Consider the following 58764-nt stretch of genomic DNA (forward strand, 5'->3'; position numbering starts at 1 on the left):
AACTTTCCCCTGATGCTCTCTTTGCTTTGCTCTCACCAGACTTTATTCTGAAGCAGATACTCCTGGAGGTTTTTACTCCCTTGAGGAATGGACCTCAATAAGGTTCAGAAATTTACGGGGCAATGCTTGTCTCTTTTTATAGTTATTTTTATTGTGGTCAAATACACATAACCTAAAATTTACCATCTTAATCATTTTTTTTTTCTTGACACAGAGTTTCACTTTGTCACCTAGGCTGGAGTGCAGTGGCACGATCATGGCTCACCGCAACCTCTACCTCCCGGGTTCAAACAATTCTCCTGCCTCAGCCTCCCGAATAGCTGGGGCTACAGGTGCACCCCACCATGCCCGTGTAATTTTTGTATTTTTTTTAAGTAGAGACAGGGTTTCACCATGTTGGCCAGGCTGGTCTTGAACTCCTGACCTCAGGTGATCCGCCCACCCCGGCCTCCCAAAGTGCTGGGATTACAGACATGAGCCATGGCGCCTGGCCTTAAGCATTTTCAAGTGGACAATTGGGTGGCTTTCAGTATATTCACATTGTGTTGGGCAACCACCAGCACCATCCATCTCCAGAACTCTTTCTTCTTGCAAAACTGAAACTCTGCACGCATTAAACACTAACTCCCCATTTCTCCATCACCATTCTATTCTCTGTCCCCATTAATTTGACTATTATAGGGACCTCACATAATTGGAATCACACAGTAATTGTCCTTTTGTGTCTGGGTTAGTTTGCTTAGTACGATGTTCTCAAGGATTAGCATGTTGTAGCATGTGTCAGAATTTCCTTTCTTGACCAGGCACAGTGGCTCATGTCTGTAAATCCCAGCATTTTGGGAGGCTGAGACGGGAGGATCGCTTGAGCCCAGGAGTTTGAGACCAGCCTGGGAAACATGGCAAAAACTCATCTCTACAAAAAATAAAAAACAATTAACCAGGCATGGTGATGCATGCCTGTGGTCCTAGCTACTCAGGAGGCTGATGTGCGAGGATCACTTGAGCCCAGGAGGTTGAGGCTGTGGTGAGCTGTGATTGAGCCACTGCACTCTAGCCTGGGCATCAGAGCAAGACCTTATCTCAATTTTTTTTTAAAAGATCACTTTTGTCGCTGCTTCCCTGAATGCATGTGACTGATTGAGGCTATCATTCATTTCCAGCCCTGCTACAGCAGTTTTCCTGTGTTGCGTCTCATTCTTCTCTGTCATCATTCTACAAGCTATTGTCAGATTCATCTTTCCACAATGCAGCCAGGCACTGTGGCTCACGCCTGTAATCCCAGCACTTTGGGCGGCAGAAGTGGGTAGATCACCTGAGGTCAGGAGTTCGAGACCAGCCTGACCAACACGGTGAAACCCTGTCTCTACTAAAAATACAAAATTAGCCAGGCGTAGTGGTACATGCTTGTAATCCCAGCTACTTGGGAGGCTGAGGCGGGAGAATCGTATGAACTTGGGAGGCAGAGATTGCTGTGAGCCGAGGTCACGCCATTGCACTCCAGCCTGGGCAACAAGAGTTAAAACTCCATCTCAAAAAAAATGGAGTCTCAATCTGTCACCCAGGCTGGAGTGAAACGGTGTGATCTCGGCTCACTACAACCTCTGCCTCCCAGGTTCAAGCGATTCTCCTGCCTCAGCCTCCTGAGTAGCTGGGATTAGCATGTGCCACCACGCCCGGCTAATTTTTTTTGTATTTTTAGTAGAGATGGGGTTTCACCATGTTGGGCAGGCTGGTCTCAAACTCCTGACCTCATGATACACCTGCCTCAGCCTCCCAAAGTGCTGGGATTACAGGTGAGAGGCACCACGCCTGGCCAAAACCATCTTTCCACAATGCAAATTTGATCATATGACAATACCACCTACAATCACCCAGTGATGCATAGCACCCTACCACCCCCTTCTTTGACAACGGAGCTGAGATTCTGTCCAGTTCTCCGCCATCCGCGTGCTTCGGAGACACCTGGACCCATCTCCTCATTGATCTTGTTGGTTAAGCCAGTCAAGTCAATCCCTTGCTAATCATTGACTTGACTTAGAAAAGGGTTTACAAACTTGAGGCAGGAAGGAAGACTACAGTAGTGCAGAAGATTCTGGAAAAGGATTCTTAACTTTTAAAAAGAGCACAAGAAAAGGATCCCTAGTCCTTAAAAGGAGACACAAAGAAAGGATAGAATTCTATTTTGCCTTTGGACGGTGTGTTGAGACACAATGCCTGGGGCCACTGCAGTCATTTTGTGATCATGAGAAGAATGATTGATTTGATGAGGACAGAATGTGCACTACTCTGGGCTTCCAGTTATATGAGGTAATGCATTTTCTTTATTGGTTAAGCCTGTAGAGTTGACTTTTTCTGTTACTCACCACCAAAAGCATCCTGAGTTATTTACCATTGAACATGTTTTTTTCTTTTTTTGAAAAGGAGTCTCGCTCTGTTGCCCAGGCTGAAGCACAGTGGTGTGATCTCAGCACACTGCAACCTCCACCTTCTGAGTTCAAGCAATTCTCCTGCCTTGGCATCCCCAGTAGCTGGGATTACAGGTGTGCACCACCACGCCTGGCTATTTTTTTTATTTCTAGTAGAGACAGGGTTTCACTATGTTGGCCAGGCTGTTCTCAAACTCCTGACCTCAGGTGATCTACCCGCCTTGACCTCCCAAAGCGCTGGGATTACAGGTGTGAGCCACTGCACCTGGCCTACCATTGAACATTGAATAAACTCCAAATTACTATGTGTGGTGTAAAAGGACATTCATCATCCATCCGTGTTGACCTCTCCAGTTGTCTCTCCCGCTGTCTCACCCTCTGTGCTCTGAACTAACACACTCTTGCCATGCTGTGTGGATTTACCCTTTCTTGACATTCTTTCTCTGGTGAGCAGCCCTCTACTCCCTTGCCTATTGGACAAAGACTTTCTAATTCTTCCAGATTATGACTGAGCACCCTCTTCTCCTCAATGCCTCTCTCCTTTCACCTCTCCTGGTAGACGTGACCTTCTCTTCCTTGTGTGCCCCACCCCATTGTCTCCCTTTTGCCCTCACTTTTCCTTGTACATGACCCCACTTCTAGGTTCAGCCTCACTCCATGCACATAAATTTGTAGGAGATTGCTCTCCCTCCGCTGCCCGCTTCTCCAGTAGACTCTGAGCTCCTTGGGAGCAAAGACTATGTCTTATTCAGTTCTGTTTCTCCCAGGGGTTGTGATAGTGCCCAGAACATCATGGTCACTCAGTAAATATTTACTAAAGGGTATTGATGTGGAGAGCTTGGTTGAAAGCTGGGAGAAGTGGGAAGGGTGGCCAGGCAACTCTGAGGGGACAAGGGCTGGAGTGCCGGTGAGAGGTGTGTGGTGTGAGTGTGTGCACACATATGTTGGCCAGCGTCTGGGTCTCTCTGTTGAGGGAATGCATGAAAGGGTGTCTGTGTGATGGTACAAGAGCTACCCAGTGGGTGAATGTGGGCTTGTGTGAGGCAAGTCTCCTGTGCGAGGAGGTATGAAAGGGGGGTTTGTTCCAGTGACTGGGGGCATCTGTGAGACTGTTGGGAGTGAAATTCTGAGGACTGGATCAGAATTGCAGAAGGAACACATGTAAACATTTCTGATCACTCGAAATTTTGATCCGCTTAAGATCTTTTCCTAGTTTCAGCTTTCTACATATGGCTAGCTAGTTTTCCCAGCACCATTTATTACCTTACACCTTATACAAAAATTAATTCAAGATGGATTAAAGACTTAAACGTTAGACCTAAAACCATGAAAACCCTAGAAGAAAACCTAGGCATTACCATTCAGGACATAGGCATGGGCAAGGACTTCATGTCTAAAACACCAAAAGCAATGGCAACAAAAGCCAAAATTGACAAATGGGATCTAATTAAACTAAAGAGCTTCTGCACAGCAAAAGAAACTACCATCAGAGTGAACAGGCAACCTACAAAATGGGAGAAAATTTTCGCAACCTACTCATCTGACAAAGGCCTAATATCCAGAATCTACAATAAACTCAAACAAATTTACAAGAAAAAAACAAACAACCCCACCAAAAAGTGGGCAAAGGATATGAACAGACACTTCTCAAAAGAAGACATTTATGCAGCCAAAAGACACATGAAAAAATGCTCATCATCACTGGCCATCAGAGAAATGCAAATGAAAACCACAATGAGATACCATCTCACACCAGTTAGAATGGTGATCATTAAAAAGTCAGGAAACAACAGGTGCTGGAGAGGATGTGGAGAGATAGGAACACTTTTACGCTGCTGGTGGGACTGTAAACTAGTTCAACCATTGTGGAAGTCAGTGTAGTGATTCCTCAGGGATCTAGAACTAGAAATACCATTTGACCCAGCCATCCCATTACTCAGTATATACCCAAAGGATTATAAATCATGCTGCTATAAAGATACATGCACACGTATATTTATTGTGGCACTATTCACAATAGCAAAGACTTGGAACCAACCCAAATGTCCAACAATGATAGACTGGATTAAGAAAATGTGGCACATATACACCATGGAATACTATACAGCCATAAAAAATGATGAGTTCATGTCCGTTGTAGGGACATGGATGAAATTGGAAATCATCATTCTCAGTAAACTATCGCAAGGACAAAAAACCAAATACCGCATGTTCTCACTCATAGGTGGGAATTGAACAATGAGAACACATGGACACAGGAAGGGGAACATCACACTCTGGGGACTGTTGTGGGGTGGGGGGAGGGGGGAGGGATAGCTTTAGGAGATATACCTAATGCTAAATGATGAGTTAATGGGTGCAGCACACCAGCATGGCACATGTATACATATGTAACTAACCTGCACATTGTGCACATGTACCCTAAAACTTAAAGTATAATAATAATAAAAAAAGATCTTTTCCTAAAGCCATATTTGCCATTTTTGAAGCCCTAGCTCCTAACCCTTTAATTATTTTCATTCCTACTCAATCTGCCCATGTTTTCCACACCTCTTTTTAGTAACCAGAATGGAATGAGGCAGACTGTCCTAATAATAAGCAGATCATCACCTATTATGTATGAAACCCAGGGTTTTTTTGTTTGTTTGTTTGTTAGAGACAGGGTCTCACTTTGTCATCCAGGCTAGAGTGCTGTGGTGCAGTCACAACTCACTGCAGCCTCAACCTCCTGGGCTCAAGCAATCCTCCTGCCTCAGCCTCTCAAGTAGCTGGGGCTACAGATGCATGCCACCACACCCAGCTAATTTTTAAATTTTTTGTAGAGACAATGTCTCACCATATTGCCCAGGCTGGTCTCGAACTCCTAGCCTCAAGCAGATCTTCCCACCTCAGCCTCCCAAAGCTCTGGAATTACAGTGTAAGACACTGTGCTCAGCCCAGGTGTTTTTAAAAAACATTTGTTTTATACATTTACTCTTGTAAAATAGGCAGTGTATAGGAATTACCTGAGATCCTCCAGGCCACAGGATGATGAAGGATAACATGTGTGATTTTGTCTTTTTCTTGTTTTAGAGGAAGACACAGGACCCCATCAGGGTAACGAGGAATCAACACAAGATTATGGGTGGTCTGGAGCTCTCCCCTCCTGCCAGGTTCCAGCAACATCCGAGGCACAGTCGTGACTGATTTGGGGGTGAGTTTTGTCATATTCATTGATAAATAGATCCTTATTTTTTGAGACAGGGTCTCCAGCCCAGGCTGGAGTGCACTGGTGCGATCATCCTCACTGCAGCCTCAACCTCCTGGGCTCAAGTGATCCTCCTGCTTCAGCCTCCTGTGTAGCTGGGACCACAGGTGCACACCACTATGTCCAGATAGTTGTATTGTCTTTTGTAGAGATGGGTCTCACTATGTTATCCAGGCTGGTCTTGAACTCCTGAGGCCAAACGATCCTCCTGCCTCAGCCTTCCAAAGTTCTGGGATTCCAGGTGTGAGCCACTGTGCCAAGCTCTAGACCCAATTTTAAGATCTTTTTTTACCAAGTGAAGCCTGAATAGGCTTCTCCACAAATGATAAGAACAAAAGAGAAAAATATCCAATACTCTTATTTACTCTGCAAAAGCACTCCATGAAGCCCTATTTTATAAATGAAGAAGCTAAGGTCTAGAGATGTTCAGTGACTTGCGTAGGAAGGTACATAAAGCAGCCGGGGTTTCACCTGAGGCCTGGCTGCGGGGAGCAGTCGAGGGACTCTCCAAGGAGAGCTGGGGACTGAGTGTGGGGTTTGGTCCTTTTTTTTTTTTTTTTAATTGGCTCTGTCATTGGTCTAGGAAAAGACTGCAGACCAGGAAATGCAGGTTTCAGACCAGGAGGAGATTCTGCAAATCATGTGGTGGAGAGAAAGCTGTGTTTCCTGGGGGGTTAGCTGCAGCTCCAGTGACCATACCCCCAGGGTCAAGTCACAAAACCCCCCAGGATCAATGTTGAACTGTGTCCAGGAAGAAGCAAGTAATGAAGAGTGTGGCCGGTTGCAGAGGCTCATGCCTGTAATTCCAGCACTTTGGGAGGCTGAGGCGGGCGGATCATGAGTTCGAGAGATTGAGACCGTCCTGGCTAACACGGTGAAACCCCATCTCTACTAAAAATACAAAAAATTAGCCGGGCGTGGTGACAGGCGCCTGTAGTTCCAGCTACTCGGGAGGCTGAGGCAGGAGAATGGCATTACCCTGGGAGGCGGAGGTTGTAGTGAGCCGAGATTGTGCCATTGCACTCCAGCTTGGGCGACAAGAGTGAAACTCCGTCTCAAAAAAAAAAAAAAAAAAAAAGAAAGAAATGAAGAGTGAGGGAAGGAAGACTGCTGATGGAGGAGAAGCCTGGCTTCTCAGAGAGTGGGACAGGCTCTGTCTTGGCTCATCTTCATTTCACCAGAGACTAATCTAAAAAGACTTTATGAGGTGCTCACACAAGGCACAAACAAAACAAACAGGAAAGATCCCCTTCTGTGAATTTCGGGACTAACAGGAAAACCAGAGACCTTTTTTCCTTGGGCTTGGAGTTCCTGTCATCCTTTTAACAATCTTATGTTCTTTAAAAAAAAAAAAAAATTGTGGTTAAATACACATAACATAAAATTTGGCATCTTAGCCACTTTTAGGCGTACAGTTCAGTGGCATCAAGCACATTCACACTGTTGTGTGATCATCGCCACCATCCATCTCCAGAACACTTTCCACCCTGCAAATCTGAACCTCTTTCCCCATTAAACAATAACTCCCCATTCTTCCTCCGTCCTGCCCCTGAGAACCATCCTACCTTCTGTCTCTATGAATTTGACTACTCTAGGGATGTCCGTTCCATATAAGTGGAATCAGACCGTAATTATCCTTTTGCATCTGGCTTATTTCACTTAGCATAATGTCCTCAAGGATCTTCATGTTTTAGCATGGATCAAAATTTCCTTTTTTTTTTGAGACAGAGTCTCACTCTGTCACCCAGGCTGGAGTGCAGGGGCGCTATTTCGGCTCACTGCAACCTCCGCCTCCAGGTTCGAGCGATTCTCCTACCTCAGGCTCCGGAGTTGCTGGGATTATAGGCACATGCCACCACACCCAGCTAATTTTTGTATTTTTAGTAGAGACGGGGAATTTCACCATGTTTGCCAGCCTGGTCTCAAACTCCTGACCTCAGGCAATCCTCCCACCTCAGACTCCCAAAGTGCTGGGATTACAGGCGTGAGGTACCTGCTCTGCTTTTTAAGGAACTGAGGCTAATATAGACATTTCCTGTCGCATGTCTGCTGAAGTTCTACCAAGGAAGATAAACCACAGCTTGTGAATTTCTTTGCAATTATAAGGAAAAAGCATCAGCAAGTGATCTGCGTGTGGTGTGACAGAAACACCTGCTCCAGAAATTAGAACTCCTGGATCTGCGAACTTCATATCTTACTCAAAGCAACTAAATTATTCTTCAAAGAATATGTAACCAGGCCAGGCGCAGTGGCTTATGCCTGTAATCCTAGCACTTTGGGAGGCCAAGGCAGGCGGATCACTTGAGGTCAGGGGTTCAAAACCAACCTGGCCAACATGGTGAAACCCTGTCTCAACTAAAAATACAAAAAATTAGCTAGACATAGTGACAGGTGCCTGTAATCCCAGCTACTCGGGAGTCTGAGGCAGGAGAATTGCTTGAACCCAGGAGGTGGAGGTTGCAGTAAGCCGAGATCACTCCACTGCACTTTAGCCTGACCGACAGAGTGAGACTTGGCCTCAAAAAAAAAAGAGTGTATAACCCAAAATGGAGGAAAACATACTTACCCTGCCTCACATTTGTGAAGATTAACAAGCGTTACAACACTTTACAGCATTTATGGAATGCTTGCTCTACCATATGTTCTCTTTCGATGTTCTGCCAACAAGCTAGATGTTTTCACTTTTGATTGAAGATAAACCTTGTTTTCTCTGTTTTGTTGCGATCATGGCTCACTGCAACCCCCACCTCCTGGGTTCCGGCAATTCTCGTGCCTCAACCTCCCAAGTAGCTGAGATTACAAATGCGCGCCACCACGCCCGGCTAATATTTTGTATTTTTAGTAGAGACGGGGTATCGCCATGTTGGCCAGGCTGGTCTTGAACTCCTGGCCTCAACTAATCTGCCCACCTCAGTCTCCCAAAGTGCTAGGATTACAGGCGTGAGCCACCGTGCCCAGCTAAGCCTTGTTACTTCCATTTTTCAAATGAGCACTCTAAGACCCAGAGAAGTCAAGTAATTTACCCAAGAGGGCACAGCTGGTTAGTACGAGAGCCAGAAATTAAGCACAGGTTTGTTTGACCTCAAGCTCAGCATTGCTCCACTGCATTGTTCAGCCTATCTGATTAGGTAATACAGGGAGGGATGTTCAGCTCCATAAAGCATAGTAAGATGTACCCTAGGAGCTGAAGACACAGCTAACTACATTTTTCCTAAGAAAGCCTGTGTTCTTTGAGGCCTTTTGTTCTGGAGGTGAAGCACAAAAATCAGTGACTCAGGGGGACAACAACTGGGCTTTTTAATTTCTGTTCTATTGGCCAGCAATTCCCTGAACCCCCTTTTCCCACTAGAGACATCTCCAAACTCCATCCTTGCCATAATTGTTTAGATAGAGTTGGGGATGAGAGGGGCTGGCAGGAGGGATTACCCTTGCCGTGATGTTTCAAGTTGTCTCAAGCCCATGACAAAGGCTGGCTCTCTCTTATAAGAGGTATAGATTGTATCAAGGAATAGCAACTTTACCGAGAAAAAGGGATTAGAATGTTGGAACAATGAAGGCATATTAATAAAACTGTGATCATGCTTGGATAGGCATTACCAACCATAGAAGAAGTAAGTCTGAAAATCCCAAACCTTCATCGGCTGCTCAAAAGTTCCAAAGTGTCATTGCAGCACTACTGACAAGAGCAAAGGTGCAGAAGGAATCCAGGAGTTCATCAGCAGTGGATTGGATAAAGAAAATGTGGTACATATACACCATGGAATACTATACAGCCACAAAAAAAAAGAACTAAATCATGTTCTTTGCAGCAACGTGGATGCAGCTGGAGGCCATTATCCTAAAGGAATTAACCCAAGAACAGAAAAACAAACACCACCCACTTGTTTTCACTTATAAATAGGAGCTAAGTATTGGGCACACATGGGCATAAAGATGTAAACACTAGACACTGGGGACTCGTAGAGGTGGAGAGGGAGGAAAGGAAGCAAGGGCTCAAAAACTACCTCCTGGGTACTATGCTCAGTACCTGGGTGATGGGATTGCAGTGGCATAATTAAGGAATCAGAGAGACCAAGGTGTTGAGGAGGAATTATTTAATTATTTAGGTGCACCGACCCAGTCGTATTAACATCCAAAGGACTGAGCCCCGAACAAAGAGTCAAGTTACCTTTTAAGCATTTCGTGGGGCTGGGGGAGATCTGTGCAGGGGGAAGCATATCACAGAAGCAAGAAACAAAGACAGTTATTCAATTGAGACATGCATTACATCACTTCTTACTTTTCGAGGAACAACATGTTTTATGACTTGAGATTATCTGCCTAATGACCTTGCAGCTGCACAGCTAGAGAAACAGAGTCTTCACAATGCCTGGGAAGGGAAGAGAGATAAGGCTCACTAGCCACAGAAAAACAAGCAGTTAATTTTAAAGGACTCCAGCTCTTTCTCTTCTTCAGGGGGAATTGGGTTTTCTTACATACAGCTGAGTTTTTGCTTACACATTCTTTATTTTCTTTTAATTCCTGTTTCAGGATCCATTGCACCCCGAACATCAGCATCATGGAAATATATCAAAACTGCACATGTACACCCTGAATCTAAAATAAAATTTGAAATTTAAAAAATTTAAAGAAAAGGCCGGGCATGGTGGCTCGTGCCTGGAATCCCAGCACTTTTGGAGGCCAAGGCAGGCAGGCAGATCACGAGGTTAGGAGATCGAGACCCTCCTGGCCAACAAGGTGAAACCCTGTCTCTACTAAAAGCACAAAAATTAGCTGGGCGTGGTGGCACATGCCTGTAATCCCACCTACTCGGGAGGCTGAGGCAGGAGAATCGCTTGAACCTGGGAGTCAGAAGTTGCAGTGAGCCGAGATCACACCACTACACTCCAGCCTGGTGACAGAATGAGACTCCATCTCAAAAAAAAAAAAAAAAAAAAAAATTTAAAGAAAAAAGATCCAATGTGTGGGTTATGAACTGTGTCCCCCCAATTACAAGTCCCTAGTACCTCAGAATGTGACGTATGTGAAGAGAGCATCTTTAAAGAGGTAATGAAGGTAAAAATAAAGTCATTGGATGTATTCGTTCGTTCTCATACTACTATAAAGAAATACCTGAGACTGGGTGAGGTGGCTCCTGCCTCTAATCCCAGCACTTTTGGAGGCCGAGGTGGGTGGATCGCCTGAGGTCAGGAGTTCCAGACCAGCCTGACCAACATGGTGAAACCCCATCTCCACTAAAAATATACAAAATTAGCTGGACATAGTGGCAGGTGGCTGTAATCCCAGCTACTTGGGAGTCTGAGGCAGGAGAATCGCTTGAACCTGGGAGGCGGAGGTTGCAGTGAGCCGAGACTGTACCACTGCACTCCAGCCTGGGTGACAGAGTGAGACTCTGTCTCAAAAAAAAAAAAGAAAGAAATACCTGAGACTGGGTAATTTATAAAGAAAAGAGGTTTAATTGGCTCACAGTTCTGCAGGCTATACAGAAATCACAGTGACATGTGCTTTTAGGGAGGCCTTAAGGAGCTTTAACTCCTGGTGGAAGGCAAAGTGGGAAGAGAAAGTTCACTTGGTTGGCTGGGCACAGCGGCTCATGCCTGGAATCCCGGCCCTTTGGGAGGCCGAGGCAGGTGGATCACCTGAGGTCGGGAGTTCAAGATCAGCCTGGCCAACATGGTGAAACCCCGTTTCTACTAAAAATACAAAAATTAGCCGGGCTTGGTGGCAGACACCTGTAAACCCAGCTACTCAGGAGACTGAGGCAGGAGAATCACTTGGGCCCAGGAGGTGGAGGTTGCAGTGAGCCAAGATCACACCACTGCACTCCAGCCCGGGCGACAGAGCGAGACTCCATCTCAAAACAACAAAAAAAGAAAGTTCACATGGTAAAAGCAGGAACAAGTGGGAGAGTGAGGTGCTACACACTTTTAAACAACCAGATCTCACGAGAACTCACTCACTGTCACGAGAACAGCACCAAGAGGATGGTGCTAAACCACTCGTGAACTCAGCCTCCATGATCCAATTGCCTTTCACCAGGCCCATCTCCGACACTGGGGATTACAATTCAACATGAGATTTGGTGGGGACACAGATCCAAACCATACCACTGGGATAGGCCCTAATCCAAGATGACCGATGTCCTATAAGAAGAGGATATTTGGACCCAGACACAGAGGGAAAATGATGTGAAGACACAGAGAGGAGACAGCCATCTACAAACCCAGGAGAGAGGCCTCAGAAGGAACCCAATGTGCCAACACCTTGGTCTTGGACTTCCAGCCTCCAGAAAGTTGAGAAAATAAATGTCTGTTGTTAAAGCCACTCAGTCTGCGGTATTTTTTATGGCAGCCTGAGCCAACTCCTACAGTGTGAGTCATGAACTAGACTAGTGGACTTCATACTTTTTGACTACACCCAAACAGTAACAAATTTATTTTGCATCGTGATCCCAAATGAGCATGCACATTGGAAACCGAAGCACCACTTTCTCTTACGATGTGCAAGTCTCTCTCATCTTTTGCATTTTTTTCAGTTTATTCTATTTTGTTCTTTTTTTCAAAACTGACGTTGTGACTTACTAAATTAATATCAATGATGAGTCACCACCAAGTGGGTCCCAGAGTTTGACCTAACACCAGGTGATGAGTCTGTGTCATATAGGAGCTGAGACAGGGTGACAGGCAAGGACTGGGGAAGTGGACGTTTGCTCAGAGAAGATTCCCTTCTCCTGGTGCAGTGACCTTCATCACAGCCCTTCCCTTCTTTCTTCTCAGAATTGATTTTACCCTCTCCATGCGGCTGAACTGTGTAATTCAGGTGTGTGGGTCACTGCTCGGTGCACCTGTGTTGCAGTGGACACGGCGTCTGGGGCTATCTTCTTCCTTTTTGTAACTGATCTTGCTTTGGGGCAATCTCGTTTCCTCTGATATGTGATTTGGGGGGAGGTGGTGGCATATTCTCACCCATATTCCCTCTCCCCACCTCTGCGGCCACCAGGAGGCAGCATGTGGCTCTCACTGCCTGAAAGAGCCTGTCCCCAGTGCTTTGACTCCAAATCAGGAGCCCCAGGGACAGGGGTGGGGGTAGAGGTCATCTCATCCCCAAAGCCACTGGCCTAGCCTGCCCCTTTGTGTTGTGCTACTCATAGCACGCTACTCATAGCACGTCCAGTGCTACTCATAGCACCCCCAGCGCTACTCACAGCACGTCCCCGAGCCCCAGAGAGCCTGCTGACACCATCTGTTTTCTGTTTCTCACGGTCAAGGGCAGTTTCTGTTGTTCGCAACCGAGACTCTGACTGCTACTGATAGGTACATTTAAATGGAATCCATGAAAATATCAACGTCTCCCACCACACCCCAAAGTAGGTCCTTCATGGGTTGCAAGTTACACTAGAGAGATCTGGTGGGGTGGTGGGGTGGGCTTAACATGTTGCCCTAAACTTAATCTAGATTAAACACTGGCCACATCAAGAAAACAAAATGAACTGCTGCATATCACAGGTAAGCAAGCTCTTCTCTGCACCGAGGAGGGGAGGATAGCAGAAACTTCCTGCCCGTCTCTCAGAAGCTGCAAGGTGTGAGGCCCCCAAAGCATCGCTTCAGTGGTGCAAGGTGCCTCCTGCCAAGGGACAAGGCACTTGTTGGCTTTACTGAATTTGTGCATTCATCTAGAGCGGAGTGGGCAAACTAGCGCCTCTGAGCCACATCTGGCGGGATGCCTGTTTTTGTAAATAGAGCTTTATTGGGTCCCAGCCACGCATGTTGGATTACATGTTGTCTCTGGCCGCCTTCCTGCCCCAGCGGCACAGTTGAGCAGCTGCCTCAGAGACGGCCCAGCTGCAAAGCTGAAAATATTTACTATCTGGCTCTTGACAGGAAAAAGGTTGCATCTTCTGACCGAAGGCAGAAATATCAAAACAGGCTGGGAGACAGTGTGGCCTGTCCTGCTGGGTATCCAGCCCCCAAATCACTCCCAATTTCTTCCTGTCCATTATTTTATTTTAAAATTTTATTTTAGCTTCTAAACGAGTAGTAAATTTCATGTGGTTCAAATCAAAATTAAATCAATGCAAAAAGTCCTGTTTCTTCGCCTCCCCAACAAACACTGTGTTCCAAGAAATGCCAAGCCTGAAGAAGAATGAAGGTAAGTCTGACATTTTCAGAGGCCCAAGCAAGACTCTGGAATCTCTCAGAGCAAATATAAACCTCCCCAGGCCAAAGCATTATTGTCTCTGAATGATTGTGACTTTCTGGAGATGCTGGGCCAGGGGATCGCCAGTTTGGGAGCGCTTTAAGAATCACTGTACGAACTTGGTAACAATGCACATTGAGAGTGCATCTCAAGCCCAGATCTTGGTTTCCAACAGTTCCCAATAAGTAGAACCAGGGTTCCTTGGAGAAATGGCTCATTATAGGACAAAGGGCAGGAACATACAAGACAATCCTGGAGCACCTTGTAGTGCCAGAAAGTAAGGAAATAATAAAAATAAAATAAAATAATAAAAAAGCAAAAACTGTGTAGTTAGCTCATGCCTGTAATCCCAGCACTTTGGGAGGCTGAGGCAGGAGGATCGCTTGAGCCCAGAAGTTGGAGATCAGCCTGGGCAACATAGGGAGACCCTGTCTCTACAAAAAAATAAATAAATAAACAAAATTAGTTGGGCATGGTGGTGTGCATCTGTGGTCCCAGCTACTCAAGAGGCTGAAGTGGGAGAATCGCTTGAGCCAAAGAGGTCAAGGCTGCAGTGAGCTATGATTACACCAGCCTGGGTGACAAGGTGAGAGTCCGTGTCTAAAAAAAAAAAGGAGAGAGAGAGAAAGAAAGAAAGAAAGAGAAAGAGAAAGACATATCTGATCATCAGTTCCTGTCCCAGAGTGGCAGAGAAGGGGAGGGGAAATTATCTGGGATTAAAAGGTGGTTTAGATGACTGATGCAGTCATTTGCCAACAACTGTTTGAATATGTAGCAGAATCTCCTTTGATTTGTTTTATGATCAATGAGACCACTTTTGGAAGCAGTGATATTAAAATTTAGAATGGGTTGGGCGTGGTGGCTCACGCCTGTAATCCCAGCACTTTGGGAGGCCAAGGCCGGTGGATCACTTGACGTCAGGAGTTCGAGACCAGCCTGGCCAACATGGTAAAACCTCGTCTCTACTAAAAATACAAAAATTAGCTAGATGTGGTGGCACGCGCCAGTAATCCCAGCTACTCAGGAGGCTGAGGCTGGAGAATTGCTTGAACCCGGGAGGCAGAGGTTGCAGTGAGCTGAGATTGCACCATTGCTTTCCAGCCTGGGTGACAGAGCAAGACTCCGTCTCAAAATAAAATAAAACAAAACAAAATAAAATGTAGAACGGCCAGTGAGGCTTAGAGCAAGTGTCCACAATGCCAGGACAGGTCCTGGAGGCTCCTGGGCAGGCTGGCATTACCAGTTGGGTTGCTAGACTTGGTGAGGGAGGGGAGGAATCTCAGGAGAGGGGCTGGAGCAGCTGGGAAGGAGAGGCAGCACTTCAGGGACTGAGGAGCTCAAGACGAAGGCTACTTACCAGCCATCAGAGCCTTCTTTTTTTTTTTTTGAGACAAAGTCTCGCTCTGTCGCCCAGGCTGGAGTGCAGTGACGTGATCTCTGCTCACCGCAACCTCCGCCTCCCGGGTTCACGCCATTCTCCTACATCAGCCTCCCGAGTAGCTGGGACTACAGGCGCCTGCCACCATGCCCAGCTAATTTTTTGTATTTTTAGTAGAGACAGGGTTTCACCATGTTAGCCAGGATGGTCTCGATCTCCTGACCTCGTGATCTTCCCGCCTTGGCCTCCCAAAGTGCTGGGATTTCAGGCGTGAGTCACCACGCCCAGCCTAAGAGCCTATCAATGTGTTGGCAGCGGGATGTAGCAGCTACGCTCCCAAGCTCAGCGCCCACTCTGGGGAAAGCCAACTTCACCTGAGGATACTTTGCAGCGCTGTCCTGCAGCTCCTGTGACCATCTTCCCTTTTGCTTTTCTGCACCCATTTTTCATCCTTCCCTTGTTCCCAAAGGCTGCTTTATTTCTTCTCGGGGTAAAGAAGAAATGTCTTCACTAAGATATTAGGATCCAGTGCTATCATTCCAGAGGTACTTGCATCTTAAAAGACAATGTTGGCTGAGGCAGGAGAATCGCTTGAACCCGGGAGGCGGAGGTTGCAGTGAGTCAAGATCACACCACTGCACTCCAGCCTGGGCAACAGAGCGAGAGTCCGTCTCAAAAAAAAAAAAAAAAAAGAGAGAGAGAGAGAGAATGTCTAGAAAGAGGTTTGGTCCTCAAACTCATGGTGAGTGATGGAATCTCAGACATGGGTGGGATCATTCTCAACCCTTTTCCAAACATGCTGAGCAGGGGCCATCTGTGGGACCTGCCTTGCTCAGGACAATGCTGTTATCAACTGAAGTGCCACATTCCTGTACTCATGGTATCTGACTGATGGTCCCTCTGTTACATATTTTGAACATCATCAGGTACAAACCCTTGGCTTCTTCTTCCCCTCCCTTCCAGGACACCTAACAAAGGCCTTCAATGGGCTTCAGACTTGACATCAGGTGGCTTCAGGCTTGAAATGAATGAGATGGAAAAATAAGCTATTTAGCTTATTTTTAAATAAGCTTATTTATAAATAAGATATTTATCTCCAGACATTCCAGCTATATACGGCTAGTTGAAATCTGTTCTCTGGCTTTTCTACCACAAGGTATCCTCTTGGGCCTAAGAGACCAGCATTCAGCAAGTCGGCCACAGAATGCCCATAGTGATACGGAAACTCCTCTATCTCATTATGATCAAATAAATGCAAATTACAATAATCATATATACCACTTTTCTATTAGATAGTAAAAAATAAGGCCAGGCATAGTGGCTCACAGCTGTAATCTCAGCACTTTGGGAGGCAGAGGTGGGAGGACTGCTGGAAGTCAAAAGTTTGAGACTAGCCTACACAACAAAGTAAGACTCCATCTCTCAAAAAAAAAAAATGTAGGCCAGGTGCAGTGGCTCATGCCTGTAATCACAGCACTTTGGGAGGCCGAGGCGGGAGGATCATGAGGTCAGGAGATCAAGACCATCCTGGCTAACATGGTGAAACCCCGTCTCTACTAAACATACAAAAAATTAGCTGGGCATGGTGGCGGGTGCCTGTAGTCTCAGCTACTCGGGAGGCTGAGGCAGGAGAATTGCTTGAACCCAGGAGGCGGAGGTTGCAGTGAGCCGAGATCGCGCCACTGCACTCCAGCCTGGATGCAGAGCAAGACTCTGTCTCAAAAAAACAAAACAAAACAAACAAACCAACCCCCTCCCCACCAAAAAAAAACACAGAAAAAAGAGTGGGGGAGGGGGAGGCTCCAAGCACACACAAGGAGCAAAGGCCTCCAGTTTTCCCAAGCTATTAGTCTCAAAATTCACAGAAAAGGATCTTCGCAATTTGTTTTGTTTTGTGATTTGTTTGAGCACCTCATAAAGTCCTTTTAGACTAGACTCTGGTGAAATGGACATGAGCCCAGGACAAATCCCGTCCCACCTCCCCTCAGTCTGATGAAATCTGGTGGAATTCCTTCCCCGACTCTTCATTTTCCAGCCAACCCTGACTCCCACCTTTCACAGGACAGGTCCGCATGGACAGTTTGAGGCACCCTACCTCATCCTGGTATCTAGTCCCACTTCATCGAGTAGGTGCTTGGATATTTTAGCCGGGCGCGGTGGCTCACGCCTGTAATCGCAGCACTTTGGGAGGCCAAGGTGGGTGGATCACTTGAGGCCAGGAGTTTGAGACCAGCCTGGCCAACATGGTGAAACCTCATCTCTACTAAAAGTACAAAAATTAGCTGGGTCTTGTGGCGTGCACCTTTAGTCCCAGCTACTCGGGAGGCTGAGGTGGGAGAATCACTGGAACCCGGGAGGCAGAGATTGCTGTGAGCTGAGATCACACCACAGCACTCCAGCCTGGGTGACAGAGCAAGACCGTGTCTCAAAAAAAATTAAAAAAAAAAAAAAAAAAAAGAGTGGGTGCTTGGATATTTCTTACATGCACTAATGGACAAAAGGGACATGGATCAGATGGGAAATGAATGTTTCCTGATGGCAACCAGTTGGTTTTCACTCACAAATGCACATGGGAAATAACAAATTGCTCTTCAATATTCCTACTGAAGTTTAGTTTTTCATATTCACTTTAAATTTGAAACAATTTAGAGTTTATTCCATAACAAAGCAGGGTTCCCCCCATGTTGTTTACACAGGCATTCCTTAATTACTTTTTATTTCCAATCATCCCATAATCTAATTTCCTTAGAGCCTGTCAGTGATGTGCCTTCTCCAGTTCCCAGCGGGAGCTGAGCTTCATTTGGCTGTCCTCACAAACAAAACGGCACACATGGCAACACTAGATTTAGGAAAACTTGTGCTTAACAGAATGACAAGAAAGGTACTCTATTTCTTTCTTACTAAAGCCCTAACTAGAATTTGTAAAAATAAGGACTATGTCTCCTTGCTGCCCTCAGCTGGTACCGAAAATATGGTGCTGTCTTGAAATAAGTTTGTTCAGTCCATGCTCACTCCAAATCCAGGGAAAAGTATCTAAAAATTTCCCTATAGCTTGAAAGAGGTTAGTCTTCATTCATAAATGTGAAAGGATTCCAGCAGCCCTACCCAATAAGATAGATCAAATGAAGTCACCCTCGTCTTCATTCTTTTTATTTTTTTATTTATTTTTCTTTTTCTTCTTTTTTTCTTTTCTTTTCTTTTTTTTTTTTTTTTTTTTTTTTTTTGAGACAGGGTCTTGCTCTGTCGCCCAAATTGGAGTGCAGTGGCGCGATCTCAGCTCACTGCAACCTCCGCCTCCCAGGTTCAAGTGATTCTTCTGCCTCAGTCTCCTGAGTAGCTGGGATTACAGGTGCATGCCACCATGCTCGGCTATTTTTTTTTTTTTGTATTTTTGGTAGAGATGGGGTTTTGCCATGTTGGCCAGGCTGGTCTTGAACTCTTGACCTCAGGTGATCCACCCGCCTCGGCCTCCCAAAGTGCTAGGATTACAGGCGTGAGCCACGGCACCTGGCTCTCGTCTTCATTCTTTAGGAACAGAGGAAAGGACTGGAAAGAACAAGTCTCCTTGTTAAGGGAATGGTTGGGTTGAAGAAATCACAGGAGGAAGCCCTTGTCCGAGCAGGAATATTCACTTTATTTGGACTCCATGACACTCTTCCTATGCCCTTGACTAAATGTGAATGTATTATACATTGTTTTAGATTTGGGGAAAAAAAAATCTCTTATGACATAAAATTGGTAGGGAATGGGTTTATCAGAAAGGAGATACAAAACACACCATAAGCTCCAAATCATTCACTTCTTGGGTAAAGAGCTAACTGAATGAAAGAAATTGATTTAACACTTAAATTATACACCAACCACCTTTATTGGCTGCCAGCCTAAATTAGTTTTCCTTAAAACAGTAATATTTCACTTTTACTGTTTTTTTTCCATTAAAGCAACACCATTGTGCTGCAAAACTAACTCTATGCAATTAAGTACCTGATACATGTTTTCTGCTTTTAACAAGTGATAGAAAAGGTTACATCATGTCATTAAGAAAACATTTTCCTTAGACATTTTGTTTGGTTTTGTTGAAAGAGTTGTAGCAGATGGCTATTTCAAAGATTGGTTCTTTCTCCTTTCACAAGTCGAGCTCGAAACATCCAAATATCCTGGAAATAATACCAAACAGAGTGAGTTTATGGAATACTTCAATCTGCCCTCCATTTACCTTCAATTTCACCATAGCACAAAGTTGATTTCTAGCCTCTATGAAAGGTTAAATAGGGAAAATAATCCCTGTAAGTTATATTGATTAGTAAACAAAACAACTCAAATTAAGCTACTTACTCAACTCTTTTTTAAAAATTTTTTGGGGACACAGTCTCACTCCATTGCCCAGGCTGGAGTGCAGTGGCTCACTGCAACCTCTGCCTCCTGGGTTCAAGTGACTCTCCTGCCTCAGCCTCCCGAGTAGCTGGGATTACAGGTGTGCAACACCACGCCCAGCTAACTTTTTGCATTTTTAGTAGAGACAGGGTTTCGCTACGTTGACCAGACCGATCTCAAACTCCTGGCCTCAAGTGATCTGTCTGCCTCAGCCTCGCAAAGCCTCCCAAGTGCTGGGATTACAGGTATGAACCACCACTCCCGGTCTACTTAACCGACTTCTAAAACAGTGTTAACTAAATTAAGTCAGTGGGTCCCCCAGCTGCTGTCAGTTCTGTTTTATTCAGGATATTTGTTGGTGCCAGGTAACATAACTGGGTCAATGTCATGTCTGGTTACAAAACAAACAGTTCACTGCCATTTTTCTGCATAATTTTTTTTTTTTTTGAGATGGAATTTTGCTCTTGTTGCCCAGGCTGGAGTGCAGTGGCACCATCTTGGCTCATTGCAACCTCTGCCTCCTGGGTTTAAATGATTCTCCTGCCTCAGCCTCCCAAGTAGCTAGGATTAGAGGCATGTGCCACCACACCCAGCTAATTTTATATTTTTAGTAGAGACAGGGTTTCGCCATGTTGGTCAGGCTGGTCTCAAACTCCTGACCTCAGGTGATCCGCCCGCCTCAAACTCCCAAAGTGCTGGGATTACAGGAGTTAGCCACTGCACCTGGCCTGATTACTCTTATGTTACTTGTCTGAGCCATTTTGAGTGTTCTACTCCTGATGAGATGATAATAGTAAACACGGTATCAAGGATTACTGCTTTGTTTGGTGGGTTTTTCCCCCTTTGCCCTTAATAAAATAATTTAGATGGTCTTATTTCTTGGTTCGTGTTTATTTTTGAGCAAACAGCAAGGTACAGTGGAAAGAACGATTTTCAAATTTGACCTGACTCTGAAATGAAGCTTTGTCGCTTAGCTAGCTTAGATCAGCCTCTGGGACTTGTTTTCTTGTCATCGACGGCATGGAGCTTATACTGCCCCACTGGGTTTTGGTGAAGAAAATAAGAAAATGAATATGAATGTGCTTTTGTACTTTACAGAGAACTATGTAGCAGAGGTTAATATTGTTATTCTAAATATAACTTACAGAGTAATTAAACTAAATGTGGGAGGTATTCATTTAGCACAACCTTGACAAACCTCAAACATAACGTATATATATTTGTTCTCCCTTAAAATTTAGGATGTTAGCTCAAAGCTCCAGTTGACAAAATGTATAGGCATTTTAGGTACTGAACAAAAAGAGAGGAAGGACAGGAATTTCTAGGACCTGCAAATGCAAAATCAGAGCATTTTCAGAGGTGGGACACATTTCCAGGTTCTAAAGGGAGAAGCAAGATTCCTTTTGTTGTTGTTGTTGTTGAGACAGAGTCTTGCTCTGTCGCTCAGGCTGGAGTGCAGTGGCGCTATCTGGGCTCACTGCAAGCTCCTGGGTTCACGCCATTCTCCTGCCTCAGCCTCCAGAGTAGCTGGGACTCTAAGCACCTGCCACCATGCCTGGTTAATTTTTTGTATTTTTAGTAGAGACGGGGTTTCACCGTGTTAGCCAGGATGATCTTGAACTCCTGACCTCGTGATCTGCCCGCCTCGGTCTCCCAAAGTGCTGGCATTACAGGCGTGAGCCACCGCGCCCGGCAAGAAGCAAGATTCCTGAGCTGCGAAGATATTTCCGATGATTCCCGATGGCATGGTAGCATGGCACTGGTGCACAGGGACCTACAACATGCTGAGGAGCCCACAGTTATCACTGCACTCAGTCTATCTGGGGGGCCTGCATGCATTTATGATGATCTAATGCAAATTTAAAAAATAGAATCAGCTTCTTGGTTCAGAGGTTGAAATGTGCATATTCTATGAAGTAAGTATGCTTGTTTATTTGCCTTGATTGATAATTTGTCTATTAATGATCAGCAGTACTGAATATCCACGGGTGAAAAACAAATAATTTGAGCCTGAGCAACACAGTGAGACCCTATCTCTACCAAAAAAAAAAAAAAAAAAAAAAAAACAGCCAGGGCATAGTGGTGTGTGCCTGTAGTCTCAGCTACTAGGGAGGCTGAGGCAAGAGGATTGCTTGAGCCCAGGAGGTTGAGGCTGCAGTGAGCTGTGATTGCCCAGCTAACAGAGTGGGACCCTGTCTCTAAAAATAAACAGTTAGTTAATTAAATTTAAATAATTTACAAGTGATGATGTGTATTAACTAGGAAACCATATGAAATATTGTCAAATGCCTGTTATTGATAAGCATTAGTTATCTTAAACTTCTGCTACATGCAAACTAGGCCTCTCATAAAACTCCAGATGCAAATTTACCAAAACAGAAACTTGCTCAAGAATTGCTTTCTGGGCATCTTACTGGATTTCCTAATGCATAAATACTCTATTATTTATTTATTTATTTATTGAGACGGAGTCTCGCTCTGTTGCCAGGCTGGAATGCAGTGGCGCAATCTCAGCTCACTGCAACCTCCAATTCCCTGGTTCAAGTGGTTCTCCTGCCTCAGCCTCCCGAGTAGCTGGGATTACAGGCATGCGCCACCAGACCCAGCTAATTTTTGTATTTTTAGTAGAGACGGGGTTTCACCATGTTGGCCAGGAAGGTCTCGATCTCCTGACCTCGTGATCTGCCTGCCTTGGCCTCCCAAAGTGCTGGGATTACAGGCGTGAGCCACCTCGCCCAGCCATAAATACTCTATTCTATACTAATAAACACGGCCTGTGATTGGATCTCAAACCTATAACTTTCCTTCTATCCCTTCAGAAGTCTTTCTTTTTTTTTTTTTTTTTTTTTTTGAGACAGGGTCTCACTCTGTCACTCAGGCTGGAGTGCAGTAGTGCAATCAGCTCACTACAGCCTTGGCCTCAAGCTTCAAGTGAGCCTTTCAATTCAGCCTTCGAGTAGCTGGGACTACAGCTATGCTCCACCCCACCTGACTAATTTTTATTTTTATTTCTTTTTTAGTAGAGATGGAGTCTCGCTATATTTCTCAGGCTGGTCTCCAACTCCTGGGCTCAAGTGATTCTCCTGCTTTGGCTTCCCAAAGTGTTGGGATTACAGGCATGAGCCACCATGCCCAGCCAGAAGGCAAGATTTTGTCTTTGATTTTCTCTCATCTCAATCTGTAGTTTTGTTTTCCTTTACTATCCTGTGTGAAACAGGACGGCCTGCACACCTCTGGACAGCCCTAAGACATAAAGAAGCAGCAGGAAGTTCTCGAGCCTCCTGCACAGGGGCACAAGTGTAAATGGAAATTCCATTGTCATTTTTGGTGGGGGCTCAGCGATGTCCCTAAAATGAATCTAAACCCAAGCACTATATACTGTCAAATAAACTAGGTATGAGAATTATGAAGCATCTGAAGAAAAGAAAAACCGGAGATTTTTACCTTGCTATTGTATAAAAACATACCTTCAAGTCCACGCTATTTTCAGCTCCATAGAACTTATGTGCTATCCCTACAACTTCCTTCTCGATGTTTTCTTGACTGGTGCCCTTCACGTCGATGTAGTGGCAATCGGCACTGGCGAAATGGCAGGAAATTGCCTGTGCAAAGTGAACAAATTGATATTGCAGAAAAAACATCCCATGAATACCAGCGACCAAGCAGGAAGTCTTTCTTTTAGAAAGTCATTTATTTCACTCAGTATGTGATTTCTAAATGGAAAGTCAGGTCCATTGCGTCCTGTGTCAATCTCTTTGTAACTAAGCCTGTTTCTGTTTCCAGCTAAAAGTTAATTGAGAAATTTCAAAAAATCGTTAACCAGATGTGACATTTATTTTTGAAAGGTATATATGGGAGAGGGAATGGAATTATGTCAGCAAGAGGTCTTTAGTTTTTTCTTTTAGCATTTGATTTTCCTAATGAATGGGTATCCCAAAGTCTTAAGAAGGACTGCATTCCATGGCAGTTTATCTCAAAAGTTAGTTACCTGGTCCAATTTGGGATGGATTGTTATTTCAGTGGCAATAGATTATGCAAAGAACTAAAAATACCTTGAGAAAGAAAATAATGCAGACACCTTCTCTCAAATCAAAAGGACATTTAAAAGCCAATACTGTGACATATATTACCCCTCTTGCTTCCTTCTGAGGGTAAGGATGAAATTACTTGGTTCTCCCTATTTTAGAAAAAGTTATAAACAGATCTAAGCTGCAAGGCAATCATTAAAACTTACCTTTTTTGTCACAAGTGATCACGCTTGTCAGAAAGACTTTCTACGTTGCCCCAAACAACAAATTTCTAGGGAGTGGAGTCACAAACTCCATTGCCTCTGTAAGCCCTGGTGCCATACGGCACTGTAACAGAGCCCAAGGCAAAGGGAAAACACACACCCCTATATCTGTATCTTTATGTAATTATAGTAATATTTTTCCAGAACATTAAAGTCATTCAGCCTGGGCATGGTGGCTCATGCCTGTAATTCCAGTACTCTGGGAGGCCAAGGCAGGAGGATCACTTGAGGCCAGGAGTTCAAGACCAGCCTGGGCAACATAGCAAGACCATGTCTGTATAAAAAATGAAAAACTAAAATTAGCCAGGTGTGGTGGTGCATGCCTGTAGTCCCAGCTACTCGAGAGGTCGAGGTGGGAGGATGGCTTGAGCCTAAGAGTTCCAAGCTGCCGTGAGCTATGATTGCACCACTGCCCTCCAGCCTGGGCAAAAGAGCAAGATGCTGTCTCAAATAAATATATAAACAAATAATAAAAAATTTTAAAATAAAGGCATTAAAAAACATTGGGCCAGGCGAGATGGCTCACATCTGACATCCTAGCATTTTGGGAGGCCGAGGCGAGACGATCACTCGAGGCCAGGAGTTCGAGACCAGATTGGCCAACCTGGTGAAACCCCATCTCTACTCAAAAATACAAAAATTAGCCAGGCGTAGCGGCATGTGCCTGTAGTCTCAGCTACTCAGGAGGCTGAGGCAGGAGAATTGCTTGAACCTGGGAGGCCGAGGTTGCAGTGAGCTGAGATCGCATCACTGCAATCCAGCCTGGGCAACAGAGTGAGACTCCATCTCAAAGAAAAAAAAAAAAAAAAAAAAATTGGAAAATTGCCAAGTCAATATATTAAAACCCACAACATGATTTGCATCGTTGTGCCTGCACCTCGCTACTTGCACAGCTCTGAAGGTTGTGCTAGTGTGGGGTCCAATCGTGTCTTTTATTTAAACTTTTGGCATTGTGTGTAGCCAATACATTGGGTATTTTGCATTAATTTTGATTTTTTAAAATTTCACATGAAAATATTACTAAACTCGATTGCAGAGTCTTTTTTGGCATCCCCTTACATTTTACCCCTGGAGAGAGTGCCCCAATTTGTCCCACCCTAACCCTGACCCTGATGAGGCTGGTGGAAATATGAATGAATGGAAGACGAAATTTGGCCCCTAACCCATGGCCTCAGGAGACAACAGTGATTTTTTTTTTTTTAATAGAGGTGGGGTCTCGCCATGTTGCCCAGACTGGACTAGAGCTCTTGCTCCCAAGTGATCCTCCTGCCTCAGCCTCCCGAAGTTCTGGGATTACAGGCATGAGCCACTACACCTGGCTTTCATAATCAATTTTTTTTTTTTGAGATGGAGTCTCGCTGTCACCCAGGCTGGAGTGCAGTGGCACGATCCTGGCTCACTGCAGACTCCACCCCCTGGGGTTCACGCCATTCTCCTGTCTCAGCCTCCCGAGTAGCTGGGACTACAGGCGCCCGCTACCTCGCCCGGCTAATTTTTTGTATTTTTAGTAGAGACGGGGTTTCACTGTGTTAGCCAGGATAGTCTCGATCTCCCGATCTTGTGATCCGCCCGCCTTGGGCCTCCCAAAGTGCTGGGATTACAGGCGTGAGCCACCGCGCCCAGCCCATAATCAATATTGACAAGGTTAGGATCCTGAGATCACCTGGCTTCTTACTGATAAGAGCACAGAAAGCCCAAGGTAAGCAAATATATTTCCTGGTAAATAAACTAGACTAAAGTCCAGGTTGGTTAAAAGCCACAAATCTTTAAAATGTTAATGCAATTAAATTAAAATTTTATTCAATTAATTTGAATTAAATGAATTAAATACAATTTTTGTTTCTAACCCACACTTCTGCGGCAGGTGCAGCAATGTGAATGCTTACCTTCCGGAATCCCTGGGTTTTGTTCTGACCAGATCCGTGGATCAGCAAAGGATGGAAGAAAACGGTGTCGCCCTTCTCCATCACCAGGTGCACCCGGGTGTTGTTATCCTCGTAGTCCTGGATCCCGTGGAACATTTTGTTAACTCCCCCCTAGAACAAGAGGCAAGCAAAGTCTACATTTGAGGAAGTAACATAATTAAAAACATTGTCAATGGTTCATCAGAGAAAGCAAACATGAGGGAAATAAAGCATTTCTTTCTCCCAAGAGAAAGAAATGTCTAAATTAAATGCTTACATTTTTTCAGTATACAAAAGCCTCTCAGATATCTGGTTTTTAAGAGTCATATGTTGGCCGGGCATGGTGGTTCATGCCTGTAAGGCCATCTCTTTGGGAGGCCAAGTTGGAAGAATTGCTTATGCTCAGGAGTTTGAGATCAGCCTGGGCAACATGGCAAAACCCCATCTCTACAAAGACTGCAAAAATTAGCTGGGCGTGGTGGTGCCAGCCTGTGGTCCCAGCTACTCAGGGGGCTGAGGTGGGAGGATCGATTGAGCCAGGAGGGGGAGGTTCCAGTGAGCCATGATCACACCACTGCCCTCCAGCCTGGACAACAGAGCAAGACTCTGTCTCAAAAAATTATGGTAATAAAAAAAAAGAAGTCACATGTTGATATTAAAATCACTGAGTTTTTGGAGCAAATGAACAATGTGGAATTTCCACCTGCCCTTCATGACTGCATTATATATGAAGATCTAGCTTAGCTTTGCCTTTTGTGGTCAATGCAGGCAACCATCTATCTCCTGGGCATTTCCAGCCTGAATCTGTAAGTGTTCCCAACGTGTTCTTCTCCTCACCCACAACTTTAAATAAATCCTTCATCTCTTACTCAGGAACGTCTCTGAGAAACTATTTCCCCAAAATAGGGGGAAAAATGCTCAATTTTTCTGAGCTCAAAGGCACTTATGTTACATCCAGAATAATGAAAGAATAGTAAATTAAAACACTGTGTTTGTTTGTAATTATTTCCCAAATTAGTTACTACTTTAGGTGATGGGGTTATGTCTTTATTAAAGAAATTGACATGAGAAGCACCTTAGGAGTCAGGGTAAGGGAAGCAGCCCATTCCTCTTCCTCAGAACATCCCCAGTTCCTTTTGGGAATGATGACATCCCTCTTAGACAGCGCTGAGACTCTGACCCAGAGCCCTTCTCTCCTGGCCAGGGTGAATGTGTGACCCACATTAAGCTAATCATACCTCCCACTCTGCATCTGAGCAGGGTATCTGAGACTCCACACGCTCTGGAAGCCCTGCAAACTTTTCCCTTTGCCTTCTGTCAGCCAAAGCCCGCTGCAGTTGCATGCACCAAACTTTAAACCTTAGCGTCAATGATGAGTTTCACATTAAATGGTTTTATATCAGGATCCAGACACTCACATATTTTCATTTGACACTAATTATTGGTGCAAGAAATCTGAGATGTTCTATTATTATTATTATTATTATTATTATTATTGTTATTACTGAGATGGAGTCTTGCTCTGTCGCCCAGGCTGGAGTGCAGTGGTGTGATCTCAGCTCACTGCAACCTCCATCTCCCAGGTTCAGGCAATTCTCCTACCTCAGCCTCCCGAATAGCTGGGACTACAGGCACACACCACCATGCCTGGCTAATTTTTGTATTTTTAGTAGAAACAGGGCTTCACTATGTTGGCTAGGCTGGTCTCAAACTCCTGACCTCAAGTGATCCGCCCACCACGGCCTCCCAAAGTGCTAGGATTACAGGCATGAGCCACTGTGTCCAGACAAGTTAGGAGTTCTTAAAACCATGTTCCTCATTTCCTATCAAACTACAGCTCATTCTCCCTGCTTTAACAATGGGGGCTCTTTCCATTCGCAGCATCATGGGATTCCAGGATCTTTTCTTTTTTTTTTTTTTTTTTTTTTTTCATGAGATGGAGTCTTGCTTTGTCGCCCAGGCTGGAATGCAGTGGCACAATCTCAGCTCACTGCAAACTCCACCTCCCGGGTTCAAGCTATTCTCCTGCCTCAGCCTCCCGAGTAGCTGGGGCTACAGGTGCGTGCCACCACACCAGGCTGATTTTGTGTTTTTAGTAGAGACAGGGTTGCTCCATGTTGGTCAGGCTGGTCTCGAACTCCCGACCTCAGGTGATCTGCCCACCTCGGCCTCCCTAAGTGCTAGGATTACAGGCATGAGCCACTGCACCCAGCCCAGGATCTTTTCTTTTTCTTTTGATACAGGAACTTGCTCTGTCACCCAGGCTGGAGTGCAGTGGCACCAGCATAGCCCACTGCAGCCTCGAACTCCTGGGCTCAAGTGATCCTCCTGCCTCAGCCTCTGGAATAGCTGGGACTACATGCATGCGCCACTATGCCCAGCTAATTATTATTATTATTATTATTATTTTTAGTGATGAGACCTCACTATGTTGCCCAGGCTGGTCCTGAACTCCTGGGCTCAAGTGATCTTCCCACTTTGGCTCCCAGAGGATCTTTTCACCTTAGACCTAATGTGTTAATAGTCATCTCTCTGGTTTCTTTGCTTCTAGACGCCTATACCTCCAATGCGTCCTGCAGCAGAACATGACATTATTGTACTTGAAGAGCCGATTTGATCCCATCACTCATGAGCTCAAATGCATTTAACAGTTCCAAGCATCAGCAGCTGAATGGATGAACAAACCATGGTTCACGGTGCAGCCATGCAATGGAATACTACTCAGCAAGGGAAGGGAAAGAACTACTGTTGGCCAGGCGCAGTGAGCCCAGCACTTTGGGAGGCCGAGGCAGGCAGATCACGAAGTCAGGAGATCGAGACCATCCTGGCCAACATGGTGAAACCTTGTCTCTACTAAAAATATAAAAATTAGCTGAGCATGGTGGCTTGTGCCTGTCGTCCCAGCTACTCGGGAGGCTGAGGCAGGAAAATTGCTTGAACAAGGGAGTCGGAGGTTGCAGTGAGCCAAGATCGCACCACTGAACTCCAGCCTGGTGACAGAGTGAGACTCTGTCTCAAAAAAAAAAAAAAAAAAAAAACAAAACTACTATCATACACAACAGCATCAATGAACCTCAAAATAACTACGCTGAGTAAAAGAAGCCAGAACGGGACAAAAAAATCTATACTATGTGATTACGTGTCTATGACATTTTAGAAAATGCAAACTAATCTGTAGTAACAGAAAGCAGCTCAGTGGTTGCCTGGAGCAGGGAGAAGGATGGAGTATCTTGATTGTGGTGATGATTTCACAGGTATGTGTGTGTGGAAAATGATCAAATTATACATGCAAAATATGTACAATTTACATGACAATTATGCCTCAATAAAACTGTTTGTTTGTTTTTTTAATTAAAAGCTCTTCAGCCAGGTGTGGTGGCTCACGCCTGTAATCCCGGCACTTTGGGAGGCAGAGGTGGGCGGATCACGAGTTCAAGAGATCAAGACCATCCTGGCCAACATAGTGAAACCCTGTCTCTACTAAAAATACAAAAATTAGCTGGGTGTGGTGGCACGCGCCTATAATCCCAGCTACTCGGGAGTTTGAGGCAGGAGAATCACTTGAACCCGGGAGGCAGAGGTTGCAGTGAGCCGAGAACACGCCATTGCACTCCAGCCTGGTGACAAAGTGAGACTCCTTCTCAAAAACAAAACAAAACAAAACAAAAAACAAAAAAGGTCTTCGATCTTCCTAAAAAGTTTGAACTAAAAAGTTCCCATTCTTCCCCCAAATAAACTGCAGACTTGTTAGTATAACAGTCTTTTCGAATCTGGTCCTAATGTACCTTTTTGGGCTCACCTCCTCTGCTGCTCCCCAAAATACACCCCCAGTGCCCAGCCCATCTAGACTGTAAGCTCCCTGGGTCTTTCCCGTTCTTTTGCAAGTTCAGGCTTGCCCTTGACCTCGTGCCTTCCTATGTCGACTCTTTCCTGTGGGACTTTGTACCCTGTCCTGCAAGGCTCAGGCAGACACCAGCCTCCCCAGATCCTTTGCTGGCCTCTGCAGTTGCAAGGAGACAATCTCTCCTTCCTTACTCTGAGCGCCATCAGTTAGTAAGTAAGACTGACTTGGTGCCTACCACACACATCTGGGGTCGAAGGGTTTATGTCTTACCTCTGCAGCTAGGATTTACAATCTCGGATCCTATACAGTATCTACCCAAGCTCCCCACCTTGGCTGGCTTTCAAACACGTGTTAAGGGCAGGTACAGTGGCTCATGCCTTTAATCCCAGCACTTAGGGAGGCCAAGGTGAACGGATCACCTGAGGTCAGGAGTTCGAGACCAGCCTGGCCAACATGGCGAAACCCTGTCTCTACTAAAACCACAAAAATTAGCCGGGCGTGGTGGTGCACACCTGTAGTCCCAGCTACTAGGGAGACTAAGGTGGGAGGATGGCTTGAACCTGGGAGTTGGAGGTTGCAGTGAGTTGAGCAAGAACCTGTCTCAAAAAAAAAAAAAAAAAAAATGTTGAAAATAGGTGTGATGAATGTTTTCTCTGACATCCTTGAACTTTCTCTGATCCTCACTGCAAATCTTGGGACAATGTTTTGCTCAGAAAGGAAATGCCATCTCATTTGTAAGCTCTTTATAGGTACTGACATGAAACAGAAACTGCGAAGGAGATTCGGATCAAGACTCAGCCGCCGGGCAGACCTACCTCCCACTTGGGGTAATCGTGGGGCTTCAGGGAGCCCTTGTGTGTGCCTGGGAGCACAACCAGACAGCCATTGTTCCGGTCAATGTGCTCCATCGCCGTCCAGGCGCAAACGATGAGATTGCTGGGCCTGAAGGGGAAATAGTGCAGGTCCTGGTGCAGGGGATGACGGGACGTCTTCTTGCCTGAAAAGAAAACCTGCTATTAAAGGATGCTCGAGGCCAGGTGCAGTGGCTCACGCCTGTAACCCCAGCACTTTGGGATATAAAAATATATCCCAAAGTGGGAGGCTGAGGCAGATGGAGTGCTTGAGCCTGGGAGTTCAAAACCATCCCGGGAAACACAGTGAGACTCCGTTTCTACAGAAAACAAAACAACAAAACAAAACAAAAACAACTAGCCAGGTGTGGTGGCATGCACCTGTAGTCGCAGCTACTTGGGAGGCTGAGGTGGGAGGATCACCTGAGCCTGGAGGTCGAGGCTGCAGTGAGCTGTGATTGCACTGCTGCATTACAGCCTGGGTGACAGACAGCAAGTCCCTGTCCCCCAAAAAAAAAAAAAAAAAACCTGGTCTCAGAATTCTTATCCTTTACCTGAAAAAACAATGACCTGTCCCCAGAAGAACCAAACAAATGAAATAATGCTACAGAAAATCAGCCCCGGAGAGATAAACACCAAACTGGAATTGGAAATCAACACAGAGGCTCCACATCTTCAAATCCTGCACCCCCTTCTTCTGGGTTGCTGGTAGCTGAGTACTTATGCACGCTATTTTCCAGCAAGTGGTATAACATCATCATCTCTGTTGTGCTTTATTCTTTGTTGTTGTTGTTTTTTGAGACGGAGTCTTGCTCTGTCACCCAGGCTGGAGTACAGTGGCGCGATCTCGGCTCACTGCAAGCTCCGCCTCCCGGGTTCACGCCATTCTTCTGCCTCAGCCTCCCAAGTAGCTGGGACTACAGGCGCCCACCACCATGCCCGGCTAATTTTTTGTATTTTTAGTAGAGACGGGGTTTCACCGTGTTAGCCAGGATGGTCTTGATCTCCTGACCTCGTGATCCGCCTGCCTCCGCCTCCTAAAGTGCTGGGATTCCAGGCGTGAGCCACCGCACCCAGCCTTGTGCTTTATTCTTTTGTGACTCTAGATTGGGCGCAGCATCTAGCATGCAGTAAAGTGTTCAAAGACCAGTTGCATTAATTACATTGAAGAGAGTGATATGGAGTCAAGTTTGAAATCCCCTTCGAAGTGGCTGATGTCAAAAAAAGTTCTAGGCCACGTGTAGTGGCTCACACCTGTAATCCCAGCACTTTGGGAGGCTGAGGCAGGCAGCTCTCTTGAGGTCAGGAGTTTGAGACCAGCCTGGCCAACATGGTGAAACCTCGTCTCTACAAAAATACAAAAATTAACTGGGCATGGTGTTGCACGCCAGTAGTCCCAGCTACTTGGAAGGCTGAGGGCTGAGGCAGGAGAATCGCTTGAACCTGGGAGACAGGAGGTTGCAGTGAGTCAGGATCACACCACTGCACTCCAGCCTGGGCGACAGAACGAGACCTCGTCTCAAAAAAAAAGAAAAAAAACAACAACAGGCCAGGCACGGTGGCTCACGCTGGTAATTCCAAAACTTTGGGAGGCTGAGCCGGGTAGATTGCCTGAGGTCAGGAGTTTGAGACCAGCCTGACCAACATGGTGAAACCCTGTCTCTACTAAAGATACAAAAAAAAAAAAATTAGCTGGGTGTGGTGGCGGGCACCTGTAATCCCAGCTACTCAGGAGGATGAGGCAGGAGAATCACTCAAACCCCAGAGGCAGAGGTTGCAGTAAGCCAAGATTGAGCCACTGCACTCCAACCTGGGCAACAGAGCAAGAGTCCATCTCAAAAAAAAAAAGTTCTCTAAGAGGTCCTCACCCCCCACAACTATAGTCATTCCGTGCTGTGTCCAGTTGGAGTGTTCATGACCACACCAGCATTTTCCCCTGGTTTGCTCCCTGAGTGTGGCTCCCAAACACCTGATCTCCTCAGGGAGGGAGAGACCTGGTAATGCTAAGCTGCCTTCTATCACATAAACCCCTCCTGGAGATCAGAAGGAAGAAAAGGCAGAAAGGATAGGGGACTCTGTCATGGCTGATTTCTACTGCAGGCATAGAGGAATTTCCCAGTGTAGTCCGAGTAAAATTCACTACAGTCTCTGGACTTGAACTCCTGGGCCCGAGCGATCCTCCCCCCTCAGCCTCCTGAGTAGTTGGGACCACAGGTGCACATCCACGCCCAGCTTGGGGAAGGTTATTAAATTACAGAAACCTGGGTTATATTTCTCAATCAGTCTCTCTGCCAATGAGGTCTTAGATTCTACATATTAGCAAGCACAAGACATCTTAAAGACAACTATAGGCTGGGCGCAGTGGCTTATGTCTGTAATCCCAGCACTTTGGGAGGCCAAGGCGGGTGGATCATCTGAAGTCAGGAGTTCGAGACCAGCCTGACCAACAGGGCAAAACCCTGTCTCTACTAAAAATACAAAAATTAGCCAGGCTTGGTGGCATGCACCTGTAATCCCAGCTATTTAGGAGACTGAGGCAGGAGAATCAGGAATTGTTTGAACCTGGGAGGTGGGGGTTGCAGTGAGCCAAGATCGCGCTGTTGCACTCCAGCCTGGACAACAAGAGCAAAACTCCGTCTCAAAAAAAAAAAAAAAAAAAAGACAACTATAGTTTGTGACTCATAGTAACAATTTTAATTGTTAGTAATAATAATGTCTTCCTATCAGGAATGCAAGAATCCACACTATCACAGCTAAAAAGAGCTGATCAAGCTTAGAGACATCGAATGGCAGGAACCTTTGATATATGAACAGTTATGTCTGTTAAACTGCATTTTTGGGGAGCCAGTCATCTGAAAATTCAGCAACAGTCCTACAGTTAATATCTGAAATCATCATCACATTTCACTGTTGTTATAGTGTAAGTTATTTTAAGACTTACTCATCCAAAGTTTGACAGTTATACACATGATTATAGTTAGACATCAGCTATTTTATTATTTTGTTTTGTTTTATTTTATTTATTATTTAGAGATAGGGTCTCACTGTGTCACGCAGGCTGGAGAGCATGCCATTATAGGTTCACTGCAGCCTTCAACTCCTGGGCTCAAGCGATCCTCCCACCTCAGCCTTCCAATAGCAGGGACTACAGTGCGTACCACCATGCCTGGATATTTTCAAATTTTATTTTTCGAGACAGAGCCTCACTATGTTGCCCAGACCACTCTCAAACTCCTGGCCTCGGAGATCTTCCTCCCTCAGTCTCCTAAAATGCTGGGATTACAGGCATGAGTTACTGCACCCAGCTAACCTTACACATTTTAATGAAACCATTTTTTTTTTCTTCTCCCTTACAATTACCAGAATCTGGAGGTTTGTTTATCAACATTGTGTGCATGGCCATAATATTAGGTCCAGTGAAGCACTCCACATATTTCAGAATCTAAGAAAACAAAAAAACAAAAACAAACCTTGTGGGAAATCAGAAGTATTGACAACGGGTACAAAGTACAGTAGCTATCCACACAAGAACCAAGAAGGCAACAGTTTAAGAATCGAGTGGTATTTCACAACATTGCAAACAAAGCATGAAAAACCCAGCCATTGGAAATCATTCTAAATCTATAACACGGAATGAAATGGGCTTTTTCTGAGCTAGCTGGGAACGAAACCATTTTTTTCTACAAGAAACATAGGAGTTTCGATGAGATATTAATATAGCTTTCTTGTCAACCCAAGCCACAGAGGGTTGCTCAGTGGGAGGGCAATTTCCTCTTCCTCATTGGAGCATCTGCATATGAAGAGTCCCATACAATTGGCAGCTGTCATGAGTAGCCCGGAAGAAAGAAGAATGGTGGCTCGGAGGACATTTGACAATCGGGGACGCTTGGCACTTGACAACTCATTACTGAGATCTGGGAACCAGGAGGTGACGGGAAATGGGGAAGCAAGAGTGAACAAGCAAAGCAGGTCCCAGGCGTTAGATGAAAAATGTTAACCCAGTAATGACATGGGTCAGAGTGGCTGAGGAACACTGCATTATGAAGAAAAGGCTAACATGGGGACCCGTGACAGGGAGAGCTGGTTTAGTCATGGGGCCTGGGAGCTGGGCTGCTGCTACCTTGTGTACAGAACTCAGCAACAGAGGGGGGAAAAGCAGAAAGGGCTCAACACTGAGGTTGGGCACGGCAGCACACACCTGTAATCCCAGCACTTTGGGCGGCTGAGGCAGGTGGATCACTTGAGGTCAGGAGTTCGAGACCAGCCTGGCCAGCATGGCGAAACTGTGTCTCTACCAAAAATACAAAAATTCGCTGGGCATGGTGGTGCGCGTCTGTAATCCTAGCTACTTGGGAAGCTGAGGCAGGAGAATCACTTGAACCTGGGAGGCGAAGTTGCAGTGAGCCGAGATCACACCACTGCAGTCCAGCCTGGGCAACAAGAGTGAGACTCTGTCTCACCAAAAAAAAAAAAAAAAAAAAAAAAAAAAGAAAAAAGAAAAGAAAAGAAAAAAAAACAACCCATGGTATTCAAATTTTGATTCGGCAAAAAAAAAGACTCCAAAAAATGAGCCACCTTCTACTGCTTCCTCACTATTTGATCTCTTGTGTATAAGGAATACTGGCAATTTGAGTATGAAACCCTGGAAAGATTATCAAAAGCCTGGGAGTCAGGCACACACTTGCTTTTTATAAAGCCTGGTATTTTTTGACATTCATCTAGGCTGGGATTTTCTAAATGCCAGCCATTCAAGAGCCATCCTCACAACTTCTGACATAACTTGTTCTGTTATTTAGCCAGTGATTTCCCTACCCTTAGTTAGCTCACTTCTTTTTTTTTTTTTTGAGATGGAGTCTTGCTCTGTCGCCCAGGCTAGAGTGCCATGACGTGATCTCGGCTCACTGCAACCTCTGCCTCCCGGGTTCAAGTGATTCTCCTGCCTCAGCCTACTGAGTAGCTGGGATTACAGGCGCTCGCCACCACGCCCGGCTAATTTTTGTATTTTTAGTAGAGATGGGGTTTCACCAGGTGTCTCAGGCTGGTCTCAAACTTCTGACCTCGTGATCTGCCCGCCTTGGCCTCCCAAAGTGCTGGGATTACAGGCGTGAGCCACCGTGCCTGGCAGTTAGCTCACTTCTTTTATACAATCTTTGTTTTTTTTCTCTTTTTCCAATACAGACAGTGCTCTCACTATGTTGCCCAGACTGGTCTTGAACTCCTGGCCTCAAGTGATTCTCCTGTTTCAGCCTCCCAAAGTGCCACTTCACCTGGCCTTTTTATTTAATCTTGTCCTAATTAACAACATGCTTGAAATCATGAGTTTGGTAGATTGCTGAGTTTTTTTCCAATACATTTAAAAATAAATATCTATTAAAATAATTTATACCTCCTAAAATCATGGCATAGACTACCAGATACTGGTCCCACTCTTCAGAAATGTAGGACATTGGCCAGGCGCAGTGACTCATGCCTGTAATCCCAGCACTTTGGGAGGCCGAGGTGGGTGGATCACAAGGTCAGAAGTTCGAGACCAGCCTGAGAAACATGGTGAAACCCTTTCTCTACTAAAAATACAAAAATTAGCCGGGTGTGGTGGCAGGCACCTGTAAACCTAGCTACTCGGGAGGCTGAGGCCGGATAATCACTTGAACCTGGGAGGCAGAGGTTGCAGTGAGCCGAGATTGCACCACTGCACTCCAGCCTGGGCAACAGAGCGAGACTCTGTCTCCTGAAAAGAAAACAAAATAAAACCCACTGATTTTACTCAGTTCAACTCCTTTCCATATCCAGCTCTAAGAGCAGTGGTTCCTGGGCTCAAGTGATCCACCTGTCAGCCTCCCAGAGTGCTCGCTCAGATTACAGGAGTGAGCCACCGCGCCCGGCCAAATCAGCGGATTTTACAGGCAGGCATACACACTGGCAATTAAGCAGAAGCAAGGCAAGGGTGGTCTCTGACCTCGGGGAGAGTACAGTATCTGAAGAGCTCCTTATCTTCCTGGAAATCCTGGACCTTCGTGATCATCTTCTCACTTGGAGCATATTCTGATTTCGAAATGGTCACATCTCTCATTACTGTTAATCCTAATGGTTTCACCTCCTTTCTGCAGATTTTTTCAAACTCATTCCTAGAAAATTTAATTTGCAATTGATGTCGTTACCACTGGCTCCAAGCACCTGCCCTGCCCTCCTCTGTGGAAAGGGTTGCAGACTTGAGGGGTGGTTTCTCTGCGCTAAGTTGGCCCCCAGCTTGAGGTAGAACAATTCCAATGAAAGGGAGGAGAAACTGTCCGGCTAGAATCCGTTCCCAGAATTAAATTATTCCCTAGTTTAGCATACCAGTAGGGAAGTCTTTTTATGATTTGGTAACATTGTAATAATAATAGCAAACACGTCTGTAACACTCACCATGTGCCCAGCTCTGTTCAAAGTGGTTTCCATATATTTCACCGTATTTAGTCCTAACAACAACACTAGGACATAAGTGCTATTATCATCCCCATTTTACAGGTGAGGAAACAGAAGCATGGGATGTGAAGTAAATTGCCCCAGGACACATGATATTAAGTGGTGGAGCTGAGAATGAAGCCCAGGCATGGTGGCTGCCGACTGTAATCCCAGCAACTCAGGAGGGTGAGGCCAGGAGTTCAAGACCAGCCTGGGCAACATAGTGAGACTCCCTGTCTCTAAAAACAAAGAAATAAAAAATTAGCTGGGTATAGTGGTGCACACCTGTGGTCCCAGCTACTCAGGAGGCTGAGGCAGGAGGATCGCTTGAGCCCAGGAACTTGAGGCTGCAGTAAGCTATTATCACACCACTGCACTCCAGCCTACACAACAGAGTGAGACCCTTTCTCTACAAAAAATAAAAAGCCAGTCTGGCACCAGAGCCCATGCTTCTAAACACTTCTCAACAAACCAAATCATTAAAAAACATCTGTAAAGCCAGGAGCAAATCCACCTTGTATTCTCATTACATGCACACAATACATACTTTTGTAAAATAACAAATAGTGTTACTGTACCGAAAGCGTTGAATATCAGCATCAGGTACAAGATTTTTGATTACTAGAAACCCATTTTCTTCATAAAATTTTCTCTGTTCCAGGGTTAGAACATTATTATCCAGAGTATACCTAAAGGAGAAAAAGAATCCCAAAATAAGTTAAATTTTTAAATTACAGGCTAGGCACAATGGCTCACACCTCTAATCCTAGCACTTTAGTGGGCCGAGGCAAGTGGATCACTTGAGGTCAGGAGTTTGAGACTAGCCCAGGCAACATGATGAAACCCCGTCTCTACAAAAAATACTGGTTGTGCCACTCCACTCCAGCATGGGCGACAGAGTGAGACCCTGTCTCAAAAAAAAAAAAATTAAATTACATCCTAAAAATATGTATCAAGAACCTGAGGCTAGGCGTGGGGGCTCACACCTATCATCCCAGCACTTTGGGAGGCCGAGGCAGGTGGATCGCCTGAGGTCAGGAGTCTGAGACGAACCTGACCAACATGGTGAAACCCTATCTTTACTGAAAACACAAAGTTTAGCCAGGCATGGTGGTGGGCACCTGTAATCCCAGCTACTTGGGATGCTGAGGCAGGAAAATCGCTTGAACTTGGGAGGCGGAGGTTGCAGTGAGTTCTATCATGCCACTGCACTCCAGCCTGGGCGACAGAGCCAGACTCTGTCTCAAAAAACAAAAACAAAAACAAGAACCTAAGAAACGTTCATGCTCTTCAATCCAGCATTTCTAAGACCAAGGAATAATCTGAAAACTTACACTTTATGTTCAAAATGTTAACTATAGTCATCAAAAAAAGTGCATTAGTGGGCCGGGCACAGGGGCTCATGCCTGTAATCCCAGCTTTTTGGGAGGCTGAGGCAGGTGGATCACCTGAGGTCAGGAGTTCAAAACCAGCCTGACTAACATGGTGAAACCCCATCTCTACTAAAAATACAAAAATTAGCATGCCTGTAATCCCAGCTACTCAGGAGGCCGAGGCAGGAGAATCGCTAGAACCCGGTGGGGCGGAGATTGCAGTGAGCCAGGATTGCATCAGTGCACTCCAGCCTGGGTGACAGAGCAAGGCAAGGCTCTGTCTCAGAAAAAAAAAAAAAAAAAAAAAAGAAAGAAAGAAAGTGCATTAGTGGAAGAAAAATTAACTACTGACACTGTGTTCACTCAGTGGAATATGACTCAGACATTAAAAATTAAGGCCATATAATGCCGTATATTAAGGCCGTATGGACAGCGGGCGCGGTGGCTCACGCCTGTAATCCCAGCAGTTTGGGAGACCGAGGCGGGAGGATCACGAGGTCAGGAGATCGGGACCATCCTGGCTAAACGGTGAAACCCGTCTCTACTAAAAATACAAAAAATTAGCCCGGCGTGGTGGCAGGCGCCTGTAGTCCAGCTACTGGGGAGGCTGAGGTAAGAGAATGGCGTGAACCCTGGAGGCGGAGCTTGCAGTGAAGCAAGATGGCACCACTGCACTCCAGCCTGGGCGACAGAGCCAGACTCTGTCTCAAAATAAAATAAAATAAAATATAATAAAATAAATATGGACAATGCTTATTATAATAAAACATTATTACAATTATGTAAAACCAAGATACTGTACGAAAAAAAGAAAAGCCTGCAAAGAAACACACCAAAGCAATTTTTAACAGTGATTGCCTTTAGAAATGGAATTAGGGATGATTTTTTAAAATTCCTTCTATTTCTCTGATGTTTCTGTAATGAATACATATGATTTTTCAGATGGGAAACAAATTCAATAAATTGTATATTTTTAACTGTCCAGTTGATGCATTCTAAGAAGGTAAAGTAACAAACTCCAAATAAATGTACAGCATACCCATAAACTCAAATTACCCAGCCTATTCCTTAAGATTGGAATTGTGGTTGTATGAGAATATTTAGGAAGGTCAAGATCTTCCCCTTTAAAGGTGATTAAAGATAAACCAAAGATGCTAGCTAATATGTCCATATAACCAAATTACAAGCTAATTTATTTATTTATTTATTTTTTGAGATGGAGTCTGGCTCTATCACCCAGGCTGGAGTTCAGTGGCGTGATCTCAGCTCACTGCAACCTTGACTTCCCAGGTTCAAGAAATTCTCCCTCTTCAGCCTCCTGAGTAGCTGGGATTATAGGTGCACACCACCATGCCCAGCTAATTTTTGTATTTTTGTAGAGGTGGGGTTTCATTTTGTAGAGGTGGGGTTTGTAGAGATGTTGGCCAGGCTGGTCTCAAACTCCTGACCTCAAGTGATCCACCTGCCTTGGCCTCCCAAAGTGCTGGGATTACAGGCATGAGCCATGGTGTCTGGCCACAAGTTAATTTAAATGTGATGTTTAACTGAATTTTTAAAAGTCAGATTATAAGGCTGGTGTGATGGCTGAGGCCTGTAATCCCAGCACTTTGGCAGGCCAAGGCAGGAGGATTGCTTTAGCCCAGGAGTTCAACACCAGCCTGGGCAACATAGGAAGGGCCCATCTCTATTAAAAATAATAAATAAATGTCGGATTATGTATTTTCTGGTATTTTTCCTTCTTTCTGAATCTTAAAACACATACAGAAAATTAGTCGGTCTTCAAAATTTTCCACAATTGTACTAATTAGAATAAGTCCTGGAAACAGAGGATTTGTATAATAAAATTCTAATCAGGTAACATATTATGTGGTATATCTTCATTACCACTCAAGAAACTTTTATATACATAATATATTTCAAAATTAAAACTCAAACTACTTACTGGAATTGTTGAGGATGGAAACTGGCAGAGGAAATAGTCCCTGAAGTGGGATGAGCTACCTAGGATGTGAATTAAGGCAAATAAAGTAAAATATAGGAGGCCAGGCGCGGTGGCTCATGCCTGTAATTCTAGAACTTTGGGAGGCTGAGGCAGGCGGATCACTTGAGCTCAGGAGTTCGAGACCAGCCTGGCCAACATGGTGAAACCCCATCTCTACTAAAAATACAAATTAGGCCAGGGGCGGTGGCTCACGTTTGTAATCCTAGCACTTTGGGAGGCCGAGGCGGGTGGATCACCTAAGGTGGGGATTTCGAGACCAGCCTGACCAATATGGTGAAACCCCATCTCTACTAAAAATACAAAAATTAGCCAGGCGTGGTGGCATTCATTTGTAATCCCAGCTACTCCAGAGGCTAAGACAGGAGAATTGCTTGAACCTGGGAGGCGGAGATTGCAGTGAGCTGAGATCAGGCCACCGCACTCCAGCCTGGGCAACAGAGAGAGACTCCATCTCAGAAAAAAAAAACACTACTACTACTACTACTATTAATAATAATAATAATACAAATTACACTTGGGAGGCTGAGGCAGGGGAATCGCTTGAACTCGGGAGGCGGAGGTTGCAGTGGGCCGACATTGTGGCACTGCACTCCAGCCTGGCCACAGAGCAAGACTCCGTCTCAAAATAATAATAATAATAATAATAATAATAACAATAATAATAATATAAATTCTCCTGGCATCGTGGCGCAACCCTGTAGTCCCAGCTACTTGGGAGGCTGAGGTGGGAGGATCGCTTGAGCCCAGGAGTAAGCCGAGATCGCGCCACTACTGCACTCCAGCCTGGGTGACAGAGTGAGGCCCTGTTTCAAAAAAAAAAAGACCAGAAAAGCAAAACCCTAGAAATTCCTTTTAAAGATCTCTTTTCTATCCGGTAACCGCAGAGAGTTGACATAGAATCGCATTGTTTCTTTAGCTTAATCGGTTACTTTCGGAATGTCACTCTCATCAATTAACATGTTATCTTTTCTTTCTCTCTGTTTCTGTCTTTTGGAGCGCACTGGCCATCACGGCTCACTGTAACCTTGGACTCCTGGCCTTGGCCCCCAGAAGAGCTGAGACAACAGGCAAGGCATGTGTCGCCGCGCCAGTCCTCACCCGCTGTCCTTCCCTAAATAGTGTCTTTATATAACTCAGTGGCAATGCCGTAGTCCAGCAGGGAGGCCGCCCTGGGCAGCGCCTGCCTGGCCAGCTCCTGCCCGGGAGGGCACCGTCCTCTCGCCTCTGGGGAGGGCCCGGTCACCGCTTGCCTGGGCCCCTTCCAGGCAGCCCTGCGCGTCTGTGCACCGTGCGCCTGTGACTGGACATCTCTGGGTCTCTGGACAGCTGCAGGGGTCACGCGCCGCCGGTGAAACGACGTCTCCACAAAGCGAGGAGCAGAGGCCCCCAGGGATCCCGGAGGGCAGGGCAACGCGGCAATTGCCCCGACCCCAGGGCGGCCGCGCGTGTCCTCGGGGGACGCAGCCTCCTCCCCGCTCCCCGGCTCCGGGAAGAGACGCGACCCAGGCGGGGACCCGGCGCTGAGCGAGGAGGCGCTGGGGCTGCGATGCGTGCGACCCCGAGGCCTCCACCCGGACCGGGGCCACCACTCAGGCCGCGGCGCCGGCGCCGGGTCCAGCCCGAGCCCCGCGCAGCCCAAAGGATACTACGGCCCCGGCCGAGGGGCGGCCGAGGTGGCCCAGCACGATCTGCAGACGGGCGGCGGCGCGAGGCTGCTCCATGGCTGCGGCGCGGGGAACCCCCACCCCGCCCGGCCTCGGCCCCATTTAGCCCCGCGGGCGGCTCCGCCTCCAGGCGCCGCCCCGGACTGGACGCAAGCGGGATTCGGGGCGGTGCCAGCTCGCGGGCCGGGGCTGCTGGGGAGCCCTAGTCCGCCAGGGTCCGCGCGCCGGGCAACCGCGCGGGGCTGAAGTCCTCCCCACACCATGATCTTTCCGTCCTTTCTTTTCTTTCTTTTTAAGAAGAGACAAGATCTTGCTCTGTCGCCCAGGCTGGAGTGCAGTGCGCGATCATAGCTCACTGCAGCCTTGAACTCTTGGGCTAATTTTTATTTTTTGTAGAGATGGGGTCTCGCTTCGTTGCCCAGATGGGTCTCAAACTCCTCCCCGCCTCCCGCCTCGACCTCCCAAAGTGCTGGTAACTACAGGCGTGAGTCATCACCCCTGCCCCGCACCCTGTTTCTATTCCATCACCAGGACCCTCCCTGCTGCACCGAAGCTCGGGGGCCCAGTGACCAGGCCGAGGTCACACAGTGACAAGTGGCTGGGCTGGGACCTCACTCACCGTCCTAACGTCATGGCTTCCATCTGTTTCACCCCACGTGACTGCTCCTTCCACTGACAGCTGAAAGAATAAAATCTCCGATTTAAACAAAAAGTTTGCCGGGCGCGGTGGCTCACGCCTGTAATCCCAGCACTTTGGGAGGCCAAGGCAGGCGGATCACGGGGTCAGGAGTTCGAGACCAGCCTGGCCAACTTGGTGAAAACCCATCTCTACTAAAGATACAAAAATTATCTGGGTGTTGTGGCGCACGCCTGTAATCCCAGCTACTGGGGAGGCTGAGGCAAGAGAATCGCTTGCAACCGGGAGGCGGAGGATGCAGTCAGCGAGATGGTGCCACTGCATTCCAGCCTGGGCGACAGGGCAAGACTCCATCTCTAAACAAACAAACAAACAGGTTTTTAGCCGGGTGCGGTGGCTCACGCCCGTAACCCCAACACTTTGGGAGGCCGAGGCAGGAGGATCGCTTGAGCTCAGGATCGTTAGAGATCGAGACCAGCCTGGGTAACATAGTGAGAACACCTGATCTACAAAAAATTAGCCGGGCGTGGTGGCGGGCTCCTGTAGTCCCAGCTACCCGGGAGGCTGAAGCAGGAGAATGGTGTAAACCCGGGAGGCGGACCTTGCAGTGAGCGAGATCGCGCCACCGCACTCCAGCCTGGGCGACAGAGCAAGACTCCGTCTCAAAAAAAAAAAAAAAAAATTCCAGACATTGTATGAGGAAGCATTGCAAAACTTTCTGTTCTGTTAGCTGTTGCATGCAGCCCCCAGTCATGTTCCCCACGCTTGCTCGATCTATCACGACCCTTTCACGTAGACCCCTTAGAGTTACAAGCCCTTAAAAGGACCAAGAATTTCTTTTTCAGGGAGCTCGGTTGCAAGTCTGCCGAAGTTCCCGGCCTAATAAAGCCCTTCTTTAACCCGGTGTCTGAGTTTTGTCTGCGGCTCGTCCTGCTGCAGGAGGATCACCTGAGCCCGGGAGTTTGAGGTTGCAATGAGCCCAGATCGTGCCTCTGCACTCCAGCCTGGGCGACAGAGTGAGGCCGTGTCCAAAAAACACAAAAACAAAAAGCAAACAAAACTCCAAAACAACAATGAAGTTTTGAAAATAAAAATAAAAAAATAAAAATGCTAAGATTCATCCCTAAAAGTCATATGTGCCATTCAAAAGGGGTATTTCATTTAGCGGGACTCCAGCCCAAAATATTAGAAACAGTTCGGTTGGTCATAAAAAAAAAAAAAGTGAATAAAATAAATGATCTCCAGAAAAGTCTGATGCACACAGGCCAGTATGGTGTAAATTTCTTAGATAACTCGAGCATCTCTTTATAAGATTTATTTTCCATTCCATAACTACGGATATTGACATAGCATCTCATTGGTTCTTTACTGTCTCATTTTCTCATTGATTTTTTTTCTTTTTTAGCTTCAAGAGTTACTTCCAGAACGTCGCAGCACACGTTATCACTTCCTGCATGACGTCTTTATAGAATTTGGTGACCATGTCGCAGTCCAGGAGGGAGGCCCGCAGCCAGCATCACCAGCCTCTTCCTGTTTGCACAGGCAGGGAGGAGAACGGCAGCTCCCGGGCTTCCCCTGGGGAGTCCCTCCGGCTTTCTCCGGGATTCCGCCCGCCCCAGGGTCTCAGGCCAACAGAAGGACCCGGGATCCCTTAGCAGCTCCGGACCTCATCTGCCCCACTTCGGCATCCCGCGCGGTAATATGACCACGTAGAAATAACCCTGGGCTCTCAAGGACTCTACGGTTTGTCACGGTTTGAACGGAAGCGCGGGGCCTGGGGCGGGTGCAGGTGGAGGGTCCGCCTCTTTCCGCCCCTGGGAACGCCCCTTTCTGGATGGGGACCGGCGAGGCGGTGTCTTCTTTCTGCCCTCGCCTGGTGAAATGTGGGCACTGCTGCCAGGAGAAAAAAAACTGAAGATGTGAATTCAGTTCCTCACCCTTCCCTTGTTTATTAAAAAATCGGATCTTGGCCAGGCGCGGTGGCTCACGCCTGTAATCCCAGCACTTTGGGAGGCCGAGGCAGGCAGATCAGGAGGTCAGCAGATCGAGACCATCTTGATTAACACGGTGAAACCCCGTCTCTACTAAAAACACAAAAAAGTTAGCAGGGAGGTGGCGGTCGCCTGTAGTCCCAGCTACTCGGGAGGCTGAGGCAGGAGAATGGCGTGAACCCGGGAGGCGGAGCTTGCAGTGAGCCGAGATCGTGCCACTGCACTCCAGCCTGGGTGAAAAAAAAAAAAAAGATAAAAAAAGTTCAGGACCTTTACCCGCGCTGACAGTGATTGGTTTTCATGACCAATAAAGAAATTCGAATGAGATGAAGCTACTTACACCTGTGTTTTTACTGTTCCTTTAAAATGCCCTAATTTCACAACAATGTGAAAATTCCTGCCATCTCTCCCACAAGGCATTTATACAAGGATGTACTTAGATATTTAGATGTATTTAAATTTATGCTTTTCTTTTCTTTTCTTTTTTTTTTTTTTTTGAGACGGAGTCTGACTCTGTTGCCCAGGCTGGAGTGCAGGGCGTGATCTCGGCTCACTGCGACCCCTGCCTTCCGGGTTCAAGAGATTCTCCTGACTCAGCCTCCGGAGTAGCTGGGATTACAGGTGCGCCATCAAGCTCAGCTAATTTTTTGTATTTTTAGTAGAGCCAGAGTTTCACCATTTTGGCCAGGCTGGTCTCGATCTCATGACCTCAAGTGATCCGCCCGCCTCAGCCTCCCAAAGTGCTGGGATTACAGGCGTAAACCACCGCACCCGGCCCAAACTGATACTTTTTACCGAGAGATGAAGGAAATTCTTAAATGCTCACAATTTTATCTGCCTTTTTAAAATTAGAGGGATGCTGGGTTTAACATTTTTCATCTAAGATCTCATGGAGAATTAACATAATAATTTCTCCGTAGGTAAAGAGGTAATTTGATGAATGTTACTAGTTTTCTTTCAAATAGCTATTTGGATTATTGGAAAATTCCCTAAGTAGACATCTTTAATAATTATGTTATTAAAATAAAAATATTTTAGAACAGTTGAAGCAGAACATTAATGGAATGTAAACATTATCACAAGAATGAAAATTTCTTTCCCCTTTGGTATTAGGTATTTATTCATTTCTTATTAAAGTTGGCCTTTTGAAGATTACTTCAAAATTAGCTTCCCCCCCTCTTCAAGCAATGTGCTTGGTTACTTACGTATTGAAAGTAACCTTGCAGACAAGTTTTGAAACCCAATTTTCAAAATGATCTAAGGAATACTTTTCCCCATATATATAAATTAAATGATTTGTTAAATAATAGCCATATTTGAACAGCTAAGTAAAATGTTTGAATTTTAAAATCTTGGATTAAATTGTTCAAACTGGCTAGAGGAAGTGGGTCACGCCTGTAATCCCAGCACTTTGAGAGGCTGAGGCAGGTGGATCACCTGAGGTCAGGAGCTCGAGACCAGTCTGGCTAACATCTTAAAAACCCGTCTCTACTAAAAATACAAAAAAAAAAAAAAAAAAAAAAAAAAAAAAAAAAAAATTAGCTGGGCGTGGTGGCACATGCCTGTAATCCCAGCTACTCAGGAGGCTGGGGCAGGAGAATCGCTTGAACCCGGGAGTTGGAGGTTGCAGTGAGCCGAGATAACGTCATTGCACTCCAGCTTGGGCAACACGAGTGAAACTCCGTCTCAAACAAACACACAAACACAAAAACGAAAACGAGAAAACAAACAAAAACCCCAGAAAATTAGTTGGGCGTGGCACACCTGTACTACCAGCTACTTGAGAGGCTGATGTGGGAGGATCGCTTGAGCCCAGGAGGTGGAGGTTGAAGTGAGCCCATATCGTACCACTGCACTCCAGCCTGGGCGATAGAGCAAGACGGCGTTTCAAAAACAAAATAATAAATTAAATAAATAAATAAATAAACAAATAGTTCAAGCCAGGCATGGTGGCTCCCGCCTGTAATGTCAGCACTTTGGAAGATAGAGGCAGAGGATTTCTTGAAGCAAGAGGCTTGAGACCAGCCTGGGCAACACAGCAAGACTTCGCCTCTACAAAAAATTTTAAAAAGAAATAGCGGGGTGCAGTGGCGCACCTGTAGTCCTAGCTACTCCAGAGTCTGAGGCAGGAGGATTGCTCGAGCTCAGGGTTCTAGGCTGCAGTGAGCCATGATCTCCTACTGTACTCCAGCCTGAGTGATTGAGTGAGGTCCTATCTCTAAAATTTGTTTAAAAAATTTAAAAAGTTAGCTGGGTGCGGTGGCTTACGCCTGTAATCCAGCACTTTGGGAGGCTGATGCGGGTGGATCACAAGGTCAGGAGTTCAAGACCAGCCTGGCCAAAATGGTGAAACCCTGTCTCTACTAAAAAAATAAAAAAATTAGCCAGGCGTGGTGGTGGGCGCCTGTGGTCCCAGCTACTCAGGAGGCTGAGGCAGGAGAATCACTTGAACCCGGGAGGCAAAGGTTGCAGTGAGGTGAGATTGCACCACTGTATTCCAGCCTAGGAAACAGAGAGAGACTCCAAAAAGAATGATAATAACAATAATAAGTTGTTCAAGCATTGTACACACTTAAGGAAATGTCATTATATAAATAAAAAATTATCTTCAATCAACTCCAGATTCAAAAGCTCTGAGAATAGATATGACTGTAGGTCAGGTCATTTGGTTACAAGTTTTAAAGTTCATTTAGAATATAGTGGCTCACACCTGTAATCCCAGCATTTTCAGAGGCTAAGGCAGAAGGATCACTTCAGGCCAGGAGTTCCAAACCAACCTGGGCAACATAGCAAGACCCCATCTCTGCAAAAAGTTTAAAAATTAGCCAGGTATGTAGGCTGGGCGCAGTGGCTCACACCTGTAATCCCAGCACTTTGGGAGACCGAAGCGGGCGGATCACCTGAGGTCAGGAGTTCGAAACCAGCCTGGCCAACATAGTAAAACCCTGTCTCTACTAAAAATACAAAAACTAGCCGGGCATGGTGACGCATGCCTGCAGTCCTGGCTACTCAGGAGGCTGAGTCAGGAGAATCGCTTGAACCTGGGAAGCGGAGGTTGCAGTGAGCTGAGATCGCGCCACTGCACTCCAGCTTGGGCAACAGAGTGAGACGTCGTCTCAAAAAAAAAAAAAAAAAAAATTAGCCGGGTGTGTTGGTACGCACCTGTAGTCCCAGCTGTTCAGGAGGCTGAAGTGAGAGGGTCTCCTGCTTTTCTCCAAGCCCATTTCTGATGTCAGCTATAATGAAAATAAGTCTGAAGAATGGAGACATCTGTGGTGCAGAGAAATATCTCATCTTCCAACCTAAACTAGAAACTAAAAAATATAGGTGTGTAAATCTAGGAGAAGAGGAAAGAATAAAATTATCACTTATGGAATTATTTGGATTGGGAAATACCTAGAGGCCCGGGGTAAATGATCTACCATGAAACAAACACAAATCAACCAGCAAACCTCTGCACAATTATTGGGTACCTGATTTGTACCAAGCTGTCTAAAAGAAACAGGGAAACATAGGAGGGGGTACAGCAATGATCCACGTGAGCAGAGGGAAAGGCAGTGCCATGCCCAGGCTCTAAACGACACAGGCCAGGGGACAGGGCAGCAGGTGCAGGAAGAGTGAGGGCTAAAGCATGTTAGGATGAAGGAGGGCAGAAAGGAAGGAAATAGGGAAAGAAATCACACACACACACTCATACACACACACATACACATACCTGCACACACGCACATACACACATGCACGCATGCGCACACACACATGTTCCATTCTATGTGTCAGTTCTCCATGGATATGAATGGAACACATGTGTGTGTGCAGCGAGGCTGGAATCAGAGAGACTGCTTGAGAGGAAAGGGAAGATGGTGTTTTAATTCTAAGTTGAACAAAATGCAGAAAGAAGGAAACTTCTCATTGGAAACTGTTGCATTTCCATCGCCTTTTATGTATACTTTTTTTTTTTTTTTCGATGGAGTTTCGATCTTGTTGCCCAGGCTGGAGTGCAATGGCACAATCTTGGCTCACCACAACCTCCGCCTCCCGGGTTCAAGTGATTCTCCTGCCTCAGCCTCCCAAGTAGCTGGGATTACAGGCATGCACCACCATGCCTGGCTAATTTTGTATTTTTAGTAGAGACAGGGTTTCTCCATGTTGATCAGGCTGGTCTCGAACTCCCGACCTCAGGTGATCTGCCCGCCTCGGCCCCCCAAAGTGCTGGGATTTATGTATACTTTCATGTTGGCGTTAATCATTTCATGTTGGCACTACAGAAAAGTTGATTCCGCCACAGTCTGCCTGGTGGGCGAGGCTCGCTTTGTGCACAAAGCTTGGTAGCCACCGGTGAACTGACCTTCCCCACTGCTGGCCCCCACTTTGTATGGCTATGTGATCATATTAATTTGAACAGGCATGGTGGCTCAGGCCTGTAATCCCAGTACTTTGGGAAGCCAAGAGCTTGAGACCATCTTGGGAAACACAGCAAGACCCCATCTGTATGAAAAAAGCTAGAAAATTAGCCGGACGTGATCGTGGTGTGCCTGTAGTCCCAGGTACTCAGGAGGCTGAGGTGGGAGGATCACTTGAGCCCGGGAATCAGAGGCTATAGTGAGCCATGATCACACCACTGCACTCCCACCTGGGCAACAGAGTGAGACCTTGTCTCAAAAAAATTTTTAAAAATCATATTAGTTTACATTATATATTACATATATATTTAAATGACCCAATGTTTTGTGATCAATAATAATACACATATATTGTAGAATATTTGAAAAAATAAAGGGAAAAAACCCCTAAAATTCGCTCATGTGGCTGCTCTTTGCAAGAAAACCGTTGTTAAAATTCAATCTATTTTTTCCCATTCACATTTAGTTGAAATATATACATTTTATACAGGTAGATACATACATTTTTTTTTTCAAAGTTAATATCACACTGAATACACTACATTGCATCTTTTTTTGTATAAAACATTTAATTTAGGCCAGGAGCAGTGGCTTATGCCTGTAATCTCAGCCCTTTGGGAGGCTGAGGCGGGCGGATTACCTGAGGTCAGGAGTTCAAGACCAGCCTGACCAACGTGGAGAAACCCCATCTCTACTAAAAATACAAAATTAGTCGAGCGTGGTGGTGCATGCCTGTGATCCCAGCTACTTGGGAGGCTGAGGCAGGAGAATTGCTTGAACCTGGAAGGTGGAGGTTGCAGTGAGCTGAGATAGCGCCACTGCCCTCCAGCCTGGGCAACAAGAGCTAAACGCTGTCTCAAAAAAAAAAAAAAAAAAAAAAAAAGAAAGAAAGAAAGAAAAAAGAAAAAAATACAGGGAAAAAAACCTCTAAAATTAACTCATGTGGCTGCTCTTCACAAGAAAACCATTGCTACAATTCAATGTATTTTTTCCCATTCACATTTAGTTGAAACACATACATTTTATACAGGTACATACATATGTATATAGTTTTTCAAACTTGGTATCACACTGAATACACTGAATAGACTGCATTGCATCTTTTTTGGTATTAAACACTTAATTTATTGGTCTTTGTGGAGAATTAGATGCATCACCACTGTATTACAACTGAGCCATTAATTTTGTAGCTTCATCATTAACTGGTTTGCTTTCATGACGCTGCTGAGGAATCAGTTCTTTCTGCAGAAGTTCAAGAGAAAGGCCTTTTGAGAAATGTGGAAGTTCCTCTTGTACACTTACAAAAGCTTTGTTTACTCTGCTGACTTTTTCATCATTCATAATGTTTGTCTTCCTAAGATTAGTGGTAATTGGTTTTGCTCTGTTTTTAGCCTTAAAGCTTTTTTGGCTAGCTATGCAAAATACGTTCCTGGACTTCTGCCTTCTAAATTTGTTCTTGGCCATTGTCAGGAATTCAATACTTGCGTGCAGCTTCTTAAACTCCAGGTGACGCCGCATCTTTTTTTCACCTTAGATTACAGCATAGTCATTTTACTATGAATACATAGTCTCCAAAAACGTGACTTTTGAGGTAGAATTACAGATAATTTTTTTTTTGAGACAGAGTCTCAAAAAGAAACATTTAAAAAACTGCTGGGTGTGGGCTGGGCGCGGTGGCTCATGCCTGTAATCCCAGCACTTTGGGAGGCTAAGGCGGGTGGATCACTTGAAGTCAGGATATGGAGACCATCATGGCTAACACGGTGAAACCCCGTCTCTACTAAAAATACAAAAAATTAGCCGGGCATGGTGGCAGGTGCCTGTACTCCCAGCTACTCGGGAGGCTGAGGCAGGAGAATGGCGTGAACCCAGGAGGTGGAGCTTGCAATGAGCTGAGATTGCGCCACTGCACTCCACCCTGGGTGACAGAGCGAGACTCCGTCTCAAAAAAAAAAAAAAAAAAAAAAAAAAAAAAAAAAAAAAATTAGCCGGACATACTGGCGTGCACCTGTAGTCCCAGTTACTCGGGAGGCTGAGGCAGGAGAATGGCTTGAGCCTGGGAGGCAGAGGTTGCAGTGAGCCGAGATTGCATCACTGCACTCCAGCCTGGGTGATAGAGTGAGATCCTGTCTCAAAACAAAACAAACAAACAACAACAACAACAACAAAAACTGCTGGGTGTGGTGGCTCACACCTGTAATCCCAACACTTTGGGAGGCCAGAGTGGGACGATCACTTTAGCCCAGGATTTCAAGACTAGCTTGGGAAACAAAGTGAGACCCCTCCATCTCTACAATAATTTTTTTTTTTAAGTAGCCCAGGTGTGGTGGTGTGCCTGTAGTCATAGCCACTCAGGAAGCTGAGGTGGGAAGATCTCTTGAGCCTGGAAGGTCAAAGCTGCAGTAAGCCATGATCGTGCCACTGCACTCCAGCGTGGGTGACAGAATGAGACTGTCTCAACAAAAACACACTTACTTACATACATAAATACATAAATTGGAATCATACTGCATATAGAGTTGTTTTTCAAAACTCATTATTATATTGTGAATATTTCTATATTTTAAATGCCATAAGACCTGATTTTTTTTTTTTTTTTTTTTTTTTTTTGAGACACAGTTTCATTCTGTCACCCAGGTTGGAGGGCAGTGGCACAGTCTGAGCTCACTGCAACCTCTGCCTCTGGGGTTCAAGCGATTCTTGTGCTTCAGCTTCCTGAGTAGCTGGGATTACAGGTGTGCACCACTACACCTGGCTAATTTTTGTATTATTAGTAGAGACGGAGTTTTGCCATGTTGGCCAGGCTGGTCTCGAACTCCTGACCTCAGGTGATCCACCCGCCTCAGCGTCCCAAAGTGCTGGTATTACAGGTGTGAGTCACTGCGCCCGGCCTAAGACCTGATTTTTGATGACTTCATAGCATTCTAGCCTGTGGATTTTCCTATACTCATTGAACCAACGTCCTATTACTATATGTAAGTTTATGTTTTCTTTTCCTTTCTTTCTTTTTTGCTTACAATTGTAAATAATTTGATGAATATGCTGATTTTCAGTGTTAGGTAGTCCCATGGATATTTCCTTAGGATAAATTATTGACATAGAGTTGCTAGTCAAATGCTATTAAACATTTTAATATTGCCAAACAAGTCTCAAAATGCTGTTATCAATGAGCACTGAGCATTGATAAAACCTGGGCCTTACCCTTTTTTTTTATTTTTTTGAGACGGAGTTTTGCTCTTGTTGCCCAGGCTGGAGTGCGATGGCGCAATATCGGCTCACCGCAACCTCCGCCTCCCGGGTTCAAGCGATTCTCCTGCCTCAGCCTCCTGAGTAGCTGGGATTACAAGCATGCGCCACCATGCCCGGCTAATTTTGTATTTTTAGTAGAGACGGGGTTTCTCCATGTTGGTCACACTGCTCTCCAACTCCCGACCTCAGGTGATCCACCTGCCTCGGCCTTCCAAAGTGCTAGGATTACAGGCATGAGCCACCACGCCCGGCTGCCTTACCCTTTTTAAATCCTTGCCAATTAGGTAGGCAAAAAATAAAAAGACTTCATGTTGTTTAAATTTGCCTGTCTAGTGAGATTGAACAAGTTTTGAGCTCTACATTGGTCGTTTGTGTATTTGTGAATTGCCTGTCGATTTCTATCTTAGGGTAGGTTAAGCTATGCTGTAGTAATAAGTAAACCCTGAACTGTTAATGCCTCAACCAAATGAAAGTTTACTTGTCAATGATTCTCCAGCAATGACTGAGAGATCCACAAGTCCATTTTGTGATGCTGTCACCTTAGACCTGCATCCTCTGAGGGTGTCAACGGAAGGCAGTCACAGTATAGGTGGCCCCGACAGATTTCAAGAGACTACAGCAAGGCAGTGCCCAACCCACTGAAAACTGGGACTCAAGTGAAAGGGTAAAATAATGAGACTCTGGAAGCTGGTGACTCAGACAGAAATACTACAGAGCAGGGGTCCCCAACTCCCAGGCCGGGGACCCTTACCAGTCTGTGCCCTGTTAGGAACCGAGCCACACAGGATGGGGTGAGCAAGCATTCCCACCTGAGCTGTGCTTCCTGTCAGATCAGCAGTGGCGCTGGATTCTCACAGGAGCGGGAACTCTGTTGTGAACCGCACGTGAGGGATCTAGGTTGTCTGCTCCTTATGAGAATCTAATGCCTGATGATCCATCACTGTCTCCCATCACCCCCAGATAGGATCATCTAGTGGCAGGAAAACAAGCTCAGGGCTCCCACTGATTCTACATTATGGTGGGTTGTAGTTGTTTCTTTACATATTACAATGTAATAATAGTAGAAATAAAGTACAAAATAAATGTAATGTGCTTGAATCATACTGAAACCTTCCCCGGGCACTGTGCCCCAGTCTGTGGAAAAATTGCTTCCACAAAACCAGTCCCTTGTGCCAAAAAGTTTGGGGACCACTCCTATAGAGGAAGACACTTAGAAGATGAATCATGTACAGAATTTCTCTGCTGTTGTATAATGCAAGTATTTGGGATAGGATGTTCTCTAAAACATTGGTCAAAAACTGCTAGGTTATCCTTGCACTATAGAAAAGTCAATTCCGCCAGGCGCGGTGGTTCACGCTTGTAATCCCAGCACTTTGGGAGACCGAGGCAGGCAGATCACGAGGTCAGGAGTTTGAGACTAGCCTGACCAACATGGTGAAACCCCATCTCAACTAAAAATACAAAAATTAGCCGGGCCTAGTGGCGTGCACCTGTAATCCCAGCTACTCAGGAGGCTGAGGTAGGAGAATCACTTGAACCCAGGAGGCAGAGGTTGCAGTGAGCTGAGATTGCGCCACTGCACTCCAGCCTGGGCAACAGAGTGAGACTATGTCTCAGAAAAAAAAAAAAAAAAAAAAAAAGAAAAGAAAAGTCAATTCCAGCTGGGTGCGGTGACTCACCCCTGTAATCCCAGCACTTCAGGAGGCCAAGGTGGGCAGATCACCTGAGGTCGGGAGTTCGAGACCAGCCTGACCAACATGGAGAAACCTCGCCTCTACTAAAAATACAAAATTAGCTGGGCATGGTGGCACATGCCTGTAATCCCAGGTACTCCAGAGGCTGAGGCATGAGAATCGCTTGAACCCGGGAGTCGGAGGTTGCAGTGAGCTGAGATCACGCCATTGCACTCTAGCCTGGTCAACAAGAGCGAAACCGCATCTCAAAAAAAAAAAAAAAGAAAAAAGAAAAGTTGATTCCAGCTGGGCACGGTGTCTCATGCCTGTAATCCCAGCACTTGGGGAGGCCGAGGGGGGCAAATCACCTGAGGTCAGAAGTTTGAGACCAGCCTGGCTAACATGGTGAAACCCCGTCTCTACTAAAAATACAAAAATTAGCGGGGTGTGGTGGCGGGTACCTGTAATCTCAGCTACTGGGGAGGCTGAGGCAGGAGAATCTCTTGAATTCTGGAGGCGGAGGTTGCAGTGAGCCGAGATCGTGCCACTGCACTTTAGCTTGGGTGACAAGAGAGAGACTTGGTCTCAAAAAAAAAAAAAAGGAAAGTCGATTCTGCCGCAGCCTGTCTAGGGGCCCATGTTTGCTTTGTGCACAAAGCTTGGTAGCTAGTGGTGAACAGACCTTCCACCCTGCTTGCCCCGCTTGGTATGGCTGTGTAAGCAACTCTTGTTCACAGATTTTAAAAACACCATGTTTGAGGCAACAGCTTTGCTTCATGGCTACAAAAATCTCTCCCCTGGTGAAGAAGCTACCCCGTGGGTATACTGCCTTGTGGTGGGGAGAATAACGGTCCTCCCCAAAGATGTTCACGCCCTAATCCCTGGAATCTGTGGCTGTTACCTTACCTGGCAAAAGGGATTTTCCAAATGTGATTAGCATTAAGGACTTTGATAGGGGGATTACCCTGTATTATCTGGGTGAGCCCACTGCAATCATGAGTCCTGAAAATGGGGAAACGTTTCCCGGATGTAATAAGAAAGAGATATGCCAGCCGGGTGCGGTGGCTCATGCCTGTAATCCCGGCACTTTGGGAGGCTGAGTGACCCCCATCACTTGAGGTCAGGAGTTCGAGATCAGCCTGCCCAACATGGTGAAATCCCGTCTCTACTAAAAATACAAAAATTAGCCGGGCATGGTGGGAGGTGCCTGTAATCCCAGCTACTTGGGAGGCTGAGGCGGGAGAATCGCTTGAACCTGGGAGGCAGAGGTTGTAGTGAGCCAAGATCACGCCACTGCACTCCAGCCTGGGTGACAGAGACTCCGCCTAAAAAAAAAAAAAGAAAGAATTAAGGGACATATAGGACTGGATACTGGGTAATGATCAACGTTAACATTTTATAGGCCATTATAATTTTCTTTTCGTTTTTTTTTTTTTTTCTTTGAGATGGAGTCTCGCTCTGTCGCCCAGGCTGGAGTGCAGTGGTGCGATCTTGACTCACTGCAAGCTCCGCCTCCCGGGTTCACGCCATTCTCCTGCCTCAGCCTCCCGAGTAGCTGGGACTACAGGCACCCACCCCCACGCCTGGCTAATTTTTTGTATTTTTAGTAGAGACGGGGTTTCACTGTGGTCTTGATCTCCTGACCTTGTGATCCGCCGTCTTAGCCTCCCAAAGTGCTGGGATTACAAGCGTGAGCCACAGTGCCCGGCCTCTTTTTTTTTTCCTTTTCCTTTTTTTTTTTTTTTTTTCGGGACAAAGTCTCACTGTGTCACCCAGGCTGGAGTGCAATGGCACAATCTCAGCTCACTGCAACCTCCGGGTCCTGGGTTCAAGCGATTCTCCTGCCCCAGCCTCCCGAGTAGCTGGGATTACAGGTGCACACCACCACACCTGGATAATTTTTGTATTTTTAGTAGAGACGGGGTTTCACCATGTTGGTAAGGTTGGTCTCGAACTCCTGACCTCGTGATCCGCCAGCCTAGGCCTCCCAAAGTGCTGGGATGACAGGCATGAGCCACTGTGCTTGGCCAGGCCCTTATAATTTTCTACAGGCCTATGCTTGTTCTAAAAATATAATAGTAGAAAACACACTGGCTTTTCTGCAATCAGATCACTAATAGAGTGAGTTTTCTGTTTCTTTTTTTTTTTTTTTTTTGAGACGGAGTTTTGCTCTTGTTGCCCAGGCTGGAGTGTAGTGGTGCGATCTCAGCTGAGCGCAACCTCTGCCTCCCAGGTTCAAGCAATTCTCCTGCCTCAGCCTCCTGAGTAGCTGGGATTACAGGCATGCACCACCATGCCCGGCTTATTTTGTATTTTTTTTTTTTTTTTTAGCAGAGACGGGGTTTCTCCATGTTGAGGCTGATCTCGAACTCCTGACCTCAGGTGATCCACCCACCTCGGCCTCTCAAAGTGCTGGGATTGCAGGTGTGAGCCACCATGTGTGGCCTTTTCTGTTTCTTTCTATGAAGCTTTGATAGGCTTCATTACATGCAGTTTCTCCTAAGCATAAAACTCCCTCTGAAAGCAACACGACTTAGAAAGGACAAAAACCATGGAAATCGTCAACTGTGTGTTCAGTGCTGGATGTCATATTTAAAGACTGTGAAACATAGGGAAACTTACAGCACCTTCCTTACCCTGAATTCACAGACAAATCAAAGCATTTGGCATTGGCAGCAGGCTTGGATTCCAGGCAATTCCAGAACCTGTCTAGATGCCCATGGGAGCACCGTCTTACCTACTGCTTTACCTAATGAAGACCTTGTGTGATCCATCCACTCCCATCCTCATTCAAGACACAGAGATTTAAGCATAGATAATAGGATATTCCCAGGCTTCACTTTTAACAGGACATTGGTGATTTTCACTGTGCCCCTTGGCATATTTAATGACTGTAATTCATATGCGGATTCTTAATGAGAAAAATTTACAAATTACTGTTCAAAGTAAATTATGTTGTCTATGCAACCACTGCCTAAGCTTGAGGAAAAGGGTGGGCTGGATGTGCAAGTGAGCAACTCAAGGATATATACACACAAATATACACAAAAACACACACACAGACACGACTGGTATCTGAAGCGTCGATGTCTATGCTTGCTCTATTACCTAAAAATAAAGTGCAGCACAGTATAGCTATTCTGGTCTCTATACAATTAAAACTAAGATTGAGAACTCAGATATAACTCTTTTAAAGGGAATGCTAAATTCAGACTGAAAATGCCTGGCTCATTCATCTATAAACAGAACAATTTGAAACACATTTATTCATTATAAAGCATGCAGAACTTGGAAGACTATAATCTACTATTTTTAAAGACTGAGCCAAAAAGTACATATTGCTTATACAGTATTTCAATTTTTCTTGGACTGAAACACAATAAATACCTCAACACAGCCTGTGCAAATAAGCAGCTTCAATATTCCTTCAGATTATTCCCAGTCCCTGAATGACTGACTCCACCATGATCCAGCTGCCTCAGGTTGTATTCACTAATTCTGTGCGTTCTAACAGACTGTATTTTTGGATGCAACTATACTATGATTTACAGAAAACAAATCAGTATACCAAGATAAATACACTTCAGTGTGAAGTTTTAAAGCGCTACCAGAAAGTCAAATCGACTACTTACTGTCCACTGACTTTTTAAATTTTATTTTTTGTACAGACGAGGTCTCACTATGTTGCTTAGGCTGGTCTCGAACTCCTGTGCTCAAGTGATCCTCTTGTCTCAGTTTCCCAAAGTGCTAGGATTATAGACATGAGCCACCATGTCTGGCCTGTCCACTGACTTTTAAAATGTTCTACATAGATTTTGCCAAGAACTCCAATATTCAATGACAATCATTTGAGTCTTTATGGAGCTTTCAAAATACAGGTAATTTCTGCTGCCTTGCTGGGCCATAGCTCAGATGTGGGAAGTAAACAGAATGGTCAAGATTTGATCGGAATGGTCAGTAAGAGAATGGTCGAGGAAAAAATTCCTGCAAAATATGTTGCAAAAGGCTGGGCATGGTGGCTCACACCTGTGATCCCAGCACTTTGGGAGGCCAAGGCAAGCGGATCGTTTGAGCTCAGTTTGAGACCAACATGGCAAAACCCTGTCTCTACTAAAAATACAAAAATTAGTCAGGCTTGGTGGCATGCGCCTGTAATCCCAGCTACTCGGGAGGCTGAGGTGGGAGAATCACTGGAACCTGGGAGGCAGAGGTTGCAGTGAGCTGAGATCGCAACACTGCACTCCAGCCTGGCTGACAGAGACTCCGCCTCAAAAAAAAAAAAAAAAAAAAAAGTTGCAAAACCAGGTCCTCTTACTTTCCCTGCCTTCCTCTGCAACATTCCTTTTGAGATTTTTTTTTTTTTATTATACTTTTAAGTTTTAGGGTACATGTGCACAACGTGCAGGTTTGTTACATATGTATACATGTGCCATGTTGGTGTGCTGCACCCATGGTTCTGAAACTTTTTTGGCCATAGCCCCATGGGGTCCTTATTTAAGACATTCCCAAAGTCCCACACCCCAGAAATTCTGATTCTGTGAATCTGGAAAATCAGGGGCAGGAATGTTGCCTTCCAACACCCCGGGTGATTCTAACACAGGTGGATCTGGGCCACTATGCAATACTGGTTTTTTTTTGCTTGTTGAGACTTGAGTCTCAAAAGAGCTTGAGTTTGTTTCTTGAGACTGAGTCTCTGTCGCCCAAGCTGGAGTGCAGTGGTGTGATTGCAGGTTGCTCCCTGCAATCTCTATCTCCTGGGTTCAAGCGATTCTCGTGCCTCAGCCTACCCAGTAGCTGGGAATACAGGTGTGCGCCAC

General features: G+C 45.7%; 2 protein-coding genes across 5 annotated transcripts; both read right to left on the bottom strand.

Moving 5' to 3' along the window:
- Positions 1 to 9759: 9759 nt before the first annotated feature.
- PHYH (phytanoyl-CoA 2-hydroxylase) lies at positions 9760 to 42140 on the bottom strand. Of its 4 annotated transcripts, none has more exons than XM_054521923.2 (9): positions 41977 to 42140; positions 40271 to 40329; positions 37534 to 37644; positions 36468 to 36636; positions 33872 to 33953; positions 30476 to 30657; positions 25799 to 25948; positions 23089 to 23223; positions 9760 to 10042 (listed from the first exon to the last, which is right to left on the bottom strand). In XM_054521923.2, exons 1-9 carry the CDS (start codon positions 42094 to 42096, stop codon positions 10034 to 10036), a joined length of 1017 nt encoding a protein of 338 aa, XP_054377898.1. In that variant the 5' UTR covers positions 42097 to 42140; the 3' UTR covers positions 9760 to 10033. The 4 variants fall into 4 exon arrangements, with proteins under 4 accessions (XP_054377898.1, XP_054377897.1, XP_024109886.2 ...); XM_054521922.2 differs by having other exon boundaries at positions 9791 to 10042; positions 33866 to 33953; positions 41977 to 42130; XM_024254118.3 differs by lacking the exon at positions 9760 to 10042 and adding an exon at positions 18861 to 19404.
- An 8049-nt stretch (positions 42141 to 50189) lies between these two features.
- On the bottom strand, positions 50190 to 50489 carry RBIS (ribosomal biogenesis factor). Its single transcript, XM_024254003.2, has 2 exons — positions 50377 to 50489; positions 50190 to 50259 (listed from the first exon to the last, which is right to left on the bottom strand). Exons 1-2 carry the CDS (start codon positions 50487 to 50489, stop codon positions 50190 to 50192), a joined length of 183 nt encoding a protein of 60 aa, XP_024109771.2.
- Between the last annotated feature and the right edge of the window lie 8275 nt (positions 50490 to 58764).

This window comes from Pongo abelii, chromosome 8, assembly GCF_028885655.2.
Source record: "Pongo abelii isolate AG06213 chromosome 8, NHGRI_mPonAbe1-v2.0_pri, whole genome shotgun sequence".
In the NCBI taxonomy this organism is placed as follows: Eukaryota; Metazoa; Chordata; class Mammalia; order Primates; family Hominidae; genus Pongo; species Pongo abelii.

Bases quoted from the DNA above. Each gene is read 5' to 3' on its own strand.
- RBIS (XM_024254003.2), bottom strand. From the start codon at position 50,489: ATGGCCAAGAACAAATTTAGAAGGCAGAAGTCCAGGAACGTATTTTGC. The intron at 50,260-50,376 runs GACAAACATTAT...GCAGAAAGAACT, and splicing joins ATTACCACTAATCTTAGGAA to GATTCCTCAGCAGCGTCATG.
- PHYH (XM_024254117.3), bottom strand. From the start codon at position 42,096: ATGGGGCCGAGGCCGGGCGGGGTGGGGGTTCCCCGCGCCGCAGCCATG. The intron at 40,330-41,976 runs GTATCCTTTGGG...TTCACATCCTAG, and splicing joins GCCCCTCGGCCGGGGCCGTA to GTAGCTCATCCCACTTCAGG. The intron at 25,949-30,475 runs GTAGGTCTGCCC...CTCTTGTTCTAG, and splicing joins ACGATTACCCCAAGTGGGAG to GGGGGAGTTAACAAAATGTT.